A 72,089-nucleotide genomic window follows, 5' to 3' on the forward strand; every position below is an offset into this window, starting at 1 on the left:
ATACTCTTGAGCATGCACTACTTTCGTCACTTTGTCATGTGGGAACAGAAGGGAATTAGGTGAGTGCTCGAGCAGTGCCTCTCCTCTAAGCCAATTCTCGTTGGGTGAGAGAGCCAGGTCGCGGGAAGCGAGTTGAAAACTCGATTCGCCAATGTGAATGAGCACTTCATTTCGCTCAGTGCCCGTCACCAACAGACCAGAGCACCTCGCATCCTCTTCGAGACTCGCCACAGTGAACGCGCTTTGAAGCATCTTTGGTCAATTTGATCCTATCACTGTCACACGACCACACGACAGTATTTCTAGAATTCTCCAGTAAAATAATTACCCTCACCAGGAATCTGTCGTATGACACATCCCACGATAGGTATCTATCGCGCGGCACAATCCACGACAGGTATCTGTCGCGTGACTCATCCCACGACAGGTATCTGTCGCGCGGCATATCCCACGACAAGCTGTTGTGTCGCGCGACAGGCCGCACTACAGGTACTTTTGTCGCATGAAGAGGCGCGCTAGAAGTCTGTCGCGCGACTGAACCCACGACAGGCAACTTTGCTGAGGCACGCAATCTCTGTCGCGCGGCACGACTCCCACTGTCGCGCGACAGTACCTGCGACAGAAACCTGTCGCGCGACAAATGCTGCGACAGGGACCTTCTTCGCACGACAAAATGCAGGAAAGATGTCTATCGTGCGGCAGAACCTACTACAAACAACTTTGTCGCGCGAAAGAACCCACGACACGAAGCTTGTCGCACGACACAAGGCACGACAAGACAGCTTGTCTTGCGACACAAAATTGTGTCGCGCGACAGATGCGCGACAAAAAATTCTGTCGTGCGTTTTGATCGGGTAGGAATGCTTTGTACTGTAATTTGAAGGGCTTTAATGGTAGCGTAATATCAATGTAGGACTCATGATGGTTAAATAACTTTGTTGCTTGATAATCAACATCCTGTCTCCCATAATTTGTTCTCACTTTTCTTGTTTTATGTGTACGGGTTCGAAAGCTATAGTGTGGCGATATATCTGTAAATCTAGTGTAAAGTTTTTTTATGGATTAATTGCATCAGTTTAGAGTAATACACTTTGTTGGCCGGTTCATCGTCACCACCAGCCTGACTGCACCCACTGCAGGGCAAAGGCGTCTCCCATGTGTCCACAATTAACTCCGTCCTTTGCCAGCTCCGGCCACCGTACCCCAGCAAACTTCTTAATCTCATCCGCCCACCTAACCTTCTGCCGCCCCCTGCTACGCTTGCCTTCTCTTGGAATCCACTCTGTTACCCTTAAGGACCAGCGGTTATCCTGAAGGGTAACGGAGAGGATAAAGATGTTTCCCGAGGTAACCACCCTGCGGCTACGCATTCATATATGCTCTCACCGTACCCTCCTTCCACAGTAACCAGAGTAGTCAATAGACGTTGGGGGAAATAACAATGATGCTGAATAAGGGATGAATGCTACTGAGGAACCAAGCTCAGGCAGAATTGAGTGTATATTTATATACTCATCTTTCTCTGCCGCATTACACTTTCGTTTCGCTTCAATGTTTTTTTGTCCGAATGCTACCTTAAATGCTCCTATAGTCCGATACAACTCAAGAACGCAGCGGCTTTTCCCATGAAATGACTCCCTCCCAGCAATGGCGTCGGCCGATTCTCATGACCCTGATAGCGTTACAAGGCAGGTAGCGGCGCCAAAATGGAGAGAGGAGTGTATCCCCGACCATAGAGGGAAGGAATCGGCCGACGCCATCGGCTGGAATGGGGTCCTTTGACGGGCAAAAGCCACTTCGTTCTTGAGTTGGATGCGACTCTAGTCAGGTCGATTCGCTACGCACGTTCCACAGCTGCAGCGAAACTATAGAAGACGAAGGAGACCTAGCGCTAAGCTGTGTGTGCTATCGGTTGCACTGTCGGCTGGATCAAGGGCCCGGCCGGGACCTATACGCCAGGATGAGCTACCCCGGAGCCTACCCGTATAGCGGCGACTACGCCACGGTACTGCAACCGCGCTACCAGCACCCCATGATGATGGACCCTAGGATGATGGGGATGTACGGGCCAACCATGCCCTACTTGGACGGCCCGCAACACTCCGACAACCACACGTGAGCCGAGACCACACATCTCCAAGCCACTGAATGAGCAGTTTAGCCTGTTGTTTGCATTGTTATCTGTCGCCATGCTATGGGGAACCTGCGCTGCCAAGGTGGCACTGCAACTGTTGCATTCGGTGACTCAAAACTGCTTTTGTCAGCCGCTTGGGCCGCTGCAAACGCGAGAACACATTCTGCGCGATTAGATACCCGCGTTTGGCTGACAGCATTCACTGCCTAGCGTTTCTCGGCGTAGATAGCTGACGGACGGCACGTGCGCCTTCGACAGAGCGCGGAGGCTCACGCCAATAAGCGCCTCAAGGTGGCGCGGAAAAGTACTAAGAGTACTACCCAAAACTGCTTGCTCTTCTCGCTAGGCAGTGTGTTATGGCGCTGCAATCGGAACCTCAAACTTCAGCGCAAGTTCCCCATTCCGCAACAACAAACAAAACTTCCCCATTTCATCTTTCGTTCCGTGCACTTTTACCCCTGCGTCCCCATAGCAACGAGGTTACTTAACCCTGCGGCCAGAGCTCTTAAGTTGCTTTTGTGCTGAAAAATATAACGCACTATTATAACCTGCTTGTCGACACCAGTGGGATAGGGTGGCCCGACAGTAAGCGGTATTCTGGCTGGAGTGGAAGATCATCTACATCTAATATCCCCGCCATCATCACCGACAGGTCCCGCCTGTGGTGATGTACGATGAAGACAAGGCGAACGGCGTTTACATAAAGTCAAAATACATCATAGCCAAAAAATTCACACGGGCACCTAATCATCTTATGTGTTGACAGTGAGATGGACAACATCATTTTCTTTCAGCGAATGGAAATTCTTCGCTACAGTGATGTCACTTCTCTCTTGAAAAAGACATAGCGCATGAAGACAGGACAGTGCAGAGACAACGCAGGACGAGCGCTAATGTTAGCGCTCGTCCTGTGTTGTCTCTGCACTGTCCTGTCTTCATGCGCTATGTCTTTTTCAAAAGTGATGCACCAACAAGCCCAAAGTTCCACCCTATTAAGTCACTTCTCTCGCCCCAGTGGGAATCATCCGGTAATGTGACGCCCTTCAGCAAATGGGCGAGCTTTATGACCGACGACGCATTTTTCTTGATGAGGCCATGACATTAAAACGCTGCTTTCTGTGATATATCCGAAAATAATTCCTTTCAGATGAACCTGGAAGTGGGAGCTCTCTACAAAATTGCCGTATAAGGTCACGTAGTCCCCAAGGCCCTAGATAAGACCACAGTGAACTATAGTTAGGATGGGGAAAACATGGAAAGGTGTGGTGCAGCTTCATTTATTTCTCTTAGTAGGCCTTAGTAGGCAAAGCCCGCACGTCTCCACCCTCTTTCTCCCCGTGAACTTTTCAGTCAGAACCTGCTGTTCTACATCTGCTCGCTGTCGTTTATGTGCCTCTTCGTGGTGGTCATGGTGTACTCGGCCATCGAGATGAGACGCCGCATCCACGAGCTCGCCACGGACGCCCCCAACCGGACCGCGTACGCCACCGTCTCGAGCTCGACCGCGGAAACGACGGTCCGTCCGTTCCGCTGGGATACGGGCATTGACAAACTGCTCGACGATAGCGACGATGACCGGCTGGTTCCAGACCACAAAGGGTGGGTGTGCCCATTGCAACGCAGCAAAGTCTATTCGCAGCGTAAGCTAACTAATGTGGTCACGGTGTTGGGCGGCCACGTTTCCAAGGGGAACATACGCCACAATACAGCAAACCCATTTTCCCTTCATCTTCTGTTTTGAGACCGACTTCACGCACACGAAGTTGATGCGGCGCTGACGGAACGCGACGAGTTAGCGTCAGCTGCATGTGTTAGAATGTAACAAGATAATGTGCTGGGGTTCATTCGCGAGTTCATTTAGCTGTAACAGTTGCTGTTTGGTTTTGGTTTTATGGCGTCACGTAGCGACTCAGTTTATGAGGGACGTCGTAGTGGAAGGCGCCGGATAATTTTGACCACCTTGGGTTCTTTAACGTGCAATGACGTCACTCAGCAGACGGACCTCTAGAATTTCGCCTCCGTCGGAGTGCGACTGCCGTGACCGGGATCGAACCCGTGTGTTTCGGGCCATCAGCTGAGCACCAGAACCACTGAGCCACCGCGGCGGCTACAACGACTATTCAACGTGTCTTGTGAGCCATTGCCAATTGCTACGTTCGATGACTCAGCAATGTAATAATGCGTTATATGACAGGTTGGTCACGTGCCGTTGCTTTGGGATTATGTAATTTCTTGTGAACGACCACTACTAGGCTGTCTACAATTACCAGGCTGTCTGCCTGGTACACAATAGAGCGTTATGAGAATCCTACACTGCCAAGCGACAGGGCACTGGCGAGCTAACAATACCTCGGAGTGCTGTCATGCGTTGTTAATTTTCTTTTGGTGCTCTCTATGTATATTACATTGAACAAAATTGGCGGTGGTTTAGCTCTGGTTAAATCTGGAGTGACGCGATAGCTACAGCTGGCAGAGTGGAACTTGGTCACGTGACCAACCACGTGATCAGCCACTGCGCCGCGCCGCTGGCAGCTGCTCCGCACCACGTGACCAACCACGTGACCACGTGGAGGCGCCGCCACGCTGAAGGCTGGAAATGCTACCGTAATGTAGCTATCGCTACGAAATTTCCGTCTTTTTGCACGCTTTTACGATCATAAGTTGGGTATAGGCTAGATGGTGGTATCTGACGAATATTTCGGAAAATAGTGCGAAGGACGAGCCATACAAGATAAAATTGAAGACCAGCACTGACTCCGGACTGACATGGCCATTATAAAAGCGATGAGATTGACACGTGGAATTAATGGGCCTTCATTGTCTTGTGGCCACCAGAAGTCCAAGCAGTCAAAGGTGATGGTTTGATTTATGGGGGGTTTAACGTCCCAAAGCGACTCAGGCTATGAGAGACGCCGTAGTGAAGGGCTCCTGGAATTTCGACCACCTGTGGTTCTTTAACGTGCACTTACATGGCACAGTACACGGGCCGCTAGAATTTCGCCTCCACCGAAATTCGACCGCCGCGGCCGGGTTCGAACCCGAGTCTTTCGGGCCAGCAGCCGAGCGCCATAACCACTCAGCCACCGCGGCGGCTTGCAGTCAAAAGTGAGACTAGCCGAGCATATCGAGGCTTATAATTAATGTTTCGAACATCACCAACTAGGTCAAATCTAAGAGTAAATTAAAGCCTTTCCAGCTTCACTGGACTCTATTGTGCGCTGATAAGCCAAACAAAATGCGATAATTCTACTGGTCAATTTCATCGCTTCTGAAACGTTCCAGTCGACAGTGAACGCCTCTTTGCGTTCAGTGTTTACTGGCACGCGTCTTATTTTATATGCGCTGCTCTTTGTAATATGCGCTTTTCCTTATTTTCACTCCGTTTATAGTGGTCCAGTGAGCCACAACCGCTGCAACACATAGCGACCGAAAAAAAAACCTTATGACTCGCAGGTCATCTTCTCGCGCGATTTCTGAATTTTTACAAGCCGAAATGCATGCTGTGACTTGCAAACAGATCTTCAGCCACTCTTGCATCCTCACTGAAGAGCTGACAGACACCGATAAAGAGCGCCCATGTCTTTAGATTAGTTTGGCTTATGAGGTTTATTGCCCCTGGGCGACTCAGGCTATGAGGGACGCCGTAGTGGAGGGCTCCAGTGATCTGGACCAACTGGGGATCTTTAACGTGCACTGGCATCGTACAGTGCACGGGCCTCTAGCATTTCGCCTCCATCGAAATTCGACCGCCGCGGTCGGCATCGAAGCAGCGTCTTTCGGGCCAGCAGTCGAACACGATAACCACTGAGCCACCGCGGAGGCTCCATGACTTTAGAATCACACACTGTATGCACAGCTACTTAGGAGAGCAGAAAGTTGGGCTAGTTGGTTGAAATGCATACTGAAGAAGTTGGCGCGGAAAAACGAGGACAAGCGAGACAAACAAAGACGAGCGCTACTCACAATTGAAGGTTTATTCCAGACAATGCTCGAATAAATAGTGAAACCAACAAGAACAAAAACAAACAAACGTCATGAACACCACAAGTTACCCCGTGAATCCCAATGATTTGGTTAGGAACAGATACTCCCTATCAGAGAAGCGGACGGAAGTCTGACTAATGCACTTATCGCCACTGATGCGCATATGGAAGGCTTCCATGAGCTCCCGCGTGAGTTGCTCCCTGTGCCTGAATAGGGTGGTCGTTTTATCAAAAAGCGGTTTACACTGGATTTTCTTTTCCTTGTCGTTTGTAATGCACGTGCGGAAATGTTTAGGGAGGTTATCAAGAGAATCTCCCCCGAGCAATCTTCGGTGCTCTCCTAATCTCTCGTTGACGCATCGTCCAGTTTGGCCGATGTATAGAGCGCCACACGACAACGGCAATCTGTACACAACCCCCCTGGCACAGGTAACGAACGGGGCTTTGTGTTTGATGTTGCATTCATTTCTTGTTTTTCTTGTTTTTCGTACCGTTATTTCGCCTCCTTCTTCCATCCGTTTGTGCACCTGTGAACAGATTGCTCCCAACTTCCGAGGGGCGGAAAACACAATCGGAATTTGATAACGCCCGGCAACATTTTTCAGTCCATGCGCCAATCTGTGCACATATGGTATGACTGCAAAATTTTTTTGACGCTCTTTTTCCCGGAGTTTAGGTCGCGACCCATCCTTGACCCACCTTACCAATCTTCCACAAGCTTCCACAATTATATGCTGAGGGTACCCACTTTCTTTCAGCATCTTCACCTGGGACTCGACGCTTTCCTTGATAGCATGTGAGCAAGACTTGGTGATGGCCGCTTTTAGACAGGAAGTGACTCCCGTTCTTTATGACTTTGGAGTGACCGGATGAATAATCAAGCAACGCTTTTTTGGCCCTAGGGTGGTATGCCCAACAAACATGTTTGGGGCGAAAATGCAAAACAGATCTAGGAACTGGAGCCTTCCTAAAAGCGGCCATCACCAAGTCTTGCTCACATGCTATCAAGGAAAGCGTCGAGTCCCAGGTGAAGAGGCTGAAAGAAAGTGGGTACCCTCAGCATATAATTGGGGAAGCTTGTGGAAGATTGGTAAGGTGGGTCAAGGATGGGTCGCGACCTAAACTCCGGGAAAAAGAGCGTCAAAAAAATTTTGCAGTCATACCATATGTGCACAGATTGGCGCATGGACTGAAAAATGTTGCCGGGCGTTATCAAATTCCGATTGTGTTTTCCGCCCCTCGGAAGTTGGGAGCAATCTGTTCACAGGTGCACAAACGGATGGAAGAAGGAGGCGAAAGAACGGTACGAAAAACAAGAAATGAATGCAACATCAAACACAAAGCCCCGTTCGTTACCTGTGCCAGGGGGGTTGTGTACAGATTGCCGTTGTCGTGTGGCGCTCTATACATCGGCCAAACTGGACGATGCGTCAACGAGAGATTAGGAGAGCACCGAAGATTGCTCGGGGGAGATTCTCTTGATAACCTCCCTAAACATTGCCGCACGTGCATTACAAACGACAAGGAAAAGAAAATCCAGTGTAAACCGCTTTGATCGCAGCATAACCACGTGGGCGAGACCACGAGACTGTTTTTCTCACCGGCCGAAAATACAAGTTACTACTTTAAAGAGCATGCTTTGTCCCGTATTTGATCTTATGTACATTACAGGCTGCGTGATGTTTAACAAATATCATTTCCTTTCGTAGCATGGCCGTGCGAGGCCCCTACCGACTCTGCCAAAACGAACACTCTACAAAAAAATTCAGTTTCGTTTATTTCATTCTGATTGCGAAACGCCTCTAGTTGTTGGATGAGCGTCATTATTTAGCGCATCACGAAGCTTTCGAAATGATCGACATTTTTTGTCACCACAACACAGTATTGTGCGTTTTTATCGTAATCACTTTAAAAAATTTCCCCGCGTCAACCGCTGGCTCATTTGCGGTGAAACTGCACACAGAGCTTTAGTATTACGGTAACTTTTGTATCGTAGCAAGTTTGACAACGGTACTTACTTAGTTGAGCCGTGCATGATGCGAAAACGTAATCACCTACGTAGAGATCGGCGTACCAAAACCCGCAAATGACATTTTTTCGCGATGGGCAGTGCGCGCACCCGAGAGCGAACAATGGTGAGCCTCTGTGCATTGCTCGAACAGACGGGCTTGACGTCCCGTCTGTTCTGCGCCAGGTAGTGATGCGCTGTGACGGAACGCTTCCCGTGCACTACCTCGGACGCTTAACAGCTGGGCGCCCCACCCCAGCTGTTGTGTGCAAAGGGTTGTGCGCGTGTTTTTTATTTTTCCTCATTGACTGTACGCGCGCACGACCTGGACAACTTTATTTGGACTCTGTAAATAGTGTAAATATGACTACTCACTATGTCCTTTCTTGCTATCCCCTCACCTCTTTCGTTTCTCTTCTTCATACTGCCTCCTATCCTTCATTTCCGCTGCCCCAGCTCAGGTGCCGCCGATACAGTGATTGCAGATGCCGGGGTGAGCAAAAATCTTTTAACTTCCTTTTTATTATATATATATTTTTTTATTAAGCACTTACTACTACTACAACTTTTTCGCTGAAGGGCGTCAGTGGCGTCATCTGTTTTCGGCAGTGGAAAGCGTCACAAGGCCGCCGAGGCGAGCGTTTCAAACAATATTCTTTGAAATATAAAGCCTCGTTAAATCAGTTGTGAATTTTTTCTTCCGCTCAGTTAGCGAAAATGTTGTAAGTGCTTCAGTTTAAGCAGACGAAACGGCCGGAACGGCTTATTCAAAGGGCCCGCGCTTCTTCCAACGCTCGCCTTTGCGGCCTTGTCGTGACGTTTTCCACTGCAAAAAAAGATGGCGCCACTGCCGTCATTCAGCAAAAAACGTCGTTTGTGCGTTTTGGTTCGCAAACGACAGGGCGTCGAAATTATTCCGGAGCCCTCCACTACGGCACCTCTCTCTTCCTTTCTTCTTTCACTCCCTCCTTTACCCTTCCCTTACGGCGCGGTTCAGGTGTCCAACGATATATGAGACAGATACTGCGCCATTTCCTTTTCCCCCAAAACCAATTATTATTATTATTATTATTATTTTGGTTCGCCGATCTCGACGTAGGCGATTATGTTTTCACATCATGCACTGATAAACTAAGTAAGTACCGTTGTCAAACTTCCTACGATACAAACGTTACCATAATACGCAAGCTCTGTGCGCAGTTTCACGGCAAATGAGACAGCGGTTGAGGCGGGCAAATTTCTGAAAGTCATCACGATAAAAACACACAATACTGTATACAACGGTGCGATGCTGGGACCATGGAGCGAACATCGCTTCCAGCTACTGAGACATTACTTAATGTAATAATAATAATTGGTTCTTGGGGAAAGGATATGGCGCAGTATCTGTCTCATATATCGTTGGACACCTGAACCGCGCCGTAAGGGAAGGGATAAAGGAGGGGGTGAAAGAAGAAAGGAAGAAAGAGGTGCCGTAGTGGAGGGCTCCAGAATAATTTCGACCACCTGGGGATCTTTAACGTGCACTGACATCGCACAGCACACGGGCGCCGTTTGCATTTCGCCTCCATCCAAACGCAGCCGCCGCGGTCGGGTTCGAACTAATGTGCTCTTTTCGTTTTTCGACCATGGCACTTAATTTGCAACGCCCAGTCGCCAATGGCAAGCATTACTCTGCCAGTGACAGTGCGCGCCAGTCGATGCATGTGCGTGTTCTCACTGAGGCCACTATGGTCTGTGTGCACGCACCGTTTGATCCTGTTTACAGCTGGTGCACAGTGAGTGCTATTTAAGACGGCCTCGCAGCAGAATGACTATAATGACGCTCCCGGAACGTCGTTCTTTTTCGTACTTGGCGCCAACAGTAGCAGACGACATCGTTTGTGTTTATCCTTTTTTTCTTTATTCTTCACATTTCGTGATCTCTCTCTGTGCTTACGTGTCCTGGCACCGCCTTGATGGTTACGTCACGCTTACGTCACAATTTGAACAAAATGGCGAATTGTTGAGAATAGGCCCGCTGATTGAATTCCCCACGTTTTTGACAACGCGCGCGGGATAAAAAAAAAGCGCATCTTGCACGTGTGCACGTGTCTCTAGCTAACTGCGCCGCTGATTCCGTCTTGACTATTCGTGCCGAAGAGGCTCCAGGGAAGTGGTAGTGGTGGTGGTGGTGGTGGTTTTATTAAATATAATAGTAAAAAGGAAGGAAAAGATTTTTGCTAGCCCCTGCATCTGCCATCGATACTGAAGCACCTGAGCTGAGGCAGCGGAAATAAAGGACAGCAGGAAGAATGGAGAAATGAAATGAAAGAGGTGAGGGGACAGGAATAGAGGATAGGGGGAGAAGTAATACGTACAAACTATTTACACAATAAGAAATGTGTCCAGGTTGTTCGCGTGATTAGTTCATTTTAGAGGAATTAAATCCCACACGCGCACAGCACTGTGTTGGTTACAACTGGAGTGGGGCGTCCAGTTATTAATCGTTCAAGGTAGAACTCGCGGAGCGTTCGGTCACTGCGTGTAACTACCTGACGGAGAACAGACGGGACGTCAAGCCCGTGTGTTCGAGGAATGCAAGAGGCTCACCAAAGTTCGCTCACGAGTGCGCGCACTGCCCTGCGGCCACAATGGCGCCTTGATGGAGTCTGGTAGTATGCCCTGCGCCCTATAGGCCGCGAGGATATCGCGACAAGCATCGGCGAACGCGGCACAGCGAAGGAGCAGATGTTCTAGTGTTCCTGCCCTGTCTGCGTTTTATTCTGTTTATTTGTTTACTTGTTTTTGCCAGCGGCACGCGAGTACATGCATCTATAATTCTTACCTGCTCCGCGAATCCGCCACCCTCTGTTTCTGTACTCGCCTCCGCTCTGCCTTGAGGGGTGCCTATTCTCCCGTCCCGCTCCTCGTTTTCCTTTTTTTCTTTCTTTTTTTTCTGCCCGCTCCCCGCGACTGCTCGGTGAACAGGAGGCGACAGCGCGTTTTTCTTTCTCTCTGTATTTCTCTTTCTTCCTTTTCTAGTATTTTTCTTTTGTGCCCATCTTCTTTTCAGCATTTGATTGCTTGTTGCTCTGTTCATCTGGCGGACATGTGTGACAATTCCAAATTCTTAAGAAGGGGAGGAAGACTGCTGTAACTTCAGTCTTGAGAAAGGACAGGCTGTGTGTGTGTGTGTGTGTGTGTGTGTGTGTGTGTGTGTGTGTGTGTGTGTGTGTGTGTGTGTGTGTGTGTGTGTGTGTGTGTGTGTGTGTGTGTGTGTGTGTGTGTGTGTGTGTGTGTGTGTGTGTGTGTGTGTGCGTGCGTGCGTGCGTGCGTGCGTGCGTGCGTGCAAAGTTGAGAAACGCTTCATTTAGACAAATTTATTTTGAGTCGACGTTTCGGACAGAGCCTGTCCTTTCTCAAGACTGAAGTTACAGCAACCTTCCTCCCCTTCTTAAGGAGTTGGAATTGGCACACATGTCCGCCACATGATCAGAGCAGCAAGCAATCGGATGCTGGAAAGAAGATGGGCACAAAAGAAAAATACCAGAAAAGGGAGAAAGAGAAATAAAGAGAACAAGAAAAACGCGCTGTCGCCCCCTGTCCATCGAGCAGCCGCGGGAAGCGGGCGGGAATGGTCGAAGTCGCAGTTCTTCGCAAGTTCGCGTAACTGAGCAATATAAACCTCTGACAGGCTCACCAGGGTTCTGTAAGAATATATTGAACTGCGGTGGCGTTTTGTCGTGGCTGAGAACAGACGGTCGCAAGTGCTGAGCGCGGTTTGAAACGTATGTTCGCCTTTCGTATTAACTTCACTTAATTTAGGTCCCGGCTCCTTCGTTTTAAAATTGCGCTCGTGGCGGGAGGCGTTCCGGAACGACGCTGACCTCCGACGCCGCGCGAATGCAGAAGCATCTATAGCTTTGCGCCGGAATGCAGCAAACTCAGGCGCCAGACGCCTCTAAGTAGGTAGAAAACAGTGCCTTCCACTGGTTCCATATGCATGGTATTGGTGGCTAGCCCGGGGTTTCCAGGAATGTACGAGAGGGCGCAAGATCCAGTGAAACTCATAGCAAAGGGTTACCTCGTCGGCACGTTGTTGTATTGTAGATGCAAGATAGAACGACACACCGGAGCGAGCGATGTCATGCTGACGCCAAGTTTCCGCCGAACCCCCCCTCCCCTCTACTTTTCTTGCGTCACGTATACGTGGTGTCAAGCAATATGTATGAGACTGAAACTAAAAACTCTGAAGAAGCGAAACTGAAAGTAAGAGAACCGAAACTGAAAATAGAAGAGAAACTGAAACTGCCGCACAGTTCATTACCTGATGGACACAGCAGCAGCACGTATTACTTAACGTCTTCATAAAACCGCTCATTGTTCTTCTATAGGATTAGCAGCATTAGAATATGTTTGCTATTAATGACACCAAGGCAATGAACATGATTTACCAACTTAAGTAGTCTTGGTTCTGGTGTAACACACGAATAATTTATAGGTATGCCTTTGTGTATACGTCAGAAATAAAATTGTGAAGCAAGCCTTGAAACTGCCTGTGCATTTCTCCTAAAAAAAAAGAAAAAATATCTTGCTTTCTTAGCATGCGTGTGATCTATATCAGATGTGTTTGTAATCTTGAGCTATAACTTCAACCATCAAAAATCACTTTTTTAATTATTCAACACACCACATAACTTATTTGTGTCAAGAAAGGAATGAAATGTTTTACTTATATCTCATTGCTTTGGTACAGTCATGGTTCATTATGCAATGTAAAATCTGATTCCGGAATATTTTTGTTACTTGTTGCACGGTTTGTTCCTGAAATTCAGCACATCCACCGGTGTTGCGTTTCCGCGTAGTTTTCTTTTTTATTAACTGAGTACAGGTGAATAGCCACCGGATTCTTGGCCGATCGCCCAGTGTGGGTATGTGCCATCTTTTGATAGGCTAACAACATCAACAAAATTCGTCTTTCACTTCCAATCATATAGGTGCTGCACTATACTTTTTCTTCTACTTTGTATTGATTTCATCCATAAGGATGTCAGAGTTTAAAGACAAATCCTCAATGCTTGCAGATCATTACTACGTGCCCAATTTTTTGTTATTGCGACAATGATGGCACAATATGTAATGAAGAAGTTAATATAGTTCACCACTACTGTTCGCAAAAGGACCATGAGAGAGAAAGGGCAAGACACTCACAGCCAAATCACCTTTCACATACTTCTAAGCTGTGCAGATAAAACGACTAAAAAGGTAATTTTCCCCAAACTCATTCCATACTACGGCCGGCTTTCAGGCTAGTTGTGAGAAATGTATGTGTAAGCATGGAGAAAGGGGTGAGCCGGAATGCTGTCATGATTCATGGAAGAAAAAGACAGTAGGCATGGGAGGCATTGGCCACGCTATCAGCTTCCGCAAGTTAGGTTCACGCAAGCTCCGCTTCAGGTTGATCTGATCTCCTTACCACGAGTTGCTGATACGCAGGCAGACCCCGTCTTCTATTACGACCATATTTACCCGTCCCATGCGAAACATATGCCCGCAAATATCCTAAATGGTCTTCTTTCTGAACACCTACACGGGGCTCCGCGTGCCATGTCGCCATGTGCGGCAAAAAGAGCAGTGTGCAGCGTTTTAATGAAAAAAGTATGAAGCTATACAATGAAGCCAATTACAGACAGATAGAGGAATTTCAAGAGCATGCTGTGTGATGCTAGTTATCTCAGACAAAACTAATTAATGCAGTCAACTATTATTTCGTTTTTTTACCCAACAGACATGAAATGCCTGATGATGAATGTGTACCAAACACATCGGTGCATCAGTTGTGATGCCTGAAAAAAGTTGCACCAACATATAAATGCCCATATGTCGTCATAATCAGGTATACTGAAGAATTAAGGAATATAAACTCATTTTTTTTGTTCGGGCTCAAACACCTTTATACGTAGCAATTTAAATGACTCTGTAGGAAGCTTTTTGGGTAAAAAGTACAGTATGGCAGAAAAGAGTCTTTAGGAAATGCACTGTGTAGAAATAGCCATACCAATTCCATGCCATCGTTCGATAAATGTAATAGATACCGCGCAAAGAAGCTTGCTGCATAATATAGTTGCAAGTTACTGGTTGCAGACCGCTCTGCAGTCACTGGACTGTGATTGTGTATGTACTGCATGCCAGTGCGTGGATTGCAGAGCAGTTAACCAACAAAGAGATGCTTGTTCATATCGTTTACCACACATATAAACATCATCAATGAAACAGGATGTTATGTGTAACTTTTTGACATGTTCTTTTTTGGCAGCCTCTAAAAGTGCTTCCGCATAAATGAGCTAGCTTGTTTTCCAGCAATATAACCACGGGACTGCTGTAACTTGCCACATTTTCAAATTGTGTGAAAATCATTGCATGTGAGGGGTCACAACCATATCCTGTTTCTTGAAGGTCCCGTTGCTTTGTTGGCAATGCTTGGACAACCATGACCAGCTTTCCGCATTCATGTGCACAGGGTATGCCCATTACGTACATGTCTTTCTACCTATTAATGGCTTACAATGCAAACAGACAAAAAAAAACCAGAGCACAAGTACTGATAGTGTTTGTAGTCCACACTCTACTTCTTCTTCTTCACCTCAGTAAATATGGCACATACCCACGAGGGGGATAGGCCAAGGTACAGTGGAGATTGCCAATGAAGTATTTGCACGGGGAAAACAAGACGTGAGGCGGCGGCGTAGAAGACTGAATCAAGATAAAAAATAGTGAATTTCAATTTAATTTAAGAAATATGAATTACCAGGAATAGAATGGAGCATTTTGGACATGAGACAGAATTTTGTATACAGCTAACAAGGTAACCGATCAGTCGCACTTATGTAATCATGAATATAGCCACAAACACTGCTTAACGGGAATTCCTTGGCGCTCGCACCGAACGAGAGAAGAACTGGAAGAGACAGAGGGAGTCCTAACCTCGAAAGAGGGACCTCCAAATACTGCTTTCCTTGAACTGCAAACCGCCGGCAAGAGAGGAGAAAATGATCTAGTATTTCGACTTGCCCATATGAGACACAAATGTTTGTCGCAGCGAACCCGCATCTGCAAGTACAAATTTAAGTGAGGGATTCTGCATCGCAGAAGCGCCATTGACACCTCACAACGCCTTGATTTACACCACCGGACATTCCATGGGTACTTTAAGTGGTGAAAATCCACGGTATTGAGCAACAGATCACTCAAGCTGGCTGAAATATTTTGGAAAAGCTGGAAACGTGAAGTTTCCAACAGAATGAGGTGAGGGACGGGATATATTACAGGAGCGCTGAGAGCTGACCTTGCCAATAAATCAGCCACCTCGTTAAAATAGACACCCGAATGCCTGCAGGTACCCGGACAAAGCGGATCTCACGCGCTGTGCACGGAACAAAAAACCTATGCGACCGATTTAATAAGATTTTCCGTAATTTTGGAGAGAGACTAGAACTGAAAGGCAGTGTGCAAGAATAAGAACCCGTGCTACGTGCCTGGGAATTTTGAGAAGAGCCGAATATAGGAGTATAATCAGGGATACGAACGGAATAGCTCGAAGCCAGATCCTGCGACTATATCCCAATCGCCGCCTTCCCACAGCTGCCGGAGGCATCAGTGGAGAGAACAGTATGATGAGGAAAATTCTGTAGGTGTTAAGAAAAAAGACCATTTAGGATATTTGTGGGCATATATTTCGCATGGGACGGGTAAATATGGTCGTAATTGAAGACGGGGTCTGTCTGCGTATCAGCAACTCGTGGCAAGGAGATCAGATCAACCTGAAGAAGAGCTTGCGTAAATCTAACTTGCGGAAGCAGATAGCGTGGCCAATGCCTCCCATGCCTACTGTCTTTTTCTTCCATGAATCATGACAGCATTCCGGCTCACCCCTTTCTCCATGCTTACACAGACATTTCTCACAACTAGCCTGAAAGCCTGCCGTAGTATGGAATGAGTTTTAGGGAAAATTACCTTTTTAGTCGTTTTATCTGCACAGCTTAGAAATATGTGAAAGGTGCTTTGGCTGTGAGTGCCTTGCCCTGTCTCTCTCATAGTCCTTTTGCGAACTGTAGTGGTGAACTATATTACGTTGAAGTAGCACGGTGGTTTGGGCTAGTTGGTTGCAGTTCATAATAGAGACAAGTTTCGCAGCATGAATAAAACGCACACAGAAGACAAGGAACAAACAAGACAGGACTGTGCTGCAATTTTTGAGTGCTTGGCTTGGACAGTTTGTTCGTTGTCTTCTGTGTGCGTTTTATTCATGCTGCGAAACTTGTCTCCATTATGAACTGCAACCAACTAGCCCAAACCACCGTGTTACTTCAACGTATTTCTTCTACACTGGGCTCTTTTTTATCTGTCAAAGCCAAACACTCTCAAGCAGCACAGTCCTTTCTTGTTTGTTCCTTGTCTTCTGTGTGCGTTTTATTCATGCTGCGAAACTTGTCTCCATTATGAACTATATTAACTTCTTCATTATATATTGTGCCATCATTGTCGCAATAACAAAAAATTGGGCACATAATAAAGATCTGCAAGCATTGAGGATTTGTCTTTAAACTCTGATATCCTTATGAATGAAATCAATACAAAGTAGAAGAAAAAGTATAGTGCAGCACCTATATGATTGGAAGTGAAAGGCGAATTTTGTTGATGTTGTTAGCCTATCAAAAGATGGCACATACCCACACTAGGCGATCGGCCAAGAATCCGGTGGCTATTCACCTGTACTCAGTTAATAAAAAAGAAAACCACGCGGGAACGCAACACCGGTGGATGTGCTGAATTTCAGGAACAAACCGTGCAACAAGTAACAAAAATATTCCGGAATCAGATTTTACATTGCATAATGAACCATGACTGTACCAAAGCAATGAGATATAAGTGAAACATTTCATTCCTTTCTTGACAGAAATAAGTTATGTGGTTTGTTGAATAATTAAAAATGTGATTTTTGATGGTTGAAGTTATAGCTCAAGATTACAATCACATCTGATATAGATCACACGCATGCTATGAAAGCAAGATATTTTTTCTTTTTTTTAGGAGAAATGCACAGGCAGTTTCAAGGTTTGCTTCACAATTTTATTTCTGACGTATACACAAAGGCATACCTATAAATTATTCGTGTGTTACACCAGAACCAAGACTACTTAAGTTGGTAAATCATGTTCATTACCTTGGTGTCATTAATAGCAAACATATTCTAATGCTGCTAATCCTTTAGAAGAACAATGAGCGGTTTTATGAAGACGTTAAGTAATACGTGCTGCTGCTGTGTCCATCGGGTAATGAACTGTGCGGCAGTTTCAGTTTCTCTTCTATTTTCAGTTTCGGTTCTCTTACTTTCAGTTTCGCTTCTTCAGAGTTTCAGTTTCAGTCACATGCATGTTTTTTTTTTCGGAGTCGTGTACAAGATACCGTTATCTTGTGGCAGGGCATATGTCGGCCAGACGGGACGATGCCTGAATGAACGGCTCCGGGAGCATCGCAGGTTATGCGGCTTATCTCCCGCGTCGGGTAATCTAGCGGCGCATTGCTCCAAGTGCAAAAACTGCAAGCCATTGCTTGATAGCACTACTGTCATTCTGCGATCCCAAGATAAAATGCAAAGGGAGCAGTTGAGTTTCCCCCTTCAGGTGGCGCTGAGAGGAAACACCTTGTTGATGATGAAATTGGGGTTTCTTGATGACCCGGTGGTTCTAACTCGCAAACATTCACGTTACCCGAAGCAAGGAGAAAGTTAACTATTTATTTACAACATAAATAAAACGAGAAGAAACAAAGCAAGGAGAAAACTATTTACATGACTAAACCGTTGATCAGACGAATTCAGCCCTCGTTCAACCCAGCGCGCTTGTTTTTAAACCCTCTTTCTCCACCCTTAGCGGGGACAGCCACCAATAAGATTACAAGCGACACATCTCACCAATCAGTGGTCAGGGAAAGGAAAATAAGGTTTCCGCCAACTAATCACAGATTGGGGAAAGAGTACTGATTAAACATTTGGGAAAGGAGAGGTTGCAATCACAACACAAACAGTACAAACGCGACCACCATCTCCCACGGCACCCACCGCCCAGCCGTTACCACTTCCCACTCTCTGTCGCACACGCGACAAACATATGCCGACGAAACAATCCCTAAAGTGTTTACAGAACACACCGCAAGAGAAGAAGACAGTCTACGGGAATAGTGGGTTTCCGTTCACTCGGCTAATACTCAGCCGTATCTCGTGCGCCCCCGAAACGTCGTCAACCCCTTAACAACGAACACATGACGACAGCTGTGCATGGTTAGGCTTCTTAAGACGGGCTATGTCCGTGACGGCCCGGAGTAAACGAGGACGTACGCCGCAAGCAGGGGAAGCCGAGACGGGGACGGGTCCCTTTGTTGGCGACTACCGACCCCCCTGGAGCGGCCTTCCTTGCGAACACAAGACCAACGAGTTCTCGGAAAGGTCAGCGAACTGCACAGGAGCTATATGAAACATTTTGCATGACGTCTGAGAAGAAAGGCACTTGCGTAAGCGACCCGTCGGTACCACTGACGAATCGAGAGATAAACTTTTTAATGAAGTGAAAAGACTCCGTCCTCTACACATGCCTGCCAGGAGAAGAAGATTAGATAACTCATCTCCATGAAGCTACTTGTTTTTTGTGTCTTTCCATCATAGCAGTTCATATAAAACGAATTTCTCACGCAATAATATCAGTTGATAGTTTGCTCCCTGTCGTTCTTGTCTGTGTAAACCTTGAGTAGCGCAATAAGAATGTCGGAGATTACATACCAACAAGGCCCATTTGAAGCTCTTCTTAGAAAGCTTGATCACCAAGAAGATTTGTGCCAATTACACACCACCAATGACTTTTTTTCTTGTCGGAACAGCTCACTAGCCAGAGTAGCTGACAGTCGAGACTTCTCAAACACTGCCGCGTCATTGCTCCTACCAGGGCTCCCAACATTCGTGCATAGGAACCTGTATGTGCGGTCGACGACAGCAAGTAGGATGACACTGTACCACCCCTTATAATTGTATTAGCCAGCGGCTTCTTGCTTTGAGGGGCACACCTCGATATGACAGCCATCCACTGCACTGACACCTTGACAGAAACCACAAACTGCTGTGAATTTACACATGTGCGCGTAAAGCTCAGCTGGTGTTGATATATGCACAAATCGTGCTTCCAACTACCACGCCGCAAAATTCCTGAAATATTAAATCAATTAACACAGTGACTCCTATGAATTTACACGTTCTCGTGAAGCTCAGCTGGTGCTGAAAATGCACAAATCGTGCTTCCAACTGCTCCACAATCACGCTGCAAAATTCGTGAAATATTAAAGTAACTGACGCAGTGCTCACGCCAAACAAATTGGCAACAGTCCGCTCTTCTGATGATGTTGCGAGGCGGTACAAGCCAATCGCCACGCGTTTCTCCAGCGGAATCGCTTTCTGCATGTTGGTACCTTGCCGTCTCATGCTTCCACAAACAGCTACCATGTACCGGAATGTGCCGCGGTTGATCCGAAAGTTTCTCGGAGTCCACTGTCCGGATGGTGCGGAAGAGTGGTCTCGTACCACGAATCTGGGCGCTGGTGCGCCGCCGCCAACAAAAAGAGCTTTGGCCGCCCCCAGTGTCACTTCCCCGTCTCTTCAAGCAGAAAAAGTTCAGCCCTCAGTGCCAGCATCTGCACGCGCAGGTGTTGTAGCACTGCCTGATGCGCCACGAACGCAGCCCAAAACTGAGCGTCGCCCTCGTTCTCGACAAGCCTGTTAAGGGCCAACATAGGCTTGACACACAAGATGTCCGCAGCATCTTAACTACACAAACAAATGAACAGTGCACAGCACTCACTGTGAAAGAAAATCAACAAAAATAAAAAACGATAGCTATGAGCAGGCGAGCAGTGAAGCGCCGCAGTGAGTGGCACGGGAAAAGGAGGCTAAAGTAGCCAAAGCGCAGTCGGCTACGAAGTCGGCTGTGATCATTGTTTAGAACTTTTTTTAGATTTCGGCTAACGACAACCACAAGCACAAAGAAAAAAGTTTTTGAGCAGGCATTAGCACAAGAAACAACGTTTTTCCTCTTATATATGTTCCTTTCAACTTAGCCCCGTTTAATAATACGCCTCAGTAGGTGACGTTTTAACTTCACTGAGGCGAGTATCACATGATCTGTTTCGTCGCACTAACCGAGATGGCTAAACTGTGTGTAAGTGCGGCGAACTGCAGTTAACTTTAACCGCTGGCAAGACGCCGGTGCAAACCTAAACGAAGCGATGGTAGCGACCCTGAATAGATGCCTTCAACGTGCGGTGGCGGTAGCTTTCATTTCGGCTGCTGCTAGACCCCACAGCTAGCAGTCAGAAATCACAAAGTCTGCGTTTACGCCACGTTTCATGTCACCCCGTTCTTTGAAGCCATAAGAGTGCGCCGTGACGTCATAAGAGTTGCCGAGTTTGGATCGGAGCGGCGGGAAAAACTTTTTCAACTTCGAATCCAAATTTCTTTAAATAAATGCATCTTCCGCTTCCGGACAAGCCGCATCAAAGCCATGAAATGCCGAACTATCAGATTTTGCTAACGAAAAAAAATTTTATAGAGTTCTCCTCACTGTCCCTTTAAGGAGCTCGTGTAGCGGAAAAGCCGGTGTCATCGGCGGCGTTGGCCGCTTGCGAAAAATCCTTCTCCTCCTCATCCTCGCAATGTACCCCACTGCCCCAACAAATAGTGCGCGACGGCAGCGCCTCCCGCTCGTCTCGTTCGGCCGCGCGGGCACGCAGGAATCACGCGGTGAGCGGCGAACGCAGCGCACATCCAAATCGCGTTCACCACGAAGCTTGCGGCTTGCTGCCCGTTCGTTCGGCGCGGGAGCTATGCTGGCATTCGTGGCATCGGGTTTGTCGAGAACGATGCGCCGACGAACTACGACAGCAACTTGAGTCGCGCACGTTTCGGCAAGGCGCCTGGCAGCGCTACCACGTGGTTTGATGCTCCGCGCGTCCGTTTCACTGTACGTAGCAGAGCGATTTGTCTAACGGAAAAGGCGTCGCGCCGACAGGCGATGGCGTTCCGTGGACTCCCTGGCAGTGCTGTAACACGCTGTCGCGTTCCACTCTTAAAGGCGAAGCTTAAGCGTCCCCTAATTTTTGTTTGTCTGTGTAGAAGTGAGCGGGTTTTTATTAATGCGAAAGCATTAAATGGCTCACTTTCAAGGTCATATCCGCAAAAAACGGCACCAGTTGACGTCACGAGCCGACGAGTCATGCGACGAAGATGATATCACATAATTAATATAATTAGATAACGCTAACACAAATAGTATAATTAGTGATGACATCATATGAGTGCGATGTGATACCAAATCACGTGACAGCGATGTATTGAGCCATCAAACCTAGTCACGTGACGATGCTGTAATATGACATCACACCTACTCACGTGACAACGATGTAATTTCTCGTCATACCAGGCCCCCATCCACCCCTATCTCAAGATCCATATGGATCCCACATTACTACACATGCGCGTATGACGCATTACAAAGAGTGCCCACAACCCGGTTTACATTAATGACATTAGGATTGATTGCCCAGCAGGTAAACGCGCCAGTTCTCATGTATGACATACTGGAAAGATCCTGCAACGGCACATACCTTTGACTCTCGAGATGATGGCGATGGTGATGATGCTAACAGTGTATCCTTATGAGCCCGGGTAAGTCTGATATACCGCTACCAAATTAAAAGTTGCCAGAATATTTATTAAATATTGTATATTACCCAGCAAGCGAAGACAATTATTGGGCGGGAAAATAGGAATACCTGCAGCTAATAAATAAGGATGATGACGTTCCTGTGAGGGCAAGACCTGCCCCCGTTTCCGCCACTCCCTCCAGGTGGCGATGGCAATGGTTTCGAAATCCTGGGAATTCTCCGATGACTCGGTGAACCCGCGGCATTTTGAAAGAAAGGGTTAGATTACGTCCTCGAACACTGTGCCAACTATTAAAATTACACGGGTCGAAACAAGTGGCCTAGAGAGGGCAGCGTGAACCGCTCTTTCTGTCAAGAGCACTGTGGCTCTCCGCTCAAATTTCCCCGCAGCGCAATCTTTTTTCGAGCCCCCCGCCCCCTTCGGGGGGAAAAACCGCCTAAATACTCATACCTCTCAACAGAATTCTGAGACAAGCTGCTTTAAGTCAATAAATTGTTTTCCTACAAAACTTGTGGGGTTGATTTGGGGAGATATAAATACGTTCTCCCCACTCAATCGCGGCTGACACGGTTCAAAGCCGCCCGGACCCCACCCCGTGATCGCGTACGCTACCGAAACACGGCGGGCCTTGCTCTGAGGGAACAAATGAATTATACACTGGCTGACACAAACAGGCATTTATTGCTACAGCAACAATAACGCCAGCTAGCAACAAGCCCTACGGTAACGAATCAAGGTCGTCCGACTCAGCAGCAAGGTTCCGAGCGAATGTTCGCCCGCGCTAGGGCAAGGGATATTCCGCACCCCTGGACGGGACGAGTACGGGAGCGGGTCTCCCCGTCGCTTCCTCGCCCCGCCGGCGAAGAGCGGAGCCGCGAGCAACACGTCCGCTCGCGCCGACGATCCCAGCAACGGTGCGTGATCCCAGCCGAAGAGCCTCATGCCCCCTCTCCCACGCGCGGGCTTCGAACAGTCTCACACTCAGCGACGCTTGCGCCCTCCCTTGCCAGTTAATGTAACTGACAAGGGAATGCGTTCCTCCTCGAGGTGAGGATGCTGCTGCACGGTGCCTCGCGGGAAAGCAAACACAGGTGGCTGCAGGGGAGGTCCCCACATCCCCCAAACTTAAATTGACCCGCGCGCCTGAAAGTACATGCTATGGAGGAGTCTCCTGGTCTTCATGTCCTTGAGGCAGGTCTTGCAGCGGAGGTCACGCCGACAGCGTCCACTCAGACTTCCGCGGTGTTCCGAAGGCGGCGTGAAGGTCTCCGCTGGGACGATTCGCATGGCCCGCGGAATACCTTGTCCGCAGGCCCGCGAATAGAAGGCCGGTGGGAAAACTGCAGGCCAGGACTCTGCAGTAGTCGTCGGGGAAGCAGCAGCCGGAGGTGACTGCTGACTGGTCTCGCCACAGCTGCCCCGAATGGATGCGGCGAACAGGCCGCTCCGTCGCAGCAGGTGGCAGCGAGACGACGTGCACCGGACAGCAAGCCTGGGTGGCTCCACCGCATCTGCAAAATTGCCGAAACGCTCTCGGCGTGCCTTTAACGTAGGTCATGGGAGGGAAAACGGCATCCGCAAGGGCCTCGTGGCACAATGCCTAACTCGCTAGCAAAACGTGTCGGACGGCTGTGCAAACGCAAAGTTCGAGTGAACAAAGCCCTTTCTTGAGTTGAACGAGACTGCTCAGTTCGTGCGAAGTTACAAAAAAAAACGGGCGGGCAGCAGAGTGCGCCCCCTCTCAACAACACGGTCCGGTGGTCGTGTCTCTTCTGATGTGGTGCAGGCAGCTCCGAAAAGCCTCAGGCCTAACTACCACTCAGACTACGACCGTGAACACATCAAAGACCCGAAACGGGTTATGTGCGCACAGCCGCGAGGAGACATCAGGTTTGTGGGGTGGTCCTACCCCGCTCACTGCACAAACCAGCTTCTGAGCGGTCGGCGCCCACCGTATCAGACGGTGTCGGAGCGCCCGGTGCCGCACTGCAATACCAGCGAGCTCGTAGCGGCACCCGTGGCCCTAGGCCACCCGGCTCCCGGAGCCGCTGCGCCCAGAGTCGAAAAAGAGACAGTAGAGAAAATATATACAGAAACTCGGACCACCCACGCGGCTTCCATACTCACTCGCTTCGGGCTCGGCAACTCCGCGGGCGCTAGGCCTCGCGCTCCCTCGATGCGGACCAAGTGATTCTCGCGAAGAAACTCCTGAGAAAAATGTGCTGAGCATGTCGAAAAGTTCAAACATGCTGCAGCGCAATACACCTCGCACTCAGGAAAGCATGCCGCAGGTCTTAGTGATCAATATTCACTCTAGGCCTAGCACTTGTGAGTCCGGACAAAGAGCGTTCCTCGAACTGAACCGACAGTCGTCCAATGTTCCAAGAGCTGGCCCCACGTTGGGCGCCAGATGTGGGGTTGATTTGAGGAGATATAAATACGTTCTCCCCACTCAATCGCGGCTGACGCGGTTCAAAGCCACCCGGACCCCACCCCGTGATCGCGTACGCTACCGAGCGCATGCCAACCACGGCGGGCCTTGCTCTGAGGGAACAAAGGAACGACACACTGGCTGACACAAACAGGCATTTATTGCTACAGCAACAATAACGCCAGCTAGCAACAAGGTACGCTAATGAATCAAGGTCGTCCGACTCACCAGCAAGGGCCGAGCGAATGTTCGCCCGCGCTAGGGCAAGGGATACTCCGCTCCCCTGGACGGGACGAGTACGGGAGCGGGTCTCCCCGTCGCTTCCTCGTCCCGCCGGCGAAGAACGGAGCCGCGAGCGACACGTCCGCTCGCGCCGACGATCCCAGCCTCGGTGCGTGATCCCAGCCGAAGAGCCTCATGCCGCCTCTCCCGCGCGCGTGCTTCGAGCAGTCTCACACGCAGCGATGCTGGCGCCCTGCCTTGCCAGTTAATGTAACTGACAAGGGAATGCGTTCCTCCTCGAAGTGAGGCTGTTGCTGCACGGTGACTCGCGGGTAAGGAAACCCAGGGGGCTGCAGGGCAGGTCCCCACAAACTGAACTAATCTATGGTATGCCAGCATCCTCGACGTTTTTTACCCACGAGCACTGCGTGAGCATTCTGCGAACCCTTTTAAAGTGAACGATGTGTCTCTGCAAAATAGTTAAAGGAAAGATAATATGTAGTGCCTGGCCGTCTGCAAGGCAGGCTGCCAACCTAACTGATCCCATACGAGAAAAAAAAAACAGAATGATTAGAAACTTACAAACAAAAATTGCACGCTAAACACAGAAGCGAACAACAGTGTGCCTCATTAAATGCCATATTAGAAGGTTTGATAGAGCGACTCAGCAGCACAGCGCGAGCATGTAATCAATTCTATTCACACATCTTCATTAAACAAAAGGAATCAGCTACCGCATCACCATACAGTCATTATAGTTCTGCACTTTTTCGCCGCTGTAACACTGCTATGCTGGCGCATTCGTCACGTGTTAAGGTGTTTCGGCATAATAAGCGAATTTTTGAGAAGGAACAAAGAAGAGGAGACCAAAAGAGAGGTTATTCGGAAGGATAAAAAGTGAAATTATGTTTGCATCTGCTTCCATTACGGAACGGGAATATGCAGAATTAGCGTGAGGCTGAGTGGTTATGGCGCTCGGCTGCTGGCCCGAAAGACGCGGGTTCGAGCCCGGCCGCGGCAGTCGAATTTCGATGTAGGCGAAATTCTAGAGGCCCGTGTACTGTGCGATGTCAGTGCACGTTAAAGAGCCCCAGGTGGTCGAAATTCCCAGAGCCCTTCACTACGGCGTCTCTCAAAGCCTGAGTCGTTTTGGGACGTTAAACCCCCATAAACCAAACCAAACCAGAATTAGCGTGAGATTCGAAGGGGGAAGTCCCCGATCAAAAGCTTCGATGGTGTTATACAGGTTTTTCTGGCTTCGTGCTTTTTTAATAAAAACAGCAGGTGTCGCCGTTAATAACAGCATGTATCATATTCCCTCACCTTTGCTGACTGCTCCAGTTTTTTAAGTCAGCTTGCAATAATAATAATAAAAATAATAATAATAATAATAATAATAATAATAATAATAGTTTATTTCCAGGCAATTGTACATGATAGTAACCAGCCAGCTTAAGCATTGATGCTTGTGAGCGTGGCTGGGCAGTACAGCATGTCTACATCAGGACAAAGCCTTGCACAAAAACAAAAATGAAAACATAATATTGAAAGCACATAAATTTTTAAAGGAAATAAACAAATACATGTATGTCGTAAAGTAGTGAGGCTCAAAACAAGGTATTAGTTCTGGCATAGTATATGAACAAGAATGTATTTTCCACAGTACACATAAAAAAACAGACAGGGCATTTTTGCAAATGAATTATCTTCTGGGCACTACATATAAAGGAAGAACATTGTTCCAAATGAATTGTCTAATAAGGGCAGCATACGAAAAGCACATGGTGTCATTAATTTGACTGCACAAATGACCGTACAAATGCCTTAATTTTTCGAAAAGAGGTGAAGGTGTTGTCAGGTTCAAATTTGTTGAAAATCTGTGTTTTTTTCAAATAAACATTCAGTTGTTAGTAGCGCTTGTCCTGGTCTTCCTTCTCTGTTCTTGTTCCTAGTCGCAGCGCTGGGGAAATTGTGAAGGTACATAAAATGCGCGGGTTCTCTTTCCATAATTAGTCTACAGACGTGGAATACTAAATTTCTATGTGTACAGCATGAGCCCCTTTATTCGACTGCAAGGCAAGAGCCATGACGTCAGCACCGGCAACGAGAATGGACACGAAGCAGTCTTGCTTGGGGCCATCCGTGCTGCGACGAATTTATTGCGTGCTTGTTGGACTGAAGTTATTTGTTTGCGGCATCAAACAAAACTATCGCGGGTCAACGTGAGTCACGTGCTTTGCGCGCTCCCGGGAGTTTGAGCCGACCGGCAGGCAGCTACGGGTGCTACGCCAGCGGGGCAAGGGGAGGGAGAGTGGCGTGCTGTGACAGCAGCACTCCTTCCAGGAAGACCAGAGAGGTGCGTCCTCCTGTCGGCTCGGGCTGAACGGTCATTACGGCGCAGCACCGAAAGCTAAGAGCGGACTGCGGCATCCGGTTGCCAAGACAGGGGAAGCCGAACACCAAGCGTCATTGCATGAACACTGCGGTGATGCGCTTCAACTCCGCTTCGGAAGCGGCACTCGTCGGAGTAAGACGTGGCAACTGCAAAAAATGACGACCTCAAAATTTCGACCTCACTGAATGACGACCTCACTCAACCTCAAACTCATGCGTGAGGTTGAGGTCTGATTTGCTGACCTAACTCACAAAATTTCGAGCCGTTGCCGACCTCACCTCAACCTCACTTCACGAAGTGAGGCTGAGGTAATTTTGAGGTTGAGGTCGACCTCATGAGGTTGCCCCTCTGATGGGCTGTCGCATTGCACCCAAATGTCCCGATAAATGCATAACTGTGAAGTGTGCCAGCCGCACTTTTAGTGGACCTCTCAACCAGTAACCAATAAGCTTTCGCACAACACCGAGGCACACCAAATGCATGTAGTTTAGTGGAAAGCTTGTTACCATCGGGATACCTATTGATGCCAATGGGGAAATGGCTTTGTGATGGTCCGTCTGAGTTTGATCAGCAAATGACTGATCGGTGCGCAGTGGGCTGTCCATGCTCTGTTAAGTAATGCGCCCAAGATAGACACCCTTAGTGCAGCATTTGTCACATTCATAGCAGCCAGAAAATAATTTTGTGGCTCTCACAAAGGCCTTCGCTGTAGCATCACAAAGAATGGCTCTTAGTACCACCTTATAAGCCATGGATTTGTGTAGAATACCATTTGACAGCAGAGGACCCATTTCTTCAATGAACGCTTTGAGGTACTCATCCAGACAAGCCGGTTTCGATGTGCCGCAAAAGATCCCGACAGGAAAAATATCAGATTGCTTGCTGCGAGGGTGGTGAGCCTGTACAAGTATGGGCCATATTTGTGTATAACTGCTCTTAAACAGAGATATGCCATCAATGTTGACTGATATTGAGAGAACATTACTTGGAGCCGAATTCCCCATGCCCAATGCACGTAATAAGCCGCTCTGAAGGCCAAAATGAACGTACTTACCCCTGCCGAGTCGTTCAAGTGGTACGCTTTGTCACGTGGACACTAGAGCAGACCGTGTCTTAGGAAGATCAGTGAAGTGCGGCCTAAGAATGTCAAGCAGTTAATTAACTGCCGCTCTCCTGATATGATGCTTCCCAGCCCAAGCCCTCAACTGGCTGCTTATCTCCTCTGGACACTTGGCATTGTCGGGAAAATCAACCAAGTCATGTTCATCAGGCTCCACGGGACCAGCGTTTTGACCGTGCAAGTCACTGCCATCTGACTCAGCTTGATCTGCACTTGAACACTGTGCCTCAGCTGCCATGGCAGAGGATTCAAAAGTATTCACTGCTGCATATGCTTGTCCTAAGCTGTCTTCCAGCGGTGCAAATCTAACGTTTCCAACACTTGCTAAACGTGGTGGATTGTCGGATTGCAAATGGGGCAATGTCTCAGAGCATGCTGCCGCCTCTGCGTCTTCTGCGACTTGCTACAAACGCCGCACGCTGCCTGTCTTCGCGATATAAAGCTCTCGGCGACGGTTTTCCCTCAAGAACCGCTCCATGATGAGGTCTTACCTTCCGACGTATAGATCAGGTGGCACTGTTGTCATAGTGAAAGGCCAAGACACTGGATTACACGAACAATCCAAACAATTGAAGGACTATGCCAGCTACGCCGCTGCAGCGTAATCCGGAACTATATAGCATGAGAGCTGAAAAAACGCGGTAAGAGTATCACGCCGCAGATTCAGTCGTTGTGACTGACACCGCACTTCCGTAGATGTGGTGTCAGAAATAGGTTCGTAAGGAACAGAAAAACTAAATAAATGTGTTATTTTATTCTTTGCTCTCAAATTATGCAAGTCGAAATTTACATTGCTTCACTGCGTCCAGATTAAAAACAATTACTTGCCAGTTTCAATCAAACATCGAAACCGAAACTTTTGAGTTTCGGTTTCGTTTAATATTAGAATTACGGAACCTTTCTTTCTATCTCTAGATGCGACTGCACTCGTCCGGCGCCCTTGTGCTGTGCGATGTCAGTGCACGTTAAAAATCCCCAGGTGGTCGAAATTATTCCGGAGCCCTCCACTACGGCACCTATTTCTTCCTTTCTTCTTTCACTCCCTCCCTTATCCCTTCCCGTACGGCGCGGTTCAGGTGTCCAACGATATATGAGACAGATAGTGCGCCATTTCCTTTCCCCCAAAACCAATTATTATTATTATTAATTAATTAAATGCTCAGCATTAAAACAAAATAGACGTCACAGCATTGCACCTGCATATTGCTTAAACATTATATTTCGCCGATTGTTAAATAAGGCTCACCGGTCGTGCGCGCACACTGTGTACGTAAAAATAAAAAAGATTGGGAAAATATGAAACGTTGATCGAGCATCTCGATCGTCCGCAATTTCCGCGCGCCTACTGCGTGCGTCTTATGGCTGGATGAACACTGGCCAAGCAAGTGGGTAGCCAACCATGGCCCTACGGTGGTCCCCGTTTGGTTGCCCGAGCATTGGGTGCCGACTAATTCCCTATCATTTGGCGGTCGTTGGCTGAACGTTTTTGGCCAACTAGTAACCAGCGCAATTGGCAGCCAACCACGGCCCGACTTGGGGGCGCCATTGGGTGGCCGAGGGTACTGGCTGCCGAGCACTGTCCAATTGCTTACATATGGTCGGCCATCGGCCAATTTCACTAGGGGGCACCGCCCGGAGCGCTGACGCCGCACTCGAAGTCGGGCCGGTGGAGGTGGGGGCGACACCACTTCCACCCCTGACTTTGGGTGCGGCGCCGTGGTGCGCCTCGGCTGGCCGCCATCGCCAGAGAGCAGCGTGGAGTCCATGGCGCGGGTGCAGGTGAACGTCAACGGCTATCTGAGCCGGCAGTGGATCTTCGCGGAACTCGGCTGTTCATCTCTGCGTGCCTGAGCCCGTCTGCATCCAGTCGTGCGCCAGCAGCAGCGCCCTGACGCGGAAAACCTTGTAAAAGGCGGCTACATCGGGCCCCGGGCGCAAATGCAGTGGTAAGCACCCGGGGCATCGACGGCGCCCTCCCCCCTGCGATGGCCGACGCCCGCTCAACCACGATGGAGGTTCTGCTGTCACTGGCCCCGGTCGCGGAGTGGGCGCACTGGTGAGCCGGGAATTAATACTGGAGTGCGTAACCGACTCGCCGTTTCCGTCAACCTCGCCTCCACTGACCCGTTCTCCACGTTGTCCAGAGAACTGCCAGACACGGAGCGAGGAACTACACACACGTAGCAACTGAACGCTGGTCAGGGAAGCTGCAGCGATGGACCACAGCCGCAGCTGCTTCCAGGTCTGCTGCGATACTACAGCATAGAGGTGGGAGATGAAAAACCTCACAGAGCGGTTCCGGTGAAGCCGCCTGCAGGAGGGCGTCGTTTTCGTCACCTTTGTCTCTACTGACCTGCCCTCTACGTTGTCCAGAGAAGAACTGCAAGACAGGGAGAGAACAACTACACCCGCGCAGCAGCTGAACGCTGTCAGGGAAGCGGCAGCGATGGACCAGCCGCTGTGGCCGCGCCTGCTGCCAGGTGTGCTGGGATGTTCCAGCGAAGATGTGAGAGGTAAAACGCTTCACAGCACGGCTCCTACGAAGCTGCATGCACGGCGGCATGACTTTGCAACAACGACGAAGCGCTGCGCCTTGACTTCTGGATCCAGTTCAACATGCTTTCAGAGCATCTGTGTGTAACTGCGCTTTGTGTGATTCGCATGGACCAAAACCTTTTTTTCTCCCTCCTCGGACATTGTTGGGGAAGCATGCCGAGGTGGGATTATGTGAAACAATCATCAGGCATAGCCATATGCACTGTTGCGATAAGCGTAACTTTTGAGCTCAAGATGGCCGGTGGTTGGTGTCAGCAAAGACAATGCTGTGACCGTGAGAATGCAGCCTGCAAGCAAGGCGAAGGGTAGAGAGTGTCTCGGCGCACGTCTATTCATCTTCTTCCTGCTTGTTTTTTCCTTCCAGCTGCATTTGTGGGTTTTTTTCGCGGTTTTCGGGGACAGCTGCACCACTTCCACGCTCGATCACATGAGGTTTTCGTCGCACTTAATGATTTTTGTGGACTTTCACTTGCATTATTTATTTAAGACTTTGTGGACGTCTTTTTCACTGCACTTCTCTAGCCTGGGGCATGCAGGTGTAGCTATACTAGCTCTTCCCACTTTTTTTGTCACTGCTTTTTGGGGCTGCACGGTGTTGCAACTAGCGTCGCAACAAGCGTCGGACATTTTGCTTTCGCATTTCTTCCGTGTTCTCTAATATGTATTTTTATATCTTGTGCCAATAAAATACAAGAAAAACTATCCTGTCTTACAAGTGACTTCTGCACGTCATCCTCCAGGCTCCCACTCGCACATGTACCGTAGGCAAGGTGCCAAACGTTATGCGTGTTCTCGCAAGCCGTGGAATTATGAGTAGCCTGTCAACGTGAATGAAGTAGCGAACTCACGGTACATCACCTTTTCATCGTTGCTCTGAAAATGGGAACCAAAATTGTTTCACCTATTTTTTTGCAATTTTGCATAGTCTTTGCTTCGTGGTTCAAATTTGCCTAATAATATTTTACGCTCCAGGCTTAGAGCTGCTCATTCGCCTTCATCCCCTTCAGCCGCCGGGTTAGATATGCTGCAGGAGAAAGGCGCCTCCCAGTGCTCGCCAAGTATCTGTCTTGGGCCAGCCGCGGCCATCTTGGCGCTGAAAGATTCCTGGCCTCATCTCTGCAGACGACCTTCGCCTGCCCCCTTTTACTTTCTCACCTTGAAGTCCCCTCCATTACTTTATCAAATTGCAGCTAATATCTTCTTCGCCCAATATGGACCGACCAACTACTATCGTGATCAAAAGAGCCCCTCCCCCCTCACTTATGTTCCGAACCTTGCAGCTCTGCATGGGGGCGCCTCCTGAACAAGCACTCCTGGTCTCTTGGTGTTGAGACTTCTCCTGTACGCCGGTCTTGGCACCAGGAGTGCTTCGTCAGGTGGGGCCCCACGCAGAACATCATTGTTTGGAACACGAGGGTTGGAGGTTGTCTTGCTTTTGCTCACGATGGTACATCTCCTTTTTTATTTTAGCTTATTAACAGCGCTGTCTCGCTAATCCTCTCTGCCCTCTTTTTGCCTCTTAGCATCACACCTGTCACTTCCTTTTTATGGTGAGCTGTGCTGTCCTCAACTTGCGCTGCGTGTGCTCAGTGGTACTTAAACAAATTATAACTCATAAACTTGCTGTGCGGAGCATCATATCAAACTTCACTTCACTTTATTCACCTTAAAGACCTCCTTCAGGGGGTATTACATAAGGGGTGGGTTAACATATTCATCAACAAGTACAAGTCATTGCCTTGAAATATAATTTCTTCCAGCATCTGACAATACAGACGGGTGCGTAATGGCAGCGATATCGGTGGGGAGGACATTCCAGCCCACAACAGTTCTGGGAAAAAAAGGAGCCTGAAAACGTTGCAGTACGCGACACAGGGTGGGCAATCTGAAAAGGATGAGCAGTGCGGTGAGATATGCGGTTCGGATGAGTAGTGTAGGATGGTTGACTTAGGGCCGTTGTACGATCGTTTTGGAGCGCCTTCCGCCTCGTCCGTTTCGCGAGCGGAGCTGGCGGATCCGCCTCGTTCGGCGAACGGATGGAAAGTTGGTGAACTTCAACTTTCTGGCGGACGAGCGCATCCGGCCGGGGACCGGATTGCAGCTATTGGCTGCTTTTCCCGTGACGTCAGTGACGTCCGAGCCCCTCCTCCCTCCGCCTCGGTTCTGCTCTGCCCCGGCCTGCCGGGGCAAAATGGCCATCCGTCGACTGAACTGGGGAGCGCGGCCTGGGCAGTGGCAGCGATGGTGGTGGTGGTGGTGGTTGTTGCTATGAAGGGGGGGAGGGGGATCTGGTCCCGACGCATGTCGTTCCTTTGGGCATCACTCTTGGGGAGCGGAGGGGGGGGGGGGGGCGCTTATGCATCGGTCCCTCGCGAGCACGCGAGGGAGAGAACGCAGCTTCGCATTTCTTTTCCCAGCGCGAACTTGAAAAAAAGAAAAGGGAAAAAAAAGGAGAGAAAAAGTAAAGGGAATGTGGAATTCAAAGTGAATACCTTTTCTGTTTTGGGGCGGTCATTTTCGCAAAATACTTAATTTTGTAGGTGTGGCTGAGCAGGTCGGTGCACGCAACTCTGTTGGCGAAATAGTTGGCATTTCGTTTCGTTCTTCGCTGCATAAGAATTGCAATATTTTTTATTTCAGCCGAAATGCCGAAGCCGAATGCCGAAGCGCAGCCTACTAGGCCTAGGTGCAGGTCGCCGAGGAACGCAAAAAAGTACCACGTGACCACGAAAAGAGGTTAATATGGGGGGGGGGGGGGGCGCTCGTACGGGAAGTAGGTAGGGAAGGGGGGGGGGAGCGCAGTGTGCAGGGATATCGGGGTTTGGAGAGGGGGGCGGGAAAGGAGGCAAGGGAGAAGGTAGTCGGGCGCATACCGATCTGCCCCTTGGGATACGGGAGCCCGTTTCGGCGCGTGGAGCGATGCTGGCGGTGCGCTCGCGCCGGCTAGGTTGCCACCAGCCGGAGAAGGCTATTGGACAGACGGATATGCCCGGCGCGCCAATCGGCATGCTGGGACCATCCGCCTGGCTCGCAAGCGCCAAAGTGATCGTACAACACCTTTCCGCCTCACGTCCGCCTGGCGGCCGAAAACTGGCGGACCGCTCCCGAAACGGACGAGGCGGAAGGCGCTCCAAAACGATCGTACAACGGCCCTTAGAGAGCTATGGAAAAAAATTTGTGGAGCAGACAGAGGCTGGTGATGCGGCGGCGAGCTGCGAGGCTGTCAAGACCGGAATTCTTCTTCAGAGCTGAAACGCTGGTGGTATATGAATACGCAGAGTGAACGAAACGAATGGCGCCGTTTTGAACTGATTCGAGTGCATTTGTTGGGTATGCATTGTGTGGGCCCCCGCCGCGGTGGCTCAGTGGTTAGGGCGCTCGGCTACAGATCCGGAGTTCCCGGGTTCGAACCCGACCGCGGCGGCTGCATTTTTATGGAGGAAATACGCTAAGGCGCCCGGGTGCTGTGCGATGTCAGTGCACGTTAAAGATCCCCAGGTGGTCGAAATTATTCCGGGGCCCTCCACTACGGCACCTCTTCCTTCCTTTCTTCTTTCACTCCCTCCTTTTTCCCCTTCCCTTACGGCGCGGTTCAGGTGTCCAACGATATATGAGACAGATATTGCGCCATTTCCTTTCCCCAAAAACCAATTATTATTATTATTATTATTATTATTATTATTATTATTATTATTATGGTGTGGGCTCCAGATAGGGCTGGCGTACTCAAGTTTGGGTCTGATGAGGGTTTTATAAGCGAGAAGCTTCACGTGTTGCGGCGCATGAAGAAGATAACGTTTCATGAATCCTAGGGATCTGATAGCAGACGATATGATTGTGGTAGTGTGTGTCCGCCGAGAAATATCGCTGCAGAGGGTGACACCAAGATACCTAAACGATTGGACGCTTTCTATAAATGAGTTAGACTCTGCATAGGAAAAAATAAGTGGGCTGTGTTGACGATGAAAGGAAACGAGTTTGCATTTGTTAGCATTTAGCATCATTAGCCATAGGTCACACCATTTATGGACGCTGTTAAGGTCGTTTTGACGGGCCATTTGAACAGATATGTTAGTGACAGTGCTATAGATTACGCCGTCATCGGCGAAGATATGAATTTTACACGACACATGTGAAGCTAGATCTTTAATATATATTACAAACAAGAGTGGGCCGAGCACAGATCCTCGAGGGACGCCAGATTTAACAGGGAGAGCGCTTCAGCGGTGGTTGTTAATAGAAACGAACTGAGAGCGGTTAGCTAGAAGTTCTTTAATCCATTACAGGTTATTAGGGTGTAAATTTAAAAGGGCGAGTTTTAGTATTAGGCGCTGGTGAGGTACCTTGTCAAATGCCTTCACGAAATCTAAAAATGGCGCATCGGACTGCAGGTTGCGGTCAAGGTTAGCATGCACATCGTGAGTGAATATTGCCACTTCGGTTTCGCAGGCGAGCCCCCTACGAAACACGTGTTGAGCCTGATCAAGGAAGTTGTTTGAATCTAGAAAGTTTATGATATGGGAATAGATGACATGTTCCCTGATTTTGCAAGGCACGCTGGTTAAGGAGATGGGACGATAATTTAGCGGAGAATCCTTTTTACCTGATTTGTGGGCCGGGATGACCCTCCCTACCTTCCAATCGTCCGGTAAGGTTCCTGTCGACAGCGATTGCAAAAACAATAATGAGAGGTAAATGGCAGAAATGTGTTTTGTGTTCTTCAGTACTTTTGAGTTGATTTCGTCCACTCAAGTGGCTGACGAAAGTTTAATTCTGTCGATAAGGTTTTCGATACCCTGCGCTGTGATTTCAATGGGCGTCATTGCTGGCAGTGTTACAGTAGGCGGACTGAGCAATGGTGAGGCAGTTTCGTCTCTGAAAACAGATTCAAACGCGCGGTTAAATATCTCGGCGCATTTAGTGTCACTGGCATCCTCGCCTGCGGCATTCGTTAGAGCGATGGTGCGAGTTGCTTGTGGATTTTATTATTTTCCAAAACCTCCTGGGGTTATTCGTTAGGATTTTTGGTAGATCAGTTTGGATAAATGCTTGTTTGGCGCAGCGAATTGCATTGTAACGCGTGTCTTCGGCCTGATAGTACCGATCCCATGCATCTGCGCCTGGGCTCCGTTTCGCTGCACTATAAAGTATTTTTTTCCTTCTTTCTAATCTCTTAAGATTGCGTGAAAAACCACGGTTTTTGGCGGTTTGCTCAAAAACTGATAGAGGGAATAAATTTGTTTGTCAGTTCTTCGATCTTCTTTTTGAAAATTGACCAGTTATCAATGACAGACCGGTGATGAAATGTTGATTGAAAATAAGGCAGGAATGCTTCTAGCTCGTTGTTGATTTCTTCGTAATTGCCTTTGTCGTACCAACGCCTCCTCGAACTAGAGGAGGCGTTGGTCGTACACACGGATGGTTTTCTTGAACGTTTGGCGGGATGTGGGAGAGAATTTGAATATGAAATGAATAACCTTATGATCACTGATTTCACGCAGGCAATTAATCGATGATAACCTTTCAGGGCTGTTGGTCAGTAGCGTGTGGTCCAGAATATTTGAAGATCCGTGAGCGAAGCGTGTCGGTTCGAGCACCATTTGCATCTGGTTAAAATTTAAGCACACATCTACGAATTCTCTTGCTTCAGGGTTACCGGCGGTTAGTGGGCCTACGTTTTGCCAATCGATGCCAGGGTAGTTAAAATCGCTTAGGAGAACAATTGGCGCAGCAGGGTGTTTTTAGTAATTTGGAGTAGTGCATCGTTCAGGTTAAGCGCGAATCCTGGGTTGCTGTTGGGGGCCCTGTAGCAGACGCCAAGTAGAACTGTTTCCGGTCGAGCGCAACATTTTAACCACAATATTTCTAAATCTGAAGTAATGTTAACATGGGAACATAATATTTGGTTGTTAATGACAATAAGGACACCTCCTCCGCGTGTGCCTTGAAGATCATTGCGGTAAACGTTGAAATTTTGCAATTCATCCAGAATTTCATTATCGGTCACGTCGCTTGTCAGCCACGTTTCAGTTAAGATTAATATGTTGCTGCCTGAAGATGACAGGAGATTAAACAGGGCTTCGCACTTTGGAAGGAAACTGCGTATATTGGTGTAGATTATAGAAAAAGAAAGGTTAACTCGACGGGTAGCGTGTGGTTGCTGGGGCGCGATCCGACGGTGACACGCTTCCTATGCGATTTCTTTCACGGTCTGTGTGTCTTGGTCGAACATATAACGTTTGGGTTCGATGTGCAGCGTTTTATATTGAAGGGAAAAGGGTACTGACTTTGTTCTGGCGAAAGCCACAAGGTGTTTTCGAGCATTTCGGACGGGTCGAGAAAAATCTTCGCCGATACTGAAATCTGTATCTTTAAGCTTAGGGCCATTCGAAAGAATGATCCCTTTGGTTTTAAAAGCAGACAGCTTCACTATTATTGGTCTTTGGCGGTCAATGCTGTGACGGTCTAGGTGGTGCGCGCGCTCTATGTCTTTAAGGTTGATTACGAGGTTCAAGCTATCACGGCAGTCCTTGATTATATTTTTTTCTGATTGGTCATAGGATTCTTTTTCATTTGGGTCGGGAAATCTATAGAATACTAGATTGTTTCTTCTTGAGCGGTTCTCGAGATCATCCAGACGTGTGTCTATCTCGGAAAGCTGGTGCGTCGTTCTAGCAGTGTTAGTTTGGAGTGTTTCGATTTCTGTTCGCAGGGTACTAATTACCTAAAATTGGGTTTCATGATTCGCAATTCATTCGCTTAGGGCAGATATTGCTTCATCTGTTGCTACTAGACGGTTTTTCAGTCCTTCGACTTCGGAAATAAGTTTTGACTGACCAGCGCTCAACTTTTGCAGTTCGGCCAAAGCAGCATCGATTATTAGGTGGTCCCGGATTTGTTTCAACGTCGCCCGATAGTAACAGTAAAGCACGAATCACATTGACGCATTCAACAGCAAGGTAGAATCAGCACTGTGGGCTCGGCAGCTGCACCAGACAATAATTACTAGTTTTCCTAGCAAAAAGGGTATATGGACCACCGACCTGCATGACGAAGGTAAGCGGATTAGCGGTCCGTGCAGTGGCAGGGTGGGCTCTGCGGCTGTGCCACTGCACGGACCATTAATCTGCTTACCTTTGTCATGCAGGTCTTTGCTCAGACAACGTGCTGTCAGACAGCGCGATGCGTCCTCCGGTAACATTGCGATAAAGGAATTTGTTTTAGGTTCCTTTGCTCGTCGAAGAGAGCTCTTATCGCTCGTAATGAACCCACACAGAGGTCTTCATACTAATAATGCTATTAAGTAGTTGTCAGATTTGGAAGCGACTTTTCCCAGTTGAAAGTGCTGGGTAGGTCCGTTTGTCGCTGCATCTCTTTTCGTCAAGGTTGTGAGTTCACCACCTTATTGCGCGCTGTAGGATTTCAGACAGCGTCGTCGGGCAGAAGAAGCGGCGAAGTCGGATACCCGGTTACGAAGCAGACACGGAAAACTTCGTGCAAACTATTTGCGTACATTTTGTACACGTAACGAGCAACTGAGTGTCCCTCGGCCGTGTGAGTGAGTGAGTGAGTGAGTTTATGAAGTAGAAAGGAAGGTGCACGGTTTTGTGACTGGCGTGTTAGCGCCACCGAAACTGCCGGCGTGCAGATAGGAGGAGGAAAAGAACGGTGAATAGTGATAGATAAAGGGGTAGAAGGTGGAGCGGAGCCGCAGTCGTGGCCGTCATTCTGTCGAGATGCCTAGAGATGTCCGTCAAGGCTAGAGTTCTCCAGGAACTTCAGGCGAGACCGGAAGGCTTTGGGGGCTTTGTTCTCCCTGGGGAAGAGGAGGTCTTCCGTGCTGCGGGAGGGGTGGCCAAGGCTCTGATAGGCTGTCTGGAAAGTCGTCCGAATGGCTACGAAGATCGGGCACAGGCAGAGAACGTGTTCTATTGTTTCCTCGTGATGCCCACCGTGAAGGCATTCACTTGTGGACGCACGACCGTTTCTGAAAAGCCGTGAGCCGGTGCATGAACAGCCCACGTGAAGGCGCAAGAGGGGCCGTTCCCGTCTCTGGAGCTCCTTGGTGGGAAGTGTACTTGGGGGCGTGCCACCAACGACTCTGGGGTCAGGATGTTCCCGAAGCAGATGGCGATCCCTGGTGGCCTTGGCCTCGGCAGCACAAGTGTTCCAGTCTGGATGTCAGTTTACGATCGACGGGGAAGGGGGCAGCGGGGATCGTGGATCCGCTGGGCTGCCATTGAGGATGTCCGCGGTCAGGTGGATGGCCGCCAATTTTGCCGTGGTGGAGCTGGCAACAAAAGGCAGCCTGGCCTGCCTGCTCTCTCCTAGGGACGGGGCACCGCACGCAGCCGATGCTGACGAACAGTTAGTTCCCTGGCAGGACCGAGCCATCCGTGTAGATAGGACAGTGATTGGCCAGCTCCTCTTCCAGCGTTGCAGCCACCTCGTACCGGTTGCTGGAGTGCTGCGTTAAGGCCGGGCCCCAGGACGCGGTAGGCATACTCGGAACCTGTCTCCCAGATCCAGGTTCCCAGGACCTGGGAAGCCTGGTTGCAGGCCTGGACTGCCGGTTGCCAGGTGAGGTGGTGGTATATCTTTAGACCCACGTGGCAGGCCACCCGTTTCCAAGGAAGCTCCTGGCCGGCGATGTTGAGGGTGGGAACGCCAGGCCTCGCCCCAGGTCTGATGTTCAAGAGCATTGACTATTTCTCCACAGGAGAGAGGCTGAGACCAGCTCGCTGGAGATAAGTGCTCGCTCGTGTGATGAACCTCTGGACGTTCCGAATTACCGGAAAACGTTGGTGCTGTGGGCCACGACACTAGATGACAACATGACAACGTCGTCCACGTATATGGCAATGCGGACAGGAAGGCTCGTGAGCCGGAAGGCAGCCAGGAAGGTGGACAAGGACGAGGTTGAACAGAAAAGGGTTCAGGATGCTGCCCTGAGGCACTGCTGTGCTGTTGCACCTGGCTGTGCTGGCGGCACTGCCCACTCCCACGCAGCTCCATCTGTCCTCCAGTAAGCCAGCAGTGTTGCCCCGGAGGTTGCCCGTGATGCACAGGCAGTCCACGACCTCCAGTATGGCATCATAGACATTGTCGAATGCTCCACGGATGTGAAGGAGGGCAGGCACACCACGTAGTGGGAATGTTTCGCCTCCTCGAGGGAGGCAACGACGTCCGAGATAACGGCGTGACTGCTGCTCCGGCAGGAACACGGTTGCCTCCGCAATCTACGTTAGTCGCTCCAGAGCTATGACCTCAGTGATCTTTCCAGGAACAGAGGTGAGAGGTGCTTGGTGATAGGACAACAGCTCTGCTGGTGGTTTGCCGACCTTGAGAAGGACCACGGACTGTTTTTCAGTTCAATGGCAACGTTCTGGTGGCCCAGACCTCGTTATGATTCTGAAGCAGGCTGCTGTGCATCTCCTTGTCCAGATTTCTTAGCATCTGGTAGGTTATTCTATGTAGGCCTGGCGCACTGCGTCGTTTGACACGTTGGAGGGCCATGGACAGCTTTCTAAACGTAAGTGGAGAGCAGGAGGCAGCTTTGACGTCCTCGGCATATGGGAGGCTCTCGGTGGTGGGGCTACCCGGTGGGGGTATGGGCCAGGGCGTGGGGGCGCATCTGTGTTTTTGCTTTTCTTCCGTGTTCTCTATGATTTATTTTCACATTTTGTGCCAATAAAAGACAAGAAAAAAGTATCCTGTCTTCCAAGCGACTTTTGTACCCCATGCCCCCCTCCCCCCTACCTTCCGCCCAAATGTAACGTTGGTGAGGTGCAAAACGCTATGCGTGTTCGCGCAAGCCATAGCATTAAGAGTAGACTTAACGTGAGTGAAGTAGCGACAGATGGGGGTAATGCAGCTACTTCCACCGCTGCCGAGCTCGGCACGCCGGACTCCGGAAACGAGGCCTTTTGTGTTCAAAGTACAGCGCGACGTTCTTTGGCGTTGAACACTGCTGCACAGTGACTAGGCCAAATACGATGGCTGGACCCAGATGACATCCGGGTCCTTTCCAGGAGGTCCATTACGGCAGGCCTTGGGAGTTATCTTCGTCATGTAGACAGAGGATGCACTAAGTTGTGATGGCTGGTTCCAGAGGAGACTTGCTGTCGCTACCGCCGTTGCTATGCCCGACGAGAGAGTCCGCGTTCTAATCCACTATGTCTAAAGTGAAGTCCGGGCATAACAAAGCGCATAGCTTGTACAGCTTGCAAGGGCCCAAGCCTTGGCTTGTCTTCAATTGTAGAGAAAATATGTGGTAGGGTTTTAACGCAGTTAAACCGAGTAGACTTTCGAACTCACGTGTTTAGCCTGGCTGGTTCATGGTTTTGCTCTGCTGGGTCGTCGGCACGTCTGGCAACGTTATCAGTAGTGAGAGGTGTCGTATTGGAACGTGGGAAGCGCCGAGGACGAAGACTTCTGCATAAGCGATCGATGAAGCAGCGGTGCGAGAGGCAGGGTCACGAGGAGCAGTTCGCCAGCAAAATCCTCAGCCGGCCGCTTGAAGAGCTTAGTCGTCGTTGACGTGAGCTCATGATCATCTTCTTCATTCCAGAAGTACTGGGTACGCCCTATGAATCCATGGCGCACCCAAAATAACCGCCCGATTTGCTATGCCTGCGGTATCGCTGGTCATGTGGCCCGTTGGTGCCGTACGCGTGGACCCCGTCCTCACGACTACGGGCACGCACCGATGTACGACTATCCAGTGCCCTCCGCACCTGTTTCTGCTCTGCCTCAGAATCCTTGTACGTCTCCGACTCCTACAACGGCAACCACCGGTCGCCGACTCCTCGTCGCCGTTCGCTCCGTACTATGTTCCGCCGGTCAGTACCCCTCTAAGCGGAAAACTAGGCGCCGCAGTTCCGGAGGCAAGAAATGATCGATCAACGACAGCCTCAAGCCCTATTTCCGCTCCTGTGAATCTTATTGAAGTGCTGGTTGAAGGCGCCCCTGTGCTGCCGCGTCCATCATTAATCGCAACTTGTGCCGCAGAATAGAAAAAGTGACGACGCCGCTTTCTGAAATTTCGCTTCCAACCGGCAGCGCTGACCCCATTCGGCCTCTCGCTGCGCGCACCGCTCGCCCTATCATTCAAGGCCTCCCCTACACCATTGAGTTCTTCGTTCTCACCCACTATTCTCACGACGTCATCCCCAGGTGGGTCTTTCGGTCCGCACATCTCGCCATCACCGACTGTGCACATTTTGAGATTGATTTGTCATCGCTGTGTGATGCTCTTGTGGACGCCTTTCCTGTTACCGGAGCGCATATTCTCGGCGCTGACGACACCGACGTGCCGGCCTTCTCTTCTGTTCTTGTGCCAGTGACTTGTGGTGCACTCTCTGACGCTACTATACTTTATTCACTCTCTCCCCTTTATGTGTACCGAAAATATGTCATGCTCCCGCATTCCGTGCTCACACTTCCTGGCGGTTGTAGCGCCCTGTATACGTTGCGTACCCATTGCATTTCCACACCACTTTATTTCAGAGAGAATCACTTGACACGGTTGATGTCATCGATCTCAACGCTTTTCCTCTCCTTGATGACCCTGACGCGCATGACATCAACGCCCTCACTCCTCTTGTCGAGGTGGCCGACCCGACCTCACCCGATCTGTTTTCCCATTCCGTCGATGCCACTCTACCATCTCCAACGCACCATTCTCGTCGCCTTGCTTCAGCAGTTCCAAGCGTCCTTAGACTCTCACCAAGCAACGTTGGGCCGTGCAACAGCGTTTCGCCACCATATCTGCACTGGAACCCATGATTCCTTGCGCAAGCGGCCCTACCGTGTCTCCTCCGCTAAGCACCGCTTCATTGATGAACAGGTGAGCGACATGCTACACCGGGGAGTGATCCAGCCCTTTCACAGCCCGTGGGCTTTCCGGTCGTGAACGTCAAGAAAAGGAACTGCTCCATTAAATTCAGCGTAAATTACCGCCGGCTAAACAAAATGCCTCGAAAGGACCTTTACCCCCTGTCTCGTATCGACGACGCGGTTGATTGTACGCAGGGAGCGGAGGAACTTTTCTTCTTTGCTCTGCGCTTTGGGTACTGGCAGGTGCTGATCGAAGCTGATCGCCCGAAGCCGAAGCTGATCGCCCCAAAAAAAGGTTTCATCACACCTGACTGGCTGTATGAATTTAATGTGACGCCCTTCAGCCTCTGCAACGCACCGGCCAGTTTTGACTACTAGGAAGATGTTATCTTTTCGCAGCATTTTCCTTCTCTTCTTCTCCGCCTCGAGAGTGTTCTTCGATGTCTCAGCGACGCTGGCCTGCAGCTCAACTTGAAGAAGTGTCGCTTTGGCGCCCGACAGCTGACTATCCTAGGGCACGTCGTGTCCAAGGATGGTGTCTACCCCGACCCTGCCAAGCTCCGCGCAGTGGCTGATTGCCAGAACCCCGCATCCCTGAAAGAACTCGGAACCTTTATTGAACTTTGCACGTACTTTCGCCGGTTCGTCAAAAATTTTGCTGCCATTATCGCCCCACTGACACAACTTCTCGCCGGTAGACACAATTTGTCGGCCTGGTCTCCTGCGTGCGACGAAGCTTTTGCAACGCTGCGCCATCTTGTCACCTCCCCTTCAATGTTGCGTCATTTCGACCCTTCTGCCCCCTACAGAACACCCCACGGACGCCAGCGGCATCGGTCTGGGTGCCGTTCTTGCTAAGCGGAAGCCTGGCTTCAATGAGTACGTCGTTTTTTACTTAAGTCTTACACTCACAAAAGCGAAGAATAATTATTTTGCCAAGGAAAAAGAATGTTTGCCGATTATTTGGTCGATTATAAAATTTCGCCGTAATATGGGCGCTCGTTCGATATCATAACAGATCACAACGCCCATTGCTGGCTGTCTTCTCTCAAGGATCCGTCCGGCCGCATTGCTCGTTGGGCTCTCCGTTTACAATATTACGAAATTCGGGTCATTTATCGCTCCGATCATAAACAATCCGATGAGTACGCCCTCTCACGCTCCCTTGTGCCCAATGATCCTGATCCACCATCTATTTCCGTCCTCACACCTCCTTCTCTTGACACCATTGATATGTCTTCTGAGCAGCGCAAAATTCCTTGGATTGCTTCTGTTCTAGATTTCTTAGCCAACTGCCCAGCGCGCCTACCTTCTAGAGCGCCCTATCCTCAAGCCCATCACCTAGTCGTGCGTGGCCAGCTGCTGTACCGTCTAAACTACCTACCATATGGTCGCAAATGGCTGCTCGTGATTCCACAGCACCTTCGCTCCGCCATTTGTGCTAGTTATCACGACGACTCGCAATGCACTCATGGCGGTCTGCTGAAAACTTATACCCATCTACGTTTTCGGTATTACTGGCGGGGCATGTACCGTTTTCTCCGCCAGTACGTCCGCTCTTGCCTCGAATGTCAACGTCGCGAGAACTGACCACCGCATTCACCTGTTCCTCTGCAGCCTTTACCTTGTCCAACCCGGACAATCGAGAGCGTTGAGATCGACATTTATGGCCCTCTTCCCAGCACTTCCGCAGGGTACCGCTGGATCATTGTCACCATTGATCATCCCACGCGCTAAGCGGAAACTTCCTCATTATCAGCTGAGACGGCCTCTGACGTAGCCGATTTCATACTTCAGAACATCATTCTTCGTCATGATGTGCTTCAGGAATTGCTCAGCGATCACGGTCGCGTCTTCTTGTCCGGCGTCGTGGAAGCCCTTCTGGAGTGTCATTTCGTTCACCGCACAACATCTTCGTACCATCCGCCGACGAACGGCATGATCGAGTGCTTTGACCGGACCTTCGGTGACATGATGACATAGTACATTTCTTCAGATCACTCAAACTGGGATCCCGTTCTACCCTTCGTCACCTACGCTTACAACACAGCAACGCAAGCAACTGCTGGTTTTTCTCCGTATTCTTCTATACGGCCGGGAAAAGTCCTCCATCATGGACACCATACTTCTTTACTGCCAAGGTTCCTCCGAATTTATTTGCGTTGTTTCGATGGCATCATGTCAGCGAGGCACAAAATATAACTTGACCGAGGCTACACGCCCCGGTGTGACGCAGGGTTTGCTGATGTCCACGCTGCGACCTTTTTCCGACAAGATTCGGAACCTCTGCAGCAGCGACGTCACGTACAGGAAAATCTCGGCGTTGGCCATGGGTTCGCCGGGACACTTCCTCCTTCCTGTCGATAAACAAACGAAATATCACTGAAAGTCCTTAGTGCCCCATCAACACCCTGTTACGCACAATATTCACTTAAGAGAGCACAGGATTGTGTATTCCTCCAGCTTGTTTTTCTTCCTTTTAACTCCTAATGATGGAAATTTAGGGCCACAACTACCGTGTTTTTACACCTTTTTTGTGGGCTGTTTGGTGCATACTTGAATTAGAGAAAAACTAGCGCCAAGCGCTGCTCACAAAAAGACAAGAACAAAGACGAGAGACAAGCGCCTGTGTCTCGTCTTCGTTCTTGTCCTGTTGCGAGCACGGTTTGGGGCTAGTTTCTTTCTAATTCAACTACCATGTTCCCTAACAAAATAAAGCGCTTGAACTGCGCATACCGAAGAATGCCGTCAACTCGCCTGTACCTTTTATCTCACGACCAGCACCGTCAGAAAAGCACCCGCGCCGCTTCTACCTGTCTGCCGCTGTCTTACCGTCCTGAATCCTTGGTTTGGACTTGGTTGCCCTCCTCAAGCCCAGGTTAATCTACAAAACTGCTGAGAAAATACCAGGACCTATATCTTGTTGTTCAGCAAACATCCCCAGTAAATTATTTCGTCGATCCCCTCACGCCTTCGCCTGTGAAATTGCCGTTGAATTGTCCACTTCGACGTCCTGAAACCCTACTACGACCCAGCTATCTTCTCGTGCCCTTAGGCCGCTATGATGGCGCCTTTCCATCTGGAGGTATTGTTGGAGTTAGATGCCCCAGCGGCCAGTGCCGACGAAGGAGAAAAAAGCAGAAGGAAGGCGAAGCTGACGAAGCTCGGGCTTGCGCCCACGAACGCTGGTCTACTGAGCTGCACCGTTCTGACAAAGATCGTGGCCGTCCACACTAATTGTTTGATTTGCCTATTTACAGTTGATTTATACGACGATGTGCAGTACACAGGGCTAGGATGTATATATTAACTTCCATAGTAGTATTGGTTCATGAAGACGACGACGAGCAATGCGCAGCGTCAGAGTGTGTATATTAGTTCCATAGTAGTATTGGCTGATGCAGACCACGATGTGCAATGCACAGCGCGAGAGTGTGTTGCAATTTAACACGGGGAATGTTCGGCTACGGCGATAGCCTATAATGCTCTCGTGCAGTGGCCAGCTTAGCTATGTTCGCGCCGCCACGGACTCGAATCCCAGTCGCGGCAGGATATATTATATTGATCTATTTTTTATTTGGCCAAGGTTACCCTCAAGGCCAAGCTCTACACAAACTTGGTCAGCCGGTTTTACCTCGCGAAGTAGTGCTCTCGCACTAAAAACGGTTCCAGATACTGAATTATCGGATCATACAGCGCGGCTCTTTTCGGAAAATCAGCACTATGCTGGCAAGTTTTTAATGAAAATTATTTCATTCCAGCATGACATGGTCCCATTTTTCCGAGAGCCCTTAGCAGAAATACGTCGCCAGGGACACTGGCAGCGTCGACAAAGAAGTGGCCGTAGATCGAGGTCACGCGCACCGCCGATCCACGAAGCGCTGACCCCGCACTCGAAGCCGGGCCGGCGGAGGTAGGCGTCCGCCTCTCCTGCCGCTGGCGCTGGCGTTCGGTGCGGCGCCACGGTGCGCCTCGGCTGGCCGCCATCGCCAGAGAGAGCAGCGTGGAGTCCATGGCGCGGGTGCAGGTGAACGTCAACGGCTATCTGAGCCGGCACTGGATCTTCGCGGAGCTCGGCTGTTCATCTCTGCGTGCCTGAGCCCGTCTGCATCCAATCGTGCGCCAGCAGCAGCGCCCTGACGCGGAAAGCCTTGTAAAAGGCGGCTACATCGGGCCCCGGGCGCAAACGCAGTGGTGAACACCAACAGCATCGATGGCGCCCATCCCCCAGCGCTCACTGACGCCCGCTCGGTCGCTATGGAGGCCCTGCTGTCACTGCCCCCGGTCGCGGAGTGGACGGGAATGAATCCTGGAGCGAGCAATAGACGCGTCTTTTTCGTCACCTTCGCCTCCACTGACCCGTTCTCCGCGTTGTCCAGAGAATAACTGCACGACAGGAAGAGAACAACTACACCCGCGTTGCAGCTGAACGCCAGTCAAGGAAGCTGCAGCGATGGACAAGCCGCTGCGACCGCAGCTGTTGCCAGGTGTGCTGCGATGCTCCAGCGCAGAGGTAAGAGGTACAACACCTCACAGCACGGCTCCGACGGAGCTGCCTGCACGAGGGCGGGACGTCGCCACCACGACGGAACGCTGCACCTAGACTTCTGGCTGCAGTTGCAACACACTCTCAGAGCGCCTGTGTGTTGAAGTGCGCTTTGTGCGTCTCGCATGGACCAAAAGTTTTTGTGCGACAATTTTTTCTCCCTCCTCGAACATTTCTGAGGAAGCATGCCGAGGTGGGATTATGTGAAACAATCATCAGGCATAGTCATATGCACTGTTGCGATAAGCGTAACCTTTGAGCTCAAGACAGCCGTGGTTGGTGTCAGCAAAGACAATGCCGTGACCGTGAGAACGCAACCTATAAGCAAGGTCAAGGGTGCAGAGTGTCTCGCCGCACGTTTATTCATCTTCTTCTTGCTTGCCTTTTCCTTCCAGCTGCGTTTGTGGTTTTTTTCGCGGTTTTCGGTGACAGCTGCACCACTTCCATGCTCGATAACATGAGCTTTTCGTCGCACTTAATGATTTTTGGGGACTTTCGCTTGCATAACTTATTTAAGACTTTATGGGCATTTTTTTTTACTGCACTTTTCTAATCACGCCTGAGGCATGCAGGCATAGCTATACAAGCTCTTCACACTTTTTTTTGTCACTACTTATTGGGGATGCACGGTTCAGCAACTAGCGTAGCAACAAGCATTGGACTTTGTGTTTTTGCATTTGTTCAGTGTTCTCTATGATGTATTTTCATATTTTGGGCCAATAAAATACAAGAAAAAACTATCCTGTCTTCCAACCGACTTCTGCACCCTATCTTCCAGTCCCCCCCGCCCGCCTGTAACGTTGGTGAGGTGCCAAACGTTATGCATGTTCTCGCAAGCCGCAGCATTAAGAGTAGACTGCTATCGTGAGTGAAGTAGTGCTACCCACGTAACAGTCTTGCGCAAGCCACAGCCATCTTGACGCAGCATATATCTTGACTTCATCTCTGCAAACAACCTTCGCCTGCCCCTTTTACGTTTTCCTCTCCTTGAAATCTCCTCCCTTATTTTAACAGATTGTCGTTAATATCTTCTTGCATCTCTGCCCGGGTCCCTGATCTTAAAAGGAAGAAAATGTTGATGTCTTTTTAATTCTATTAAGGTCAGGGAACTTTACATCTCTTCACCTTATTTTTTTCTCTGGTTTTAACTACTTTTAATCAAGAGGGAAAAGGTTTAGCTTTTAGCCGTGAACCACCCGAAAGTCAGGTTCTGCGTTTTTGAGACCTTAAGCTTGCGTTCTGCCGAGACCATCTTTGCTGGATGTACTCCCCTGAGCGAACAAAGAGTTGCTCAGCTGTGACTCTGCACATTCCAAGGTGGTAAAAAGAGCTATTGACTCGCTCTGCTTGGATTCTGCGCTTCAGAAATATTGCCTGCATAAAATGCATCAGAGTTTCAGTGATCAGGTTTCGCGACTGTTAACAGCAGGCTTCCCTGGCCCGGTAATTTCAGCTGTCGCTGAAACGCTCATGCAGAAACAAAGGCACCCAGAAAGATCTGAACCCCCTTCTTCAAAGCCGGTGGTGGTCACGTAAGTTCACCAACTCTCTCACAACCTGAAAAAAGTGGCTTGCAGGCACCATGTGCCCTTGGTGTTCTTTGCACCCAAAAAGCTCCCTCGCATCCCTGGTGGTGCCGGCGGCGGCTGTAACAAGAAACATGGGATCGCCTACGTTAAATGTGCAATAGGGGTGGTTTACAGCACCCCCCTCCGCCCCCCCTGTCATGAGGGGCTTCATACGTTGGCAAACTGGCTGCTGTATTAATGACCGTCTACGGGAGCATGCCAGAAACTTCGAAAATAAGGAAACTAATGGGAATCTCGTTCGGCACCTTGCTTCGTGTGATAGCACGTGCCGGGCAAGATTAGGGAAGATCACGATTCTTGGCAAGAGCGGTAATGATAAGGCTAGGCTCCGAGCGTTGTGTGATTGACACGTCTGTACAGGTATATTGCTGAATGTGCTTCTTAAGATTCGTTTTTCATTACCTTTTTGCTTGACTGATGTGCTTTTTCTGCCTTCTATACGTGCATGCTCGCTATTCCCTTCTTAAATGCCTTGTACGACAGCATGAATAAACAGTTAGTAGCAGCGCTCGTGTCCTCTCTTCTGTCCCTCGTCCGAATTTTGAGCTGCCTTGTTCAAAACATGCATCACCAACTAGCGCGGCAGCTTGCTCTCCTAGACAGTAATGTCATATCTCAGCATACTCTAAGCCAAAGCATGTGCAATCATTTTATTTACAGACAGGGGCACAAACTTTTGATGTTGAGCAACAACCATGCCAATGACCTCAGTTTTGAAGAAGCATATGATAATAATAACCGAACCCCTAATTCCCTCCCACTAATATCAGGCGTCTCTCAAGGGTCAGTGCCTGGTACCCTTCTGTTTGTGCTACATATCAACGAATTAGCTACGCATGGTACCTTTAAAATCCACATGTTTGCCGATGACTGCGTTGTCTACCGCACAACTACTGCCCCATCCGGTCAGAGAGCCCTTCAAACTGACCTAACCTGTGTACAAAACTGGTGTAGCCAATTGCTCATAGAACTCAACCACGCTAGATGCAAACAACTGTCATTTCACCGAAAACGCAACCCTCTTGTATGAAGTTGTCAGGCGCCGCAGTAGAATGAACCATTTCTTACAAACACCTGGGCGTAACCCTGTGCGAAGATTTAACATAGAATGCGCATATCACTAAGGTCTTCTCATCAGCTAACAGAACGCTTGGTTTCTTAAACCGCCATTTGCGCTATGCACCGCTAGGCGTGAAACTTCTCGCATGCAAGTACCTGGTTCGAACAAAACTAGAATATCCATCCACCATTTGGAGTCCGAACCAAAGCTATGTGATAACTTCACTAAAGTCAGTACAAAATCATAGAATCATGCTATCCATACAACGTCAGCATATCATCTTTAAAAGCAAATTCCTGTCTAACGAATATTGCTTGCCGTCTTCGAATGCCAGTATGTGCTTTTTCATGTTTTTTTTTTTTGCAGCACACCTCGTATTCTACCCTACAACAGCCCTCCGACGCGCATTTCACTCGCATTAGTCATCCCTTGCAAGTTGCCCGTCCACATGCGCATACTATATATACAATGCTTGCTGAATCATTTTTTCCTCGCTCAGCCTTATACTGGAACGGCGTTCCACACGACTTCACTGCAACCACGTTTTCGAACTGTATTACTGCCATATTTAATGGATAATATTTTTGTACATAAGTTTTTTATACCGGTACCCACTCCTTATGTAATACCCCCAAGCTGAGGGACCTTGAGGTATTAAAGTGATGTGATGTCATGTGAAGTATTGTTGCCAGGCGAAGTTACTATCAAAAGATACTCCAAAATATTCAACAGAATCCATGTATGCGATAGACGCACATTAACAAGAAAAACAGTCCGACTTGTGCAAGTATAGAGGCATGTTAATTACCGTAGTCTTGAGCGGTAAGCAGACGAGTAGTGTTTTTTGGGCATTGACAATTCCATTGTCAGAGAACCAACGCATTGCAATGTATTCGTAATTTTTCGACATATTAGCGGCCGTTTTGCAAAAAAAAAATGTCTTGCGAATAATACAATGTCGTCTGCATAATGGAACACCAAACATTTGGAATTTACCAAAGGGCAGTCATTAACGAAAATATTTAACAACACGGGCGATAATATTGACCCCTGAGGAACACCAGCATTCAGCGGCAGCTTACAACTGAAAGCGCCCTTATCATCAATAGCGACCACTTGAAAACGACTGCTCAAGTATTTTTCGAAAATGTAAAATGGCCCGCGGAATCCCCAAAAAATAGTTCGCATAAAAATATTTCATGGTTCAGGGTGTCAAAAACTTTTACTACATCTAAGAAGAAAGCACACGCGAAAAGGTTCTGGTCGAATGCTGAGGTCAGTTCATCCTAAAATTCGTGAAGGATTGCAAAAGTGCCACGCCAAGTAACGAAGCCAAGCTGGCGATCTGTCGGGTAGAAAACTTGTTAAAAGATGACATAGTGTACAAAATAAATTTCTCTAAGACATGAGCGATTACAGATAAGATAGAAATTGGCCAGTAGTTTTCGATGGCATCTTTCTTTTCTCACTTTTGTAGCGGTGAAACGACAGCATTTTTGGCAGTTCAGGAATTTCGTTGCCCTCCAAAAACCATTCAGTATGCAAAGCATAATATCTGACAGAGCAATAAAATTTCTTCGGAGGATGTGTAATGATCTTAAATCATATCCAAGGGGCTTGTTCGGAAGCGAAATGAAAAGAATTACTTCCTGTTCACACCTCGAAATTCATGGAAGAAAAGCTCACGCAGGTATGGATCGCATTAACGACCGAGTGTTTGTAGTTGGAGAAACAGCTAGCACTTTGGGACGCGCTTACAAAATGCCTGTTGAAAGCATCTGCCGCTGCTGGCTGAGGCTGTCGAAAAGAATAAAAAAGAACGTTTGCTGGAACACATCGCTCTAAGATGACTTGCCAAAGACCACGTTCTGCTTACGTTATTTGAAGATTGGTGGAATTTATGGAAAAAAAAGTAACGGCGTTTGGCGCCACATAAGAGGGCGACAACCCTATTTCTTGCCGGCTTGCATTCTAATCACAGTGCTTGCTTTCTCTGACCTCTTTCGCAGCTTTTCCACAAAGTATCGCTATAAGAAATTGCAGCAAGAATTTCTGTGTTCATCCAGCAGTGACCCCGTCTCACCGGTTTAGGTACAACCGAGTGCAAAGTAGTTCAAAATTTTTCAGTCGCACTCAGAAGCTTTCATACACTTTGTCCGGTGAATCTTCATTGGTTAGGGACGCCCCAATCAAGCGAAACGATAAGGTTATCGAGCTTGGATTTATTAACTGCGGGGAAAGGCATTTGCGCGATCCAGAAGCAATTCCGACAGACGGAGTGGGAGACATGTTCGGTAATACAAAACTGCATGCTACGAAGTAGTGGTCAGCCAACCTTTGTAAAATAGTACATTACCTATAATAAATTTTGTGAGCTCTGACCGGCATTTGATCGAAGCAGGACTACACTAGTGTATAATTACCTATCTCCACACTAGTACGAGCTCTCATTGCAATGACGGTAACATGGTTATCAAGCAATATTAAAGATTGCGTGGTAACTCTCCCTAACTATGCGATAGTAAAAAAAGATAGGTTAACACATGGCGGGGGCGTTGCTATCCTAATAAAAAGGAAAATTCTATTCATGGTTCTTCCTGAAGTCAAGGAGGTTGAAGCAATCTTTTGCAAACTCTTGTATTCATCGCTACCAGTCTTTATCGGCGGCGTTTATCGCAGCCCATCTTCAAGTATCGACGTACTGCAGTCATTGCATGCCTACATGCTTCGGCACTTCCTTGGAGTCAGATTAATCATGGTGGGGGATTTTAACCTACCTGATATTGACTGGAATACTATGCAGCATCATTCTAAACACCCAGATGTACTCTTTGATATCATGCTAACGTTTAATCTGAGTAAAATAGCAAATCAACCAACGCGTGCACAAGGTAGCAGTTCAAACATACTAGATCTAGTTTTTCGTAGCGATCACTTCCCTACGGACAAAGCAAAGCTACAGCTTCTAGATGGTTTGTGAGATCACAAAATAACACTCTGCAATATAGCTATTCATGACCTGCAAATGCCCTCAAAATCATTCCTATCATTTCCCGATCTTTACAGAGCAGACGACATCAGCACACTCGACCACCTGTTTTGCGAATTCTCTTCCTTTGAACAGCTTGCAGTAGACAGTAGCACTGACACTGAAACACTGTGGAAAAGATTCAAACGAATTATAGCTTTCTGCATAACTAACTACGTACCAGAACTAAGCAAGCAAATAAACATAACCCGTGGATAAACCGCGACATCATTCATGCCAAACGAAAAGTCAAGAGGCTGAGAAAATCTTTAAAGACAAAACCCAGTATCAAAGGAAGTTCTATTCTCTCAGGTACAATCAGTAATATGAAATCAAAAATAAAAGTCGCCAAAGCGAACTTTTTGTCGCAAACTTAGTAGCTTCATGAAAGATTCTCTGCGTAAATTTTGGCAATACTTAAACCCTAAAAAATAAGATACTAAGGTGATGAGTCCTGACGAAAGCAAATCCAGAGCAAACTCACTGAATAATTACTTTCAGTCGATCTTCACTACTGATGACGGATACCTACCATACTTAACAGTTCCCAACACGTGCCTTCAGCCCCTTGCTATTGATGAGGTTGGTGTACTCAACCTCTTGCTAAAATTAGATTCCAAAAAGGGATCAGTGGACCCGACAACACACCCAATGCATTTCTAACAAGATATGCAGAATGGATGGCGAAATACTTATCCCTTATTTTTAACGAATCGTTATCGTCATCTTTCCTTCCAGCAGACTGTAAATTGGCCAAAATAATTCCTATCCACAAATCTGGAGATGAACATCAAGTTTGTAACTTTAGATCACACTTACAAGGACCGCATGCAAACTACTGGAACCCATAATATTGAAACACATAACATTCCTCCCTTGATTCTAAACAAATTATATCGCCGTTACAGCACGGATTTCGCAAAAACCATCTACCGTGACTCAACTCGTTGAACTTCTACATGCCGTTTCACTAAGCATCGACCACCAAAAGCAAACTGACCTCATTTTACTAGACTTTTCTAAAGAATTCGGTCGTGTATCCCATAAAAAACTAATTCTAAACTTGGAATCTGCACTAGGCGAAAGACCAATCATTAACTGGATTAAACGCTGCTTTGTTAATCGATTACAGTTTGTAGAATTCAACCATGAGAAGTCCAACATAACTGAAGTTACGTCCGGTGGGCCTCAGGGCAGTGTTCTCTCGCCTATTTTGTTCATAATCTTCATCAATGATTTACCTGCTAGCACTCCTATTAACAAATTATACATATTTTTAGCGCAACCACGACAGGGACACAGAGAACAGAGACAAACACGAGCGCTAACTTGCAACTGATTTATTGAGGTAACCACGACGGCATATAAAACCACAGGCCTGCGCAGGCGCAGCCTAACAAGACAGTTGGAAACTGCCAAAGGTAAAATTCATCGTACTAGATGTGGTAGGAAATTCACGTCAGCGTTGTACAAGGCAACTGAAGTGTCACTCACGCAATCTGATCCAGATTTCCTTAGAAAAAATGCCCCCAGGGTTTCACGGGAGGTTTTTTGCTTAGTTCCGCCTAGGACTGACACGTAACGGAAACGTGGTTCACAAGTTCTGCAAGCAATGCAGTGGTCAACAAGATTCGTGCGCTCCCTATAATCCAGGTCTCTTTTTTATGCTCCCTGAGTCGGTCGTTAACGCATCGCCCCGTCTGGCCGATGTACACTTTGCCACAAGACAGGGGAATCTTATAAACAACGTTCATGGCGCACTTAACAAAACGTTTTTCGTGGTTCTTTTGACAGCCCCCTTTTTTGTCTTCGCATGTGATGCGGCCACAAAGTTGAGCGAGTTTCCTGGGTGCTGAAAAAACCACCGGCACGTCAAACCAATTTTTCGCCTTTTATAAGTTGTGGGTGATCTTGTGGATGTAGGGAACCACTTCCGGTTTCTGTTGACTGTTCAGGGGCTTCGTGCGCGTTCCGGGCTTCATTTGCTTCAGCAGCGTTTCCGCCACCGACGCCACGACCGACCCAGGGTAGCCAGCTGAAAACAGCCTACCCAATTGATGATCGAAACTTGCCTGCATCTCATGAACACACGATCTCTGTAGCGCGGATTCCAGGCACAGAGTTACAATGCCTCTCTTAACTACTTTAGAATGGGCAGAACTGTATGGCAAGAGCTCTTTTTGTGTCCGAAGGGAATACGCCCAGCAAACATGCCCCTCCTTGAGTATTAACCATAGGTCTAAGAACTGAAGAATGCCTTCCTGCGGAAGCTCATAAGTAAAAGTTAGTCCTTTTCCCAGAAGTTTAAAATGATCGAGAACAGACATCTGTGTTTGCTCATTTGAAATGGAACATTGTTTGTTTAATACAATTAAAAAGTCGTCCATATAACGAAAAACTTTAAGGACTTTGTCACTGTTAAAATGATTAAAACGATCGTGTAAAGAGCGATCAATGTATGATAAAAAGATGTGTAACCATCAAGCGTAACCAGATCATCTTTAGAAAAAGTTTTAGAGACATATGAAGCGCACCTACTAGCTCTACAATGTGCATTATAAACACTGTTTCGTCAGCTCCAGTGTTCTATATTAAGTAAGGAAAATTGTTCTTTATAGTGTGTAATAGATCACGCTGTTCTTATTTCTTTTTCCTTTAATTGTTGCTCCCATGTTATTTCTCACCGATTATTATTATTGCTATTAACCTAACAGCCTCTGTTCATATGTAGTGGCAGCGCTGTGTTTTATGTACTGGCTTTGTTGAATTCTGTTTTTGCCCTGCATGCGATGATCCCAATTGGGATTGGCAGTACTCCTAAATAAATAAATAAATAAATAAATAAATAAATAAATAAATAAATAAAATTACCTATTTCCACTCCAGTAGGAACTCTAATTGTACATTCTAGACCATAAGCGGACAACGTAGATAGGTGGACACAGACAGATACCACTCTAAGGCATAAAATATTGATATTAAGGTCCCCATTCAAACATAATTGGAACTGTGAGGACTGAACGAGAGCTAGTTATTATCTTAGGTGTCGCAATTCACCTGATCGCTGCAATCGAAAGCCTCCTAATATACCTTTCTGCTGGCCTATTCCAGCCTCAGCAGTCGCCGCGACACGTTTTGAAGACGTAAGGCCCGTCTCACATGCTGCGACTAGAACGAAAATATTCGGCCTAGTCGGTGACGCCGCAGTGCGATTTTCGGTCAGTGCTTCCACATGCAACGCGTACCCAGCGAATTCGGTCGGAGGGACACGCAAGATTGCTTGATGTTCGCATAGGCTACCCATGATCAAACGCGACAGAAACGCTACACGGAATGTGTTGATGATGCTATGACCAGCGTATTTTTAGATGCAATGCAATATTTTGTACTTTTTAGTTAGAATAAACAGCTTTGCTTCCGCCGCGGCAACAGTTTCCAAGTGACCCAACGTCACACGCCGTCTCGGCGCTCCCCATTGGTCAGTCGCAGAGCGAACACACCGACGCTGCGACTGAATACCAACCGGACGGAACTCGATCGCAAGCCGTCTGCGGCTAAACCGACGGCCCTCCCCAGTCGCAGTCCAACAGAGTTCGCAGCGTCGCAGGCGAAAATCGCATGCATGTGAAACGGGCCTAACTCGATGAAGACGAAGTGCGAACACGTTCATGAACTGCGTTTACATTGCACGCTAAAAAAGCTTCTGCGGTCTGAAATGTTCACTAGCCGTTCAACGCGGCCTTCCTCATGACCTTGCTGCGTTTGGATTTATATAGCTCGCACATATCTATGCACTTAAGTGTGCCTTTTTTTTAGAGAGAGAGAGAGAGAGAGAGAGAGAGAGAGAGAGAGAGAGAGCAGCCCCTCCGTATAGCAAGATTCGTCTAGTCTGTCCGCTGAAATTAGTCTCAGATCGCGTATCTGCAGTCAGAAATATTGACAACGATTACGATTACGAATAGACAGCACAGCTGAGAGGGGATATTGCTCATGGACAGGTGCGGTATGTTGCCTCTGGTCACCGGTTGTAAGCACCGCCTACAGCGGTAGAACTGGCTCAAGGCAGCACCCGCGAATGCCACTTGCAGAGCGCCGTCTGTTCAATCTGAGCCACCGGTGACATATTAGCTTACGCGGGAAAAACCACTACACAAATATCTAACACAGAAACGAAACGTATGCTTCGAGTTATATATTTACCGGTAAAGAGTCACTCCTTCCAGAAACGCACTGCGCACCAAAAATGAGATGTGCAAAGTCAGAAATTAACGCAGTGAGAAGCGATGCTTACGTAAAAATACTCGCGTGAGTACTTTGTCGTCACTGGGATACTTTCTCCCTGCATGGACTGGAAATGAAACCGACCACAATTTTCGCAGCGTACTTTGATTCAACGAGCAGGAAAAGAAGGAAAGTGCACGGTCGACTTGTCATCCGTAAGCTGCCGCACGCATAACTGCAGCGGCTAGAGGCCGTACAGTGTGCTGAAGGTCCAGCCTTGGACTCCGTGAGCCCATGGCTCGTGCATCTGGGATTGTAACGATGAACGCAAGCACATCTGCGGCGACACGCTTTTAACTACGATGGAACTTATTACGGAAAGCCGTGCTCGCAGATAAATAACCCCCGCAGAGGTTTCCTTTCAGACAGAAAACAGTCTACTCTATTCGCTGTCCGTTGCGATAAGGCGAAGCCGTTTCAGGCTTGCGCCTCTCTTGCAGCAGACGTGACAGATATACTTCCGCAAGTTGCGGTGTAGTATCATATCATAGACTAACCCCCCCCCCCCCCCCCCTCCCGTTCTGTCTTAATGTGTCGCTGTATGGCTATGGAACCGCTGTCGGTTTTTATCCGTCGGGTTCGCCTTCAGTGATGCAAACCTTCGGTTGCGCCATTCAGACGATGAAGGACACCCCAGTTTGCACCGGCTGCTGCAAGCAACTTCCATGTTTCGAAGGCTCAGCACGGCGCTCACTTTGGCCAGTTACCAAGTTTCTTCAAGAAGGTATCACACCCGAGCACAAGGAGGGGACGAGAGCAGAAGTATAGACACAGCGCTGGCATATGACTGGTTTACTTCTGAAAGTAATGTATCAGTGGTATACAATTAAAAAAAAAGACGCAAATAATGCGATCTTTCATACAAGCAAGAAAGTTCTTAGAAGACAGGGTTATGTTCAATTCAATTAATTTGTGTTTATTCAGCACCGTTACGGGATGCTTAGATGTGCTGAAAAAAGCCCGAAGAATGCTGCCTGGTAAAGTACCACGCGTCTGTTTATAGTGGCGGCACAAACGGCCATTGAGAAAGTGAATAAGTTCGATAAAATAAAAAAACGCAGTATTTTCTGCAATTAGATTTATACTATTCCAAAAAAGCAATTCCAAGAAGTTCAACAAAAGCGATAACAGTATGAATGGTCGATTAGCATCAAAATTTTAATTATAACACAATTTTAAAAAATTCACAGGGGCACCTAATTTCATTATGTGTTGGCATTGCGACAGCATAAGTATCGGTTGATGCTGTTACCGTAAGGGATGTAACTTCCCACTAGCCAATCGGTATACTTCTGTCTGGTGACCTTACTTCTCTCCAGACAGCCGGCTAATTTTATCGCCAACAACGCATTTCAGCCATTAAAAGGAAAAAGGACGGAAGAAGGTGCAGCTGAGATAGCGCAGCGCATCGTGTGCTTGGAACACTATTTGAATGCACCAATACATTGCAGTACATCAGACGCTACAATGTAAGCCAGCTGCGTTTTCCATAAAAGAGCGTAGGCTAAACATATATATTCAATAATTGTGGTTTGTTTAACTGTAAGCTAACTCATACCTCTGCTTCTTGTCAGACACCTGCGCTGCACCTCTTGTGTTTTCACACAATGCGAGGAAATTCAAGGAGTGTAAAGCTGTCGAGCTTCTGACAGTTACAGGGGAAGTGAAACGAAGGAGGCGAGATCTTTATTGAATCGGCACGTCTTCTGCCTTCTTCAGAGGTCGTGAGTTCGGAGTGGTTTTCTTCTAACTTCAAATCATTCATCATTCAGCCATAATATATAGACAAGGTAAAGTAAATGAGGGGCCCGTTTGACATACTTATGAAGGGAGCGAACAGTCACCGAAACCAAGGTGCATAGGGGAACGTTATTTTTTTTAATGTGTTGTGCTTATCAGTGGGATAATATTATATATACACACACGCACGCACACACACACGCACGCGCACGCGCGCACACGCACACGCACACGCACACGCACACACACACACGCACACACACACGCACACACACACACACACACACGCACGCACACACACACACACACACACACACACACACACACACACACACACACACACACACACACACACACACACACACACACACACACACACACACACACACACACACACACACACACACACACACACACACACACACACACACACACACACACGTTCTCGTATGCTTTCTCTTGCTGTCGGCTTCCTGGATATCTTCTGCCCTATATGGCAAATGGGTAGGTTCAAAGGTTTCCCAAGCAGCCGACTGTTACCTGAAGGCGACTGCAGCATAAACACCGATAGTGCGGGTACCGCCTGCAATCTAATCTTTGGTTGCTCGGTGCGCTTGCTACAAAGCCTGAATGTGCGCCCCGGAAAGCTACTGACGCAACCTCCGGCTCCAGTTCCGATCGTGCTATGAAAGAAGTGCACACGGGGAAACGCATGAGGGTGCCAATAGCCGACGTTCCTTGCGTCATTCAAGGGAACAAGAAAACATTCGGAGCTCAACCGCTCCTGTATCTTTTTTCTGAGCCCACACGTGTTGATTGCATGTACTGTAGCACCCACCTGAGTCCGAATTTTATCAACAGGTGTACTTCGTAATATCACAAGTATTTTCAAGTTTCCTGTTTACCATTAACCCTATTGTGTTTGGCCTTCTGTTTGGTCTTTCACACAACTCGAACTAGCTGCGTAAAAATGGAGGAGGTGCTAATTGTTGCTAACTGGCGACATGCCTATTTCTCAAATTTTCAATAAAGGTAGAACTGCGTGAATAAGACAGGACAGGAAACATAAAAACGAAAACGACGGCACTGGCACAGTCCAGTCTCAGTCCTGTATCCTGTCCTGTCTTATATAACTAGCCTGTAAGAGAGATCTACTCGCAATTACTAACTGCGTCAATAAAATTTTGACACTGAGTTTTGAATGTTCGTGCATTAGCTAGCAAAATTGGGAAGTAATGTTTTTTTCTTTGATTCCTTCTCGCCAGCGCTGCCGCCGCCGCTGCCAGCAAAAAAGAAAAGTGCACGGGCCTGCCTGCTGGCTCGAGCCGAGCCACGCTCGCTGCCGCGTGCTGAAAGTAGGAGAGTTAAAGGATACGAGTGCAAAGATAGGAAGAAAAGGCGCCGCGCGCTAATAGGCCGCCGGCCGATCCCGGTGGCAGTGCAATACCAGGCCGACCCGTGCCAGAGTATGCGTTCTCCTTCACCTGCAGTGGCGACAGCTGCGGGGGTAGGCACTCTAGACTGCTGTGGACTTGAGTGGAAAGTCCAAAATTCTTCGTTACGCCTTCAAATGTGAAGGCTTAACGATGTAGTATAGACCAACTACGGTTGTAGAGCATTTGACAGAGAAAGCTCTGCCAAAGCTTCTAGGTTCTGTACAATGTAAACGACACTTCTTAATCAAGGCAGCAATAGAGACGAGCCCAGCGCTATCTTCCAAGTTATTATTCTCGAAGCCCAATATACGCTTTCCTAAGTCCTCCGGCCCATGCATTCTAAATTAGAAAGTAGCATGTACAGTTTCTAAACACATGAAAGTAAAGCGGCATGACCGAAGTAATCAGGAGAGGTCGATTGAGCCTCTACGTGTTCGTAAAAGGTTATCGATCACGCCGGTTTTAACCAGGACACTGTCAGGTGTTCGTTCATTTATATACGTAAAAACGAAGGAAGTCATTCCCCTTGTTGTGTATAGTGATTAAATTCCTCCGTGATTCATGTTATGACATCCGTCTGACTAAACTTCAGTTGTGTGCATCGAGTCGGTCTATGTCGTGCGTTGTACCGTACCCATGCTTTACGAAAAATCTTCTTTCTTTTTACTCTCAGCCTTCTCTGTGAGCTATGTAGACGCCGCGGTGGCCCAGCGGTTATGGTGCTCGGCTGTTCACCAAAATACGCGGGTTCGATCCCCACCGCAGCGGTCGCATTTAGATGAAGCCGATATGCTAGAAGCCCGCGTACTGTGCGATGTCGGTGCGCGTTAAAAAACGCCAGGCGGTCGAAATTATCTGGAGCCCTCCACTACGGCATCCCTCATAGCCTGAGTCGCTTCGGGATGTTGAGCACCAGTAAACCATAAACCAATCAACCTTCTTTTCGCCTCCCTAACGTGAACAACAAGTAATTCGGTGTACCGTTGAAAATTTTGTGTTTTAATTGTGTTCGTCCGCTACTTTGGACCACCTGTCAATATAATCTTAACGCAGTTCCAGTCGTGCGCCAAAGGCAGTGGTCTTTCCTTACTGAAGGTTCGTTCAAAATTAGTACATGAATGTTTCATGTCGCATCAGAGGCGATAGCTTTACAATTTAGGGGCAATTGTCCCAGCATCACCCAAGCGGAAGTACGCTAAAGTACACTTCGCAGCGTATTTATTTCTGGGAACAGGCGAGAGAAGGGCGCCTTCAGATAGTGGAAGGAATCGTCACTGCGCACTGGCTAAAGAAAGGTCCATGTCGTAAAATACCAATTTAGGCAGTAGGTGTCGACGGCTAACAGGCGAAAGAACATCTAAATGACGCTTATGCGTATGCGTGTCACTCTGATATTCCTGAGTAACGAAATCTAATTCTTCGGGGTACTGAAGCAGTGAATGAGGCAACCAAGAAGAAAAAATAAAACAGATGAGGTGAAAGTTCTCGTCTTCGTTTGTTTGTTCCTTCTTTGTTGTATCATTCACTGCGTCAGTATCCTCAAGAATTCACGAACTGGCCTAGCTATCCACCATATTGAAATATATCGGCAACATAGCAGGTTGTAAGGGAGACATCTGTTTAGCGGGGAAACGGAAAGAGAAACTTTGTCAAGTGTTTACGGGAATCCCCCAAAGCAGAGTATATTTGTAATAAGGGGTAATTACTCATTGACATCCACCCAAGCGCAGCCATACAGCTAGCTACAAAGGAAACCTATGGTAGCATATGATAGGGCAAGAGCGAATGGATCAATAGTTGATCAATTCGCTCTCGCCCTACCCTATGTTGGCCGCCCGGTTAGCTCAGTTGGTAGAGCGACTGCTCCGGTGAAGCGGTGGTCCCGGGTTCGAACCCCGGACCAGGACGAATTTTTCTTTGAATGCAAAGTTTTCGAGAAAGTTGTATAGCTTTCCTTTATAGCCGCAAGGCTGCGCTTGGTTGGAAGTCAGTGAGTAATTACTCCCTAATTACGAAGAGGAACTAACACGGAAATTGAAGTGATCAGATTTGTCGTCGGTGCATTCCTGAAATGGCGAGCAGAATGAAATGAAAAGAGAAGTGCGAAGACTACGAAACGGAAAAAGCTTGTATTTACATCAGCTCTAGGATACCGAACATCAACGAGGATTAATTATTTCAGGCTGGTAATAATTCAAAAAGATATTATATAAGCGGTACAGCTCATGGTGTGACCGGGAGCTGAAATCAATCATTCCGTACTAACTGCGAATTCACTTCTAATCACGCTGCGGCAAAGTGCGGCAGAGTGTGTGATGACTGTCCTCAAGCAAGCAGCCTTTAGGACACAGTAATAAGACCACTTTGCCGGTTTTTCAGGGCAAACGCTGCGGTTATACGTGCGCTAAGCTAAGGTCATTCTTGGCCTTGCTCATTCCCTAGCATTGGTGGCTCAGTAGCTGTGGTGTTCAGCCCCTGAGCAGGAGTGCGACCATATTCAGATGACAGGGAGGGAGAGAGGGGGGGGGGGGGGAGTAACATTCAAGAACGGCCGTTGTACACAGATATATCGATGCACTGCAAACGAGCTCAAATAGTGCAAACGATCCCTGAGCCCTCCACTGAATGACAGCATTGAGCACAGCGATCGTATGCGCCCACGACTATATCGAAGGCATGCCAAACTTGCTCAGATTGGACCCTCGCCGTGGCTGCTCGCTGAACTCGGGCAAATTGAGGTGACCTCACTGTTGCCATTCGCTAAGGCTGCACGCCATATATTCCGAGCTTTTTACCCGCATGGAGTGTACAAAGGCAGACCATCACATCCGCAGCATGTACGTCGTTTTAGGGCATCATTCGTCCCCTCGCGGTCACGTACACCCTCACCGCACCCTTTCATCGCGTTCAGTTTGATTAACACCCCTGTTCTTCTGATGACTGGTGTGACTGCGAAGTCACGACGTGATTTCGCCAGCTTCTTTTTAGCTTGCGTGTTCGCGCTTGTGAACGGGAAAACAAGGCCAATAACCGCTTCCCTGATATCCTCCTTCTGAAGATCGCAACGTACCATCTGCTATGAACAAAATTGACGCCACAGTCACGGCAACGTAGCGCGAAATTCAGCAACAGCTGGGCTACAGCTGTAATTTATTGAGGTTGGCAGTCGGAAGCATCTCATGCAGCGTAGCGTGCCTAGCCGGTAGCAATGCTGCTAGGTCGTCGCGTAACCGCAGACGATCACATACAGAGCAACTTTAACCTTTGCTTGTTTGTTTGCTTGTTTGTTTATTTGTTTGTTTGGTTGTTTGTTTGTTTGTTTGGTGCCTTCTTTGTTGGTGGCTGTGAGGACCCTGCCAGGTGTGCCCACCGTGCAATCTGCCCATCGTGGCACGTGGCAGTTCAGTTAATGGTTAGTCGCGAGCAGTTGTTCGAAAACAGCCACCTGGGTCTCACGAGCCACACCGGTGGCAGCACCTGCCATCGCAGGGCAGTGGCGCATCGCTTGACCGCTGCACCACTGCGCCAGGAGTAGTACGAGGACTCCCAGGGACCAATTCCGCACATAGGGGCATTAACCTATGATAGCTATCCGAACAACATCCACCTGTGAACAGTCGATCCTAAAACCGGAACCGAAGTGAAAACCCAAGTTCGAGCGCAGCTAATTCGCATTTCGCCTAACTACGCAAATCTACCGCCAATTTTTTATTCCCACTTTATAATAATACCAGAGATTTATTCATGGCAATGATAAAGAGGGCCAAGGAAAAATATCTCAATAGCTTGACGAGTCCTCAGCCCCTGCACGTGCAAAGACATCAGAGTAACATCCGGTACATATCAGGCGACGACATCACAGTGACATCAGAAGACGTTTACAAAAACTTGGGATGCACAACACTGCAATAATAATAACAATAATAATAAAGAGAACAATGTACAGCCAGGCTGTTCCTTGAAACGCAGGAAATGCTTGAAAAGATCATGAATCGGTGTACAAATTAAATCAATATTTTTATCATGTAACGTATTTGGGTGTTTCGTTAGCTGGTTAACGATCATTTGTAGCCCAAAATTTGCCCCAGGAGTTTTAATCTGCCACTGGGAATGATGTCTCGTGTGATGCAGTTTTTCGATAGGCGTTAGTCAGGATAATGTTCTTAAGTAACACTATGACGAAGTTGCTATTTTTTATGCCATGAAAGCAATTGGAAACTGTCGATATCTAAAATCTTTCTAACGCATGCGCCCTCAAAGCCCTGCTTTCTACTCTGGTTAAAACTAAGCAGAAACATATTTCTTAAGATTTTCTTTGAAGCAGGTAAATTCTTTCAAGATTGTTTAGATGCAGTCAAAACCCCAGACAAGGTGTCAGTAGTCAAGATAATAGGAAAACGATATATGTATATCCTCTTTAATCCTCGTGTAAGTGGTTTTTTGAGGCGATACAATTGGCCTACTACTCGAGGGAGTTTCGGCAAGATATTGTCGATGTGGTGATCCCATGACGTTGTTTCGTTGAAGAAAACTCCGAGCGTTTTAAATTTGTCAACGATTTCAATTTCTTCTGCATTAATTATCATTTTTCCTTCGTATGCAGAAGTTGGTTCTTTGGTCGAAAAAATAACAGCCTTGCTTTTGCTTGCATTTATTTTTAACCCATTCGGTTGTTTCTGGGTGCTTAGTTGAGGTAAAACAATGTTTCCTTTGTCTATCAGGGTATCGCAGTCGCTCGCACAAAGGAAAATACTTGTGTCGTCCGCATAAATAAAAATGATGTTTGGTCAGTGATTCTTACTATGTTGTTAATATATAGGTTAAAGAGCAGATGTCCAAATATGCTGCCCAGCAGCACTCCACATTTAATATTCTTTGAGCTGGACTCAAAGCCGTTAACACTTCTATATTGTGCACGATTCGAAAGATAGAGCAGCCGCGGTTCTTCAGTGGCCATGGCGCTCAGCTACTGACCCGAAAGACGCGGGTTCGATCTAGGCCGCGGCGGTCGCATTTCAATGGAGGCGAAATGCTAGACACCCGGTGTACTGAGCGATCTCAGTGCACGTTAAAGAATCCCGGTAGTCGAAATTTCAGGAGCTTTTCACTACGGCGTCCCTCATATCCTGAGTAGCTGTGGGACGTTAAACCCCCATTAACCATGAACCATGATTCGAAAGATAGGATTTTAAAAGTTGCAATGAAAAGCATTTAATTCCGGACATTTGTAACTTTATAATAATCAATTTGTGGTTTAAAGACTCAAAGACTTTTCTGAAATCTATGAAAATACTAAGTGCGATATGCTTCTTTTCAAAACTGTTTAGGATGCCCTCTTTTTAGTGGAGAAGCGACAGTTCAGTGGAATTGTTCTTGCGGAACCAAATTTGCCATCTTATTATTGTGTCAATTTTATCCATGAATTTCTCTGGAGAAAAGTATACAAAAGCTGTATCTTACCGTTACTCACCTGCGGGGAAGAAACGTGGAGGCTAACAAAAAGTGTTCAGCTCAAGTTAAGGACAGCGCAGTAAGCTATGGAAAGAAAAATTATTGGTGTAATTAAGAGACCGGAAGCGGGCAGAGTGGGTGAGGGAACAAACGCGGGTTAATGACATCCTAGTCGAAAGCAAGAGGAACAAATGGACTTGAGCAGTGCATGTAATGCGAAGGCGAGATAACCGCTGGTCCTTAAGGGTAACAGAGTGGATTCCAAGGGAAACTAAGCGTAGCAGGGGGCGGGAGAAGGTTAGGTGGGCGGATGAGATTAAGAAGTTCGCAGGCATAGGGTGGATGCGGCTGGCAAAGGGGTTATGGTTAATTGTAGAGTGAGAGACATGGGAGAGGCCTTTTATCTGCAGTATGCGTAGTCAGGCTGCTGCTGCTGATGATGATTCTTTAGTCGGGAAGAAATGAGTTTTTTTAAGCCCTTGGAGAAAATAGGAAGGAGATATATTGGTCTGTAATTTCCGAAGCAGTTCTTGTCCCTTTTCTTGTAAAATACGACTGCTTTAGCCACCTGCATTTTACTTAGAAATACATCTTTTAAAAACCACAAGTGAAATAAGTAAGTTAGTGGAGATAATACTATGTATAAAACAAACCTGACTGACCGGTGTCGTGGATCGGGTAGCATGCCGTCGCTCAGCAGGTGTTGTCGGGCAGAACAGGAACGAAGCGGTCCGGAGACGGATTTAAGGTGACCAAAAGGGAGAACTTTATGTACAGTATTTACATTGTCATGGTAGCGTAACAACTTGGTCGGAGACCGACCGGCGGAGCGGCCACTCTACTCGAGAGTCAGAACACACACCACTCCACTCCCTTCTGCTCGGAGTTTCTCTGTCGGCGAGCCGGGTATTCTCCTCGCAGCCGGGACACCCAGGTCCTCCTCTCCACGTCCGCTGCTCGGTCACAGCCTGTGCCAGCGCGCCCAGCTAGCAGCCATTCTGGGAAGGCGGGTTTGGCCCGGAAGCGTCCCCAAAGTCATCCCGCACCACAGGCCCACAGGAAGGCCGAACGAGGCAATCAGGACAACAAAGGGAGGGTCCGGCATATGGACGTCCGCGAGCGACGGCGCCTCCCAGTCTCCGCCTGTGGGTCCGTCACGGCCACATCTGCCGTTGATTAGGTCGTCCCAGCCCAAGGATCACAACACCGGTTCTGAAAATCGTCTGCATCACAGGCCGAGCTATTGGAAAGTCCCATAAACGTCGATATAGCCTCAGCTTCAGAAACAAAAATAAGAAACAAGCTACTTTTTATGCCAACATTGACGTATGGATAGGTGGTATTGTCTCAAGGCATGCCTGTCACATCTGCGAAGAAGCTGTTGAAAGCATTCAACATAGCGGTCCCCGTGAGCACACTGTCGCCACATGTTATGCTTTCAATGGCGGCATCCTTTCACGGGTGGTTCGACAGCGAATTAAATTTTTTCCGTGGCAGATCTGAATTATTGTCACATCCTTCAAAGTATTCACAGAAATACCGATCTCTAGCAAACCTAATTTCTTTGTTGAGCTTGTTTCGATAGGCTTTAAATGTGATTAGCAACTGAGGGTCCCTGCATTTAATGGGCCTGCTGTATATTTTGTTCTTTTTCTTAATTCGCTTTAATAAATCACTTGTAATCCATGATTTTCTTACACGTTTCGGTAGCAGTTTGGGTATGTATGGAAAATGCTTTCAATATACATTTTTCAAAATGTCAATGAGCAGTTCCTTGGCAACATTGCAGACTTCCGTAGAATACTAGTCAGAGAAAACTATCCTACAATTACCATCTCGGAAATTTTACAAGCTTTTTCAGAGACAATCTGGGTAGCATGAGATTTCCTGGATTTTTTACAACATTTAGGCTTTTAAACCGCCATGCATATACCAAGGTGGTCGCCAATATCACAAAAGACTACTTCTGGTTCAACATATGAAACACCATAATTTGCAATGAAACACCATAATTCGCGTTCCTGAACAACAAGTAACACGAGTAGGTTTCTAGATGGCATTCTCACAGTTACTGCTTTTAATCGCAACATTCAAATACCACGTATGAATATTGTTACTGATGTCAAGATTCAGATCACCTCCGAGCATTATCTTTAATTTTTTTTTCATTTATAAAGCCAAGAAATTGATCACTGAAATTAACAAAGTTCAAAATTTTGCCATCGTGTGGTCGGTAGATTACAGAGAGAACCAGGTCGCCAGTAATTAGCGTTAATATTTCATAGTCGTCACTGGAAACGCAAAATTGGGAGAGGGTGTCACATTTCAGTGCGTTATTAACGAGCAAAGACACGCCGCCACCACGACGACTGTTGCGATTCAGAAAGTAGCTGTGATGACATGGTAACATTAACGTGTCATTATCAGTCAGCCAAGTTTCTGTGAACATAATAACATAATTGCTGAAGTCAAATGAAGATGGCAATAGCTCTATTTCTAAATATTTTTTTTATTTCACGACCGCGCATTTTTATGAAAGCATTTAAATAGTGCATGACATTTTGAATCAAGAACATGCTTCAATTCCTGAGGAAGCAAGTAAGAACAATCCGTTTTTGTTTCACGCATGTATTAACCCAAGTCAGTGACGGCCTCATCTTTTATTAGATGGTTTCGCCGCTTTCCTTCCTGATAGATTCTTCCATGTCTGTATACCATGAAAAGCGAAATACATGGTCATCCGCCCACGACTTTGCATACTGAAAACACTGCCGGTTCAGCTTTGGCAGGGTCTCGTTCAGATAAATACTGAACTTCGATTCTGTCCTTAGTTCGTTCCTATTCTTAAGCCACTCATCACGTGTGTCTTTACTGGCAAAAGCGAACAAAGATTGTGGTGATTTTAGCACCTTTTGTTGGTAGTCTGTGCAAGGCATTAACGTCGTGTTGGGTCAGCACGGGTACCTTTATCTTTTCGGCTACCTCATTCACGTTAGATAGCATGTTCGGGGAATTTTTTCAACTCCATGTATTTCCAAGTTAACGGATCGGCTGCGCTGTTCTATGGTATTCAAGTCCTCTCTTAGCTGACGTACCTCTGTCTTTTGAGCCCCTTCTACCTCCTCGAAGCGCATTTGCAAGCTCTCAAGTGGGGTCTTCCACCCCAACTTGAGTAGCGGAAAAAGCCTTGTGCCATCGGGCTCTTTGGCCACAGATGCCCTTGCGCCTTAAAAATTCTGCATCATCATCACTTGATCATATTTTGATGTCATCAAGTCAGCCTAGTGTTCAGCAACGGTGGTTTTCAAGCCCGACAGCTGATTCACTGTCTGACAAGATTTGCAAACGTGACAGCATCAACTTCTTCCTGGTCTCTCTTCTTTTCTCTAATCGCTTGCCGGGGCTTGCCAGAACGACATAGTTGGCATTTATAGCTTTTTCGAGCTGCATCTCTCCTTGTGCGAAGAATTTTCTCCTGTAGTCCTGAACGCTCACCGACATGGTAGGTGTAACAACACTCAGTGCAGACGACTGAGGCAGGCACAGGAAAAAAAGAAAAAAAAACTTGGCAGCAGCTACTCTACTCTCTTCTCGTTTGGGGAAACACCACGGGGTCTAACGTTCTTAAGACTACAAATTTTGCCAAAGAAAATGTTCCGTGCGATTGTCAACGGTCGTATGATTCGCCCACTAGGCTTGTTTAGTTGCAATATAATATTCTACCTTCCAGCAAACTATATGACTGCAGATTTGCATGTTTCTATAAACAAACACCGCAAAAAAAGGATTAATTTCTTTCCCAAATTGTTCCACTTACATGGCGTCGATCAACATACGACCTCAGAAAACAAAATTATTTTATGTTAAGTGTAGAAAAAACAACGTTTTTTTTTATGTTAAGCTACACTGTACCAAATTTTCTGAATACCTCATTATATGATCAACTAAATAACATGTCTCTATCTGCCATCCGCAAGAAATTTGTACCGCACTCTCCACGTTACTTTGATGTGAAATGAGCGCATATCAACTTGTACTGTGCCACTCTCTGTTATAGCTTTTAGTTTTTTGTGGTACATATTGCTTCCGATTATATGAAATACTTCTGTTTCTTTAAATATTGCTCTTCGTAAGCGAAGTTACTTTTGTAGGCACTAGTCCAGCGGTGTTTTTTGTTTGCTGGTGTGTTTTTGCCTTGCGCCTGCTGCTGACTTGTAAGGGTAGTGAAGCCCGTCAAGCAGCATACAATTCGCAGCTTTTTTCTCGCCACCCCCAGTTTGTATGTATGCTAACTCAAATTTATTACTTTTTTATTAATTGATTGATTGATTTATTGGTTTCCTGGTTTCCAGTTCGTTGTAACGGCTGTGAAACGTCACGGTCAGTTATTTTCGAGTTTTTTGTCGCATCTGAGAGAGGTAACGCTACGCTGCCGGCCGGCAGACTCTAAGCCAGTGCTGGAGAGAGCTCTATGCTGGAGAGACTCCTACTCTCCTTGGTGCGCCTTCGTTCCCCTCTCCACTCCCTCCATTCACCACTTCTCTGCAGACGCCTTTGCTACTACTACGCAACCACGATCTCGGGAGTTGAGGCACTAACGGTTTTCGGTGTAAGAAACTGCCAGACTTTTCATCCTCCTGAGGAACAGAGAAGCGACAGCGACAGCTGCACCGCGCGCCTCCCTCTCCCACTTAATTTTATTCTCCGGCACACCTAGACCACATCCTCATTGGCCAGCACGTGAATGCGTAGAGTACGACGGCCCGAAGAAGGATGTTAACAGCCTGTTTCTAATTCGCAACGCCCCAGCAGGCCATCAAAGTATCTACACATGACTATCCGACTGGAAACCTTATTTTTCAAATTAAGCCATTTCCCGTCGCGCATTAGGGTGGTTTCGTGCTCGATGATTCTGCGAGACCGCTGGCAACTTCGGTGCGCGCTTTTGAAATCGATGAGCTTGGCCGGCTGCCAAGGCGATTAAAGCCGAACGTGCCATAAGCGCGTGGCCTAGACCGGGAATCTGCATTAGGTAACACCGGAAAGTTGGCTTCGTAAACAACTCTGCCAATGGCCCTGAACTATTCCTCCGGACCAATGGCGTTTCTTTCAGGGATTGAATTTTTTGGAACCTGACGGGTAGTGATACAAAAAGAGTAAAACTGTCGTACGTGTGTACTTGGAAAGTGAATACTCAACTAACATAGCGCGTATTTCCATACTTGCGACAAACTTTTAGTGTTGGAATACAGCAGTAGCAACACTTACTGACTGGTGTTTTAAACTATAGAGTTCAGACTGAGCCGCGCTGCACTGAATTGGCGCGAGCGAAGCAAGAAAAATTGGCTGTGGTTTAGCTCTGGTTAAACCTGTAGTGACGCGACAGCTACAGCGGGCCGAGTGGAACTCTCTCAGTCGGATTGCAAAGCCAGTCTTTCGCCGCTGCGTTTCGCTGGGCGTTCCTTCTTCATCTTCGTCCCTGAACCATAGAGAAACCTACTTCGTAGAGAGCGGACACTCAAGCCGTTTCGCGACCGAGCAAAAAAGGGTCTGACCGCCCGCCAGGCGGCAAATGTTTGCTTCCACTCTACTTCAAAGGTCGACAGCTTATCACACGTCCACCGGGTTGCATCCAAGCGTTACATTTCTATATGGAAGTTGGTGGTGCGCCGGTCATGTGTCGCCGGTTACGCCCACCTCACCGCGCTTTTCAACACGTCGCCTCGTTTTTCCGGCAATTTGTTTCCTTTTGCCTTCAGGATTAATTTTGATGCTTCTTGAGCTAAGAACATTGGAGCAAGTCGTTTGATATGCTGCTTGAACGTATTTTGCACGTGTAGAATATAATATGAGCCGTGAGTCATCTGTTTGTACTTGCACTGTTTTTTTTCGGAAAAGCATGTGCATTACATCGAAAGCGTAATTTTCCAAAAGTCACTCACGACACGTTGGGTTTAAAACACAGAATTTGTCGATGGCTCACCCGTATCGTAACACAAACCTTTTATATGGCGTGGGTCGAACAGTTTAATGCACATTTGAAATCGACCACATGAAAACACGTTTGTCACACGGGAAGCGGACAGTTTTGATCGTGATCGGTCAGATCCTAATCGGGCCTCAATATGCCCCGGTTCGCGTTTGAGCCGCGTTTAGGAATAGTTGACTGCCATTGGAGCAACGGAATCAAGCTGCCCGATTGCGTTTAAGCCGCGATCAGGAGTAGTTGACTGTAATCGGAGCATCGGAATCGAGCTGCCTATTCGAAACCTACTATGTGCTTTTAGGCATCATAGAGTGCTAGGAAACGAACAGCAAAAGAGAGACGCTTAAAATATCAACAATAAATGGTGTTTTAGACTGCAGTACAACAAATGCTAATGCGTTTTATTCAGGCATAATTTTTCATATCTGCGTCGATACCGCCGACATGATGTGTTTCAGAGAATTTCAGGTGATCGGCATTGATGGGTATCTTTTTAACCATAATACCAAATAGAAATTTTTTTTTTCTGCAAAAAGTA

At 47.9% G+C, this 72,089-nt stretch overlaps 1 protein-coding gene and 1 non-coding gene across 2 annotated transcripts; both read left to right on the forward strand.

Moving 5' to 3' along the window:
* The first annotated feature begins 1,910 nt into the window (after window positions 1–1,910).
* On the forward strand, window positions 1,911–29,891 carry LOC144115654 (uncharacterized). The gene is made up of 3 exons (XM_077650103.1): window positions 1,911–2,115; window positions 3,485–3,733; window positions 29,699–29,891. Exons 1-3 carry the CDS (start codon window positions 1,961–1,963, stop codon window positions 29,889–29,891), a joined length of 597 nt encoding a protein of 198 aa, XP_077506229.1. The 5' UTR covers window positions 1,911–1,960.
* A 32,056-nt stretch (window positions 29,892–61,947) lies between these two features.
* Window positions 61,948–62,022, forward strand: TRNAT-GGU (transfer RNA threonine (anticodon GGU)). The gene has a single exon. It is a non-coding gene; the product is annotated as a tRNA-Thr (tRNA).
* The last annotated feature ends 10,067 nt before the right edge of the window (window positions 62,023–72,089 follow it).

Source organism: Amblyomma americanum, chromosome 1 (assembly GCF_052857255.1).
Source record: "Amblyomma americanum isolate KBUSLIRL-KWMA chromosome 1, ASM5285725v1, whole genome shotgun sequence".
Taxonomy (NCBI): Eukaryota; Metazoa; Arthropoda; class Arachnida; order Ixodida; family Ixodidae; genus Amblyomma; species Amblyomma americanum.

Bases quoted from the DNA above. Each gene is read 5' to 3' on its own strand.
- LOC144115654 (XM_077650103.1), top strand. From the start codon at position 1,961: ATGAGCTACCCCGGAGCCTACCCGTATAGCGGCGACTACGCCACGGTA. The intron at 2,116-3,484 runs GTGAGCCGAGAC...TGAACTTTTCAG, and splicing joins CAACACTCCGACAACCACAC to TCAGAACCTGCTGTTCTACA. The intron at 3,734-29,698 runs GTGGGTGTGCCC...CCGCACTCGAAG, and splicing joins CTGGTTCCAGACCACAAAGG to TCGGGCCGGTGGAGGTGGGG.